The sequence below is a fragment of the Schistosoma mansoni genome, chromosome 1, assembly GCF_000237925.1.
Source record: "Schistosoma mansoni strain Puerto Rico chromosome 1, complete genome".
Taxonomy (NCBI): domain Eukaryota; kingdom Metazoa; phylum Platyhelminthes; class Trematoda; order Strigeidida; family Schistosomatidae; genus Schistosoma; species Schistosoma mansoni.
Window position 1 is genome coordinate 41,576,063 of NC_031495.1, and position 72,089 is coordinate 41,648,151.

General features: G+C 36.7%; 4 protein-coding genes across 4 annotated transcripts; 2 read left to right on the forward strand and 2 right to left on the reverse strand.

Moving 5' to 3' along the window:
- Positions 1-9,351: 9,351 nt before the first annotated feature.
- Positions 9,352-28,660, forward strand: Smp_144490 (n-acetyltransferase-related; the record flags this gene model as incomplete). The annotated part of the gene is made up of 15 exons (XM_018794458.1): positions 9,352-9,462; positions 9,510-9,601; positions 9,634-9,663; positions 9,699-9,957; positions 9,994-10,218; positions 11,546-12,353; positions 15,323-15,819; positions 16,711-16,842; positions 16,923-17,339; positions 19,792-19,891; positions 21,355-21,465; positions 24,794-24,966; positions 26,200-26,598; positions 26,828-27,192; positions 28,486-28,660. The coding sequence occupies 15 exons, from the start codon at positions 9,352-9,354 to the stop codon at positions 28,592-28,594; spliced, it is 3,828 nt and encodes a 1,275-aa protein (XP_018648869.1). The 3' UTR covers positions 28,595-28,660.
- A 5,645-nt stretch (positions 28,661-34,305) lies between these two features.
- Smp_144500 (hypothetical protein) lies at positions 34,306-34,869 on the reverse strand. Its single transcript, XM_018794459.1, has 4 exons — positions 34,841-34,869; positions 34,669-34,802; positions 34,576-34,630; positions 34,306-34,539 (listed from the first exon to the last, which is right to left on the reverse strand). The coding sequence occupies exons 1-4, from the start codon at positions 34,849-34,851 to the stop codon at positions 34,389-34,391; spliced, it is 351 nt and encodes a 116-aa protein (XP_018648870.1). The 5' UTR covers positions 34,852-34,869; the 3' UTR covers positions 34,306-34,388.
- Positions 34,870-51,251: 16,382 nt separating this feature from the next.
- Smp_040990 (hypothetical protein) lies at positions 51,252-51,821 on the forward strand. Its single transcript, XM_018794460.1, has 2 exons — positions 51,252-51,357; positions 51,399-51,821. The coding sequence occupies exons 1-2, from the start codon at positions 51,275-51,277 to the stop codon at positions 51,673-51,675; spliced, it is 360 nt and encodes a 119-aa protein (XP_018648871.1). The 5' UTR covers positions 51,252-51,274; the 3' UTR covers positions 51,676-51,821.
- Positions 51,822-61,134: 9,313 nt separating this feature from the next.
- Smp_144510 (hypothetical protein) lies at positions 61,135-68,974 on the reverse strand (the record flags this gene model as incomplete). Its single annotated transcript, XM_018794461.1, has 4 exons — positions 61,135-62,257; positions 63,926-64,340; positions 66,248-66,559; positions 68,593-68,974. The coding sequence occupies 4 exons, from the start codon at positions 68,972-68,974 to the stop codon at positions 61,135-61,137; spliced, it is 2,232 nt and encodes a 743-aa protein (XP_018648872.1).
- Between the last annotated feature and the right edge of the window lie 3,115 nt (positions 68,975-72,089).

The following is a 72,089-nucleotide window of genomic DNA, read 5'->3' on the forward strand; positions in this document are numbered from 1 at the left end:
TCAGCCCCATCAAAACACACGTTCGTCGTTAAAAGGAGGAAGTAAGGAAATAAAAGCTTACATCAGGATCAAGCACAAACGAAAGCTGGAGCTGACAATTCACTCGTGGACTGTCTTGATCATAAAAAAAACGTGGAAAGGACAGGGACTACCAACTCGGTAAACATCGTATAGGTAGGCTACCTGTCCACTCACGCAAGGCTCATATAGACACACAGGAAGAAGCTCACGCGTTCCAAAATGAAAGCATAAACTGCCTATACACGAACGCCGCGAGCTCGCCAAACAAAATGGATGGGCTACGTGAACTTAGCAACGCTAATGATGCCCATCTGATAGGAATATCCGAAACTTGGATAACGTCTCAGTTTACAGACCAGGAGCTAGCAATAACTGCAATGTCTTTATTTCGCAACGACAGAAAAACAGGAATGGGGGTGGGGTAGCACTATACATACGGTCATGCCTGGATGCGCACCAACTTCACAACCAAGAGTTTCTCAATCTTGATGAGTCAGTATGGTGCTCAGTAAGATTGTCTACCACCTCGAGGTGTCTAGTCGGGGTCATTTACAGGAAGCCTACTGCCGACATCGAGTATGACAAACGTCTGCTGGAAGGATTAACTCTCTCTACGCGTCTCGGATTCTCTCAAATCCTGATTCTAGGGGACTTCAATCTCCCTAGAATCAACTTCATGGAACATACATACATTGGAGGTGACAACTCTACTGAAGCTCTGTTCTTCAACCTCATCGGCGACCTGGGATTATTCGAAAATGTGAAGTCGGCAATCCGTTGGAGAAACAGTCAGTCGCCGTCGCGCTTAGACTGGGTATTCACAAATGAAGAATTCCTAGTTGACGACCTCTCAATCCTGGCTCCTCTGGGGAAAAGTGATCACGCCGTCTTATCATTCAGCTTTGTCAGCGAAACGGAGCTAAGATATCCTACTAGCAACAAGCGCTGGAACTTCAAACGGCTGAATGTGTTAGCTTTACAGGACTATCTACAACAGGTGGATTGTGATTTTCACCCTCAACTTGAAGTGGGTACTCATTGGGATTTTTTACTGCACACGATCTTATGTGCTACTGAGCATTCAGTTCCCCAAATGGTCCCAAAAAGCTACAAACAACCTCCAATCATCAAGAACCGCACTCGTCGTTTGCTAAGCCGTAAAAGGCACTGTTGGGCCGAATATAAACGAACCGACAATAACGACGCATACAGGCAATACAAACGCATAAGGAACATATGTTCAAATGCAATACGAGAAGGCAGGCTTCAGTTCCAGACCAAGCTTATCGATAAATTCGTCTCCAATCCGAAAAGCTTGTTCAGTTACGCAGCTTCTCTTCGACATGGCGAAACTGGAGTTTCCCAACTGCTTGGTCCTAATGGCCCGATCAATAACGACGGTGATGCCGCTAACCTTTTGGCTGAACAATACTCCCAGACATTCCAGCTGACCCACATCAACTATACTGACGAAAGCTTCACCTGCACCTCTACAGGACTTTCCGAAGTGGACCTGATTGCTGACCTGGTGCTATGTAAACTGCAGCACCTAAGAAAAGACACTTCTCCTGGTCCGGATATGGTTCATTCTGCTGTATTGAGGGAAGCAGCTTCAATCCTGGCGACACCACTTAGCGTGATGTTTGCACACTCGCTAAGCAGAGGCAAACTACCGGAAATTTGGAAGCTGGCCCACATCACGCCAATTTTCAAAGGAGGTCGACGCAGTGAACCCTCAAGCTACCGACCAGTGGCCTTTCTCTCCATACCTTCCAAAATTATGGAATCCCTAATATACGACGGTATACTAGAATACTTATCATCCTCAAAGTTCTGCTCACCTCAACAGCATGGTTTCAGAAAAGGTCATTCTTGTATGACCAACCTGCTGACTGCGGTGGATAGATGGACAACCATCCTTGATCGCAAGGGGAAGGTTGATGTCATCTACCTGGACTTCCCAAAAGCTTTTGATAGGGTCAACCATATATGTCTTATCAAGAAGCTTGGACGATTGGGTATAAAACCCCCTTTGATTGATTGGCTCTCTTCATATTTAGAAAACCGACACTTTAAGGTCAGGGTTAACTTCACTCTCTCTCAGGCTATGGAATGTCCTAGTGGGGTCCCCCAGGGCTCAATACTTGGACCTCTTCTCTTCTTGATTTACATTAACGATCTTCCTCAACAAGTTTCATCTGACTTAATGCTTTTTGCTGATGATGTGAAACTTTGGAGAGAGATACGTAATCATAATGATATACTAGTTCTTCAGGAGGATCTGACCCGACTTCAAAGTTGGGCAGACGACAACGGACTTACCTTCAACACTTCAAAGTGCAAAGTAGTCCGTCTGAGGCATGTTGCAGACTATAGTTATAACTTAGGTAACTCCCCTCTAGAAGTTTCCCAAGTTGAAAAAGATTTAGGAGTGTTGGTACCCTATGACCTGAAATCGTATGCGAACTGTGACAAAAACGCCTCTCAAGCAAACCTTGCACTGGTAACATTGAAGCGCATTTTTGGCCAGTTTGATGGTAGAACCTTCCATATAATCTTCAACAGTTTTATTCGTCCTCATTTAGAGTACGGAAACATAGTATTTCCTCTTAAACATCTTCTTAAGCTTAGTCATAACACTAACCTGAGAGGTAACACCCAGAAATTGGAGACCCTACATAGCAGAACAGACTGCAGACACAACTTCTACTCCTTAAGAGTTGTCACGTGCTGGAATTCGCTGCCGACTGAGCTAGTCCAAGCGACTTCCCAGGAGTCCTTTAAGAAGAAACTTGACTTATTCTTAAGGACTAAGGATAACTTATTATGATTTACCAAATTCATTTTTTTCCTCTATTATCGTTCATATACCTAGGTTTTCGCCTGGAGGTATTGGTGATCCACTGCTACTAGACACGGAAGCCCGTTAAGCGAAAGCTTCTTCTATTCCGTCCTCAACCATTTGAACCATTTGAACCATAAAAAGTAGGTTTGTGATTCTGAACTTATTATGAATAATTTTTACTATTGGCAATTTATGAGTTAACTCCTTCGCCTAGCTTCTTAAAATTAGTTGTCACACACCACCAGAAAATAGAGAATTATCACTGCGGACAAAATGACAGATAATTTATATGATACCATGTTCATATAATACAAACGCTTCTGAGATCCGAGACAATTTCCGTAGATCCCACAGTTGATTAAACGGTGATTTGTTTATGATGGAAAACCAGGAATAATTTTAGACCCAGATAGTCCTTTCATTTACTTAACACATGTCAGAAAGACTCGTAAGACTGTAGTATCGGTTTATATGTTAAGCTCATATACTTTATTCTAGCCACTGGCCAAGCTAATTCACCTATATATTATGAGTCATATTTTGATCTTGTTAATTATTTGCTTATTAACCTTGACTACTTTTCTATATGAGCCTGTGTAGCTGTAAATAATTCCCCAAAATCAATAGCTCATTAAGTGTTCGACATTGGATGCTGACCACGTTGTTTAAGTGGACTTGTTTAGCTGAAGGCTTTCGGTCATGCATCCGCACCAGATCACGTTTCGACTCGGCGTGGGACACAGCTCCTACGTTTCATTAGCCAGCTCATAGAAAAGGTCCTCGATATATTGGTAACGAATCAAATATATCTTTCCTGCCTCCTCTCGTCTGACTTCTGATTTCTATCTGACTGGGAACGATCAAACATAGAAGGTGCTACTGGTATCCAGTTGTAAAACTAGAATATCCGTTGCATCATCATTGGTGAGACCGACGTGATCTGGTACACCAAGTCAATATACTGTGAGTCTGTTCCATTTTGGAATATTATTATTCATTGTTATTCTTTATTTGAATTTTATATATTGTGATATACTTTTTTCGCGAATTTTTTTTCTCGGATATATTTTACTTAGACATTTTTCGATATCTATATTACTATGACGGAACACTCTCCTAAGGTTCTTAAGTTTAAGTCTATTCCCCCTATTTCGATTCAGTTAACGCCATTTTGGCCCGACAATATCGAGTCCTGGTTCTGCTATGCAGAAGCCGATTTTTGCATGCACGGAATCACGGACTCGCGCACACGTTTCCTCGCGGTAGTTAAGGCGTTACCGCGCGAGTTTAACAGGTACGTAACACCTAGTATGTTTACTAGTGATGTTTCCGAACCTTACGAATCGCTTAAGCTATCGATTTTAAAACGAGGAGACCTAACTGATCGACAACGGTTAGACCAACTCCTTAACAATATCGACTTGCAACATGGTTCTGCGACGGACATGTTGCTTAGAATGAGAGAAGTCATCGGCCAACGAACTTTCGATGATGGCCTATTTAGACAACTTTTCTTGTCTAAACTCCCTCAACAGGTGCAGGCAGTGCTTGTTTCATTTCAAAACAATGCCATAGTGAACTAGCTGCATCTGCCGATCGAATCTTGGAAATCACTAGATCTTCTAAGGCCGAGGTTTTTTCCGTCAAAGAAAAACCCCAATCGACCTCGACTGACATGGCCGAACTATGTCACACGCTTACACGATATCTTAGAGTTCGCAATGACCGTAGTCGGTCAAAAACCCCGCGTAGAAGTGCCTCACGTAAGCGATCTGGCTCTCGACCACGAGAGACAGACAATCCCGACTGGTGCTGGTATCATAACCAGTACGGTAAGTTTTCCAGAAACTGCAGGAAACCTTGTAATTATCCGACCCCAAAATCGAGTGACACGAAAAACAGTTCGGGAAACTTCCCAGCCGGCACGCGTTAACGGCAACCGTAGCCGGCGAACACAGCCGCCTCTTATATGTCACGGATGTGACTACGAAAGTTCGCTACCTCGTCGACACTGGCGCAGAAGTTAGCGTTCTTCCAGCAAATCTCGACGACAGACTTCGCGAGTCTGTTTTAAGTTTACAGGCGGCAAACGGAAAGCCGATCGCTACTTACGGTAAAAGGTACGTCTACCTTAACGTGGGTTTACGCAAACCCATACACTGGATTTTCGTTGTTGCAGACGTCTCTATGCCAATCATTGGTATAGACCTGTTACAACACCACAATCTACTCATCGACACACGCGCACGTAGGTTAATAGACGGAAACACTAAGTTATCCGTTTGCGTAACTCCTTGTTCTGGTTGCAGGTTATCCCCAGTCACGATTAAGCACACCATAGACCCCTTGTACCAAGCAGTACTCGACAAATACCCCGGGATATACCAATCGCAATCGAAATTAAGTTGTGTAACCAGCAATGTTACACATCACATCTCGACTACAGGACCACCTGTATTTTCGAAAGCCCGAAGACTCGCTCCCGAAAAGCTTAGGTTAGCTAAAAACGAATTCAACCACATGATGGACCTAGGAATAATTCGACCATCGAATAGTCCATGGGCATCCCCATTGCACATGGTCCCTAAAAAGGACAGCAATGATTGGCGGCCAACTGGTGATTATCGGCGTCTGAATGCTAAAACCATTCCCGATCGTTACCCGCTGCCTCATATTCACGATTTGACAGCTACCTTGAAAGGTACAACTGTCTTTTCGAAAATCGACTTGGTTAAAGCTTATAACCAAATCCCGATGGCACCTGACGACATTCCCAAAACCGCCATCATCACTCCTTTCGGTCTTTACGAATTTCTACGAATGCCTTTTGGTTTAAGAAATGCGGCTCAAACCTTCCAAAGGTTTATAGACGACGTCTTCCGAGGTCTCAACTTCGTACATGCGTATGTTGATGACTGTCTAATAGCAAGTCCGGACAGAGAATCACATCTCAAGCATCTGGACATTGTTTTCGATCGACTCCAAAGGCATGGCATTACTGTCAACATTCAGAAATGCCAAATCGCAACTAACTCCTTAGACTTCTTAGGACACACTATTGATGCCCAAGGCATCCGACCCCTTAGGAGCAAAGTGGCGGCCATTCTGGATTACCCAGAACCGACCACGATCAAGCACTTACGAACTTTTAACGGACTCGTAAGTTTCTATAGACGGTTCATACCTAAATGCGCATCCCTAATGAAACCGTTAACCGATCAACTTCGTGGAAATGCGAAATCAATTCGTTTAGACGACATAGCCCGTAAAGCATTCTCCACAGTTAAGGAACACATCGCTAAAGCAACCCTGCTTGCTCATCAGGACACTCAAGCACCCATTAGTATCGCAGTAGACGCATCCCACTCAGCAATCGGAGCAGTCTTACAACAATGGGTTAACAACTCGTGGCAACCTTTAGGATTTTTCTCGAGACGGTTGCTAGACGCGGAATCTAGGTACAGCACGTTCGGTAGGGAACTCCTAGCTATGTATTGTGCTGTACGGCATTTCCAACATTCCATCGAAGGAAGAGAATTCACGCTTTTTACTGATCATAAACCTCTTACCTTCTCTTTAAGTTCATCTTCAGACAAGTACTCACCGCGAGAGTCTCGACAACTCGACTACATTTCGCAGTTTACTTCAGACATACAACATATTTCTGGAGCAAACAATGTAGTCGCAGACGCCTTGTCTCGAATTAGCTCCTTGAACAGTTTCCAAGGAATCGACCTTCTTAAACTCGCTCAGCTTCAAAAAGAAGACATTGATCTTCAGCATGAGTTATCCTCGACAACTCTAAAACTAAGTATTAAGCAGATGGGAACAGGTAAGGAAACCTTACTCTGTGACACATCTGCAGGTAGGGATCGTCCAATTGTACCAAAACATTATCGCCGCAACGTCTTCAATACGTTGCACAATCTTTCTCATCCAGGTGCTCGTGCAACAATCGAACTTATAGCCGAACGCTTTTGTTGGCCTGGCATGAATAAAGACGTGAGGGAGTGGGCACGCTCCTGTGTAAGCTGTCAGAAATCTAAGGTGATCAGACACAACAAATGTCCCTTAGGCTCTTTCAAAACCCCTGACGCTCGTTTCGACCACGTCCATATAGATTTAGTAGGACCCTTACCCGACTCGAACGGATACTCATATCTCCTGACATGCGTAGACCGTTTCACGCGATGGCCAGAAGCAGTACCGATTAAGGACATTACTGCTGAAACCGTGGCCCGTGCTTTCGTCGAACGATGGGTAGCAAATTTCGGCTGCCCTTCCACAATCACTACAGACCGCGGACGCCAATTCGAATCTGGACTTTTCCGTTGTCTGACCTCACTATTAGGAATCACGCGTTTCCGAACGACCGCCTGCCACCCACAAGCAAACGGGTTGGTAGAACGTTTTCATCGACAACTAAAAGCCTCATTATCAGCTTCAAACGTTTCACAGTGGACAGACGCTCTTCCACTCGTCTTACTAGGTATCCGCAATGCAGTGAAAGCTGACATTGGATACACGGCATCTCAACTCGTTTACGGAACGACACTCCGACTCCCAGGAGAATTCGTGGATCCTTCAGCTTCTTCATTGAACATGGATCTAAACTCTTACACGAGTAGGCTTACAAACGCTATGCGTTCAGTTAAACCTGCTCACACTCGACCTCAATCAACTGATGTTTTCGTTCAACCCGAATTACGACATAGTACACACGTCTTCGTTCGTCGAGACTCACATCGACGACCCCTCGAATCAGCATACGAAGGACCCTTCAAAGTTCTTCAACGCGAACCTAAGTACTATGTAGTCGATAAGAACGGTACGAACGATAGCATCAGTATCGATCGACTCAAAGCTGCGTACCTAGAAGGAAACCCTATCTACGTCGATTTTCCTTCGGTACAAGCAAACGACACAGCTACTACACTCGTAGTACCCTACACGACAACCGACACACAACTTGATACTTCGTCAACGTCGATAGAAAAACCTAAAACAACGCGTTCCGGAAGACGAGTAAGATTTCCAGAACATCTTAACGAATATTGCACGTAGGACATAAGCTTTATCTTGAATTACCCTTTCATAGTTCATTATAAAATTTTTTTTAATATGCTCATTTTTTTATTTATATAAAAAAAAAAATTTTTATTTTTTTTTGAGCGTATATATATATTTTTATACATAAAAAAACCCAAAAGAAAACCTTTTTTTTTCCCGATCGCTTTTACGCTGTTTGTAAGTGTATCAGTTTATTTTTTTTCCGCTCATCTTGTGTCCTTACGCAAGTACGAGTGTATTTTCGACATGCACTCACACGTTCTATTTTTCCTCTTTTCCAGGACGGCTGGAAAAGAACGACGAAGTTTCGCAAGGAACCGAAATTTTCATTGTACTATATTTCTTTATTGCTACGTTGTACATTTTGGTCCCATAGTTTAAGGAAAGACGACCAGACGCTGCTAAACGAAGCAAGCTATCAGAAGAGTGTTTACCAACGACAAACTCGTTGGGTTTAAACTTCTGGCTGGTCACGTCTTAGGGGCATCACTACCTCACTAGGGGGGGAGTGATCTGTAGCTGTAAATAATTCCCCAAAATCAATAGCTCATTAGGTGTTCGACATTGGATGCTGACCACGTTGTTTAAGTGGACTTGTTTAGCTGAAGGCTTTCGGTCATGCATCCGCACCAGATCACGTTTCGACTCGGCGTGGGACACAGCTCCTACGTTTCATTAGCCAGCTCATAGAAAAGGTCCTCGATATATTGGTAACGAATCAAATATATCTTTCCTGCCTCCTCTCGTCTGACTTCTGATTTCTATCTGACTGGGAACGATCAAACATAGAAGGTGCTACTGGTATCCAGTTGTAAAACTAGAATATCCGTTGCATCATCACCTGTATGTTTGCACACACTTCGTATCTTATTCAACATATGTCTGTCATTCATTTTTGTCTGCTATTAATATCAATTAACGCTTGCTTAAAATGAGTTGGCTTCCCCGCCATCTCCAATGTGCGTCATTTGCTAATAAAACTGTAGTTGCCGCTTCACTTTGCTTTCTGACATTATGCACAGTTAAGACTTGTATTATAACGGTTATCATGGTGAACTATTAACGAAGCACGGTACTACATTATTGGAGGCCTCGCCGAATGAACACAGAACATAATTGATAACCTCAACGTACGAACTCACAACAAGACGTAGGAGACAAATTCAAATGCTTTCAAGTGAACAATAACCTCTTGCAGTATAGGTCTACTCAATGTATGATTCATTCTTAAAATATGATACTGAAGGTTTGTCTGCATTTTCAGATCTTCAATCTCTGTAGAATTGACTAACTAGAAAATGAAAAGTGTAGTGGTTTTCTATTCAAAGCCTAAATCTATGTGGACATTGTTTTGATATACTAATTATGACAGCGGCTTTTCGAATTCCACATTTTGCCATTAAGGTCATTCGATAATGGGTCAGCTACACAAGTTAGACAATAGGATACAGATAATGCTTAAAAATGGCATTCTTCGAAAACATAGGTCGATGTTTGTCATGGTGGGGAATAAAGGCCAGGATCAGGTAGCCGAAATTAGATTCAAGAAATTAATCTAAACTTTGGCGTCTAGGTCCCCATAATGCATCAAATTTTAAATTCACTCTCAAGTAAAGGACGGCTCAGCATTTTGTGGTGCTACAAAAAGGAGCTGAGTTTTAGCACGTAAGCTTTATTTTTTATTGTCATTTTCTTAGTCACCGCAAAAAGAACCTCAAACTTTTGAAGTATGTTGTTCACGAATAAATCCTAATTTGTTTAGCAAAAGGCGGAAAGCAGGGTTAACATCTGATGCTACAATTTTTGAGCAATTCGTATGCTCGACAGATATACGTTGGTGTTATTACGACGAGTCACATAAAATTCTTGGACAAACGTTCGATATGTGTGTGCTTCAAGATTTCGAAGCTCTGACACCAAATTTACTTGCTCGGACTATTGAAACTGTATCTGGTGGAGGTCTCATAGTGTTTTTGTTAAAATCTATGGCCTCTTTACAACAACTTTGTACAATGGTTATGGTATGGTATTCTTCGTTCAATACTTAGTTTTTTCAGGATGTTCATTCTCGATATCGCACTGAATCCCAACACAATGTTGTCGGTCGATTTAACGAAAGGTTTTTACTATCATTGGCTAGTAACCCCCGATGTCTTGTATTAGACGATCGGTGGAATGTCCTACCATTGTCCCAGAAAGTTCTCAGTTCACTAACGTCATTGCAGGCTGATATTAGCGATGAGTCTATTCTTCTGGAACAAAAGGAACTCCAAAAGCTCAAAGTAATGTCATTAAAGTTAAAATGTCACTTTATAATGATTAGATCATGAATAGTACCATGACGTATACTTTAAATTCATATTGTCAACTAACTACTTCATTTTATGTGCTAAATTTATTTCTATTATTCCAGTAAGTTATAACCCACAACCTAGTACTACGTCCAATCTAGTGGACACGTAATCTTTCAACCAGTCATGTACCTGTCCATTTTCCTACACATATTGTTTATATAGGACAGTAAAACTATAGTAATGACGTGTTCGATACTCAATTGTACAGTTCTTTAGCCCAGTTATTCGGAACTTGTTCAGATGATTACTTGGTTGTAGCCGCGGTAATGGGGTTTTTTTGAGTGTAGTTATAGTGCCGTGAGTATCTAAATGTAGCCCGTTTGCACGATATAGTGAATTGAAAGTTGCAGTAGCACTCATGAAAAGAATATATTATGTTAAGCGACAGAGTTATACATAGAAGACTATTGGATTTCAAAATCGAAAAGATAATAAGATAATAAAATTGTGTTAGTGTGAACGATTCCGAGCCATGTCAGCTAAAATCTTATAACACTGGTCAATGTTACCACATTCATCTCAACCGGGTGGTTGGGATCTGTTGGTAGTAAACAGCAAATTCATTGTTGTCCTATATCTGAAAGATGCACTCTGTGTAAAAGACTGGTTACCACTTACTGTTTCGATTGCAATAAGCACTATACAAATGTTAACATTCCGAATGAATATCTGTCGATTTGGTATGCGCAATGATGACTCAGGTGACTAAACATAATCTATTGTCCCATGTTCTGAGATTCTTCAACCCAGCGATAATAAAAAATTAGAGAAATTACATGTTTTATCAAAGAAATGGAACACGTAATATGTAAATAAACAGTCCTAAATTACATAACACATTGTCGGTTCCCGTCTAATCGCATCTCAGAATTATGTGACTTTAGGGTCTCCAATATTCTCCGTTTTCCTATGTATTAAACAGTCAACATGTGATCGAATTATATTCCGGATGCTGTTGGTTGTGATTTTAGGTTTATTCTTATTAACTTATCAACTCTAAACAACTGTACAATAGATTCATTTATGCGTTAGTTGGTTTACTCCTTTAGTCTCATGTCTTTCAATTTTTTTTAGCTTCTCTGATTCGGAATGACTTTAAATGAAAACCTAAACTAAACATACGGTAGTTGGTTTGCGAATGTTACAAGTTCTACGTTATTCATGAACATAGTATAGTCTATTTACGTGTTTCAGAATGTTTGATATAGGCGCATCATTTCAAAGCTTTTTTATGGTTTCTGTTATTTGTTTCCAGGTCTCCTTAGCTGAAGATGGCTCACCGTTTGCTCCTCTAATCAAGTTGTGTATCACATTTGACCAGGCTAAAAGTCTTGTCCAATTCTGTGCTTCTTTGGCTTCGGCTTCACAGTTACAAAATAAGGGTTGCAATAAAAGTACTCAGGTTGCTACCTCCCTGGCTATGGCAAACTCTCTTCTTTCCTCGATCGGAGCTGGGACTAAGGAAACTAGTAGCTCATCGGCCTTTGTTGTTGTAACCTCCGGTAGAGGCCGGGGTAAGTCTGCAGCACTGGGACTTGGATTAGCTGCTGCTTTTGAAACTGGTATGCCCAACTTGTATGTTACTGCACCCAGTCCGGAAAACCTAAATACACTTATGCAGTTTGTTGTAAACGGTTTAAATGCTTTTCATTATGAAGAGCACCAGGATTATATTGTTAGTCGCTCAATGAATCCTGAACACAATCAAGCTATAGTTAAAATCGACGTTTACAGACGAAGTCACAGACAGTCTCTTATATATTTACCGCCATGGGAAATGGCTGCCCTCTCGAATGTCAAACAAGCAGATCTAGTATGTGTAGACGAAGCTGCTGCCATTCCATTACCTCTTGTACAATCCATTATCAGTGGTCCGAGAATTGTATTCATGGCATCCACTATTAATGGTTATGAAGGTACTGGTCGATCATTATCCTTCAAACTACTACGTCAACTGCGATCACAATGCACTATATCAGGGACTACAGCAAAGTTGTCAACCGACAATGTAAAATCTCAGTCTCTTCAGTCGACAGAGAAAAATAAAATATTGTTGGGGAAAGGTTTTCGATTAGGTAAATTTTTTAAAGTATTCTTGTTGTAATTTATTTATTTATTTATTTGAACACATAAACATTGGTACAAAAAGGCACCGAATACATATGCGCCGCACAAATTTCATTTGATTTGTGTGAGGGCTGTGATACTGCCCAGGTGCCCAAACTGAAGCAGGTGGTTTTCTTAGGGGGCCACACCTGGGGCCTTCGACCTAAAGATCTGATCCACAAGGCAGTGGAGCATCATGAGGAGATGCAGTCCCATGGTAGCCGGTGACCTACGAGTGGTTCATACGCCATTTGTTCCTTCAGGTTACTGGAGCCCATGTGCACCATTGGTTTGGAATCAGGGTTTTCCAACTCCCCTAGACGGACTCTCCTTGTCCATCAACCCGGTTAAAGCGCCGGGCATTCGCTTTTCGTCCTCTCAGTTTCGTAGACATTAGTAATGCCACGAGAAGGCAGTGAGTAGGACTTCTCTGTCAGAGGCTATATACGCGTGGCCATATGAGAGCATTTCGAGAGGCAGAGCGGACTCTCCCCACTCTCGGTCATACCAGGGCATTTGGGCATTTGTAATTCAACCCAGGTAATCGTTGCATGTTTATTTTATTCGTAAAAATTCTTAACGACTGATGAGACTGAAATAGTATTCAGCACTGTATATAAATCATTGACAAAGGCTCCAGAAAAACTAAATTAGATACACCACTTTTTATAGTTTGTTTTTGTCTTTAGATAGATGTTTTGGAAATATTCTCTTTGTTATTTATTACTAATTCGGAAGAGTACAAAGTGGTCAATGACATGTTATTAAATGTTAACACAAAGTTTACTAAAGAGACATCTGTCTAACTTCTCTTATTGACAATCAAATAATATCTTGAGAATGATTTTAAACTTAGATAAATCAATCACGCTTATGTGTGTGCTTACTCTGCACATTTATCTTAATCTCGAACACCCTCTCCTTATCCCTTAATTATCACCAGTTACTTTGTTCCAGTAGCTATAATATCATGTCATTCTTCGTTCTAGTTGCTTACTTACGCCTGTTACCCCTCGTAGAGAAGCATAGGCTACCCTTCAACATTCTCCACCGAACTCTGTCCTCGGTAATCCTTTTTAGTTGCCATTCATCTTTTTGACGTCTACTTTCAATTCCCGACGCAGTGTGTCCTTTGATCTTCTTTTACGTCCCCCTTCAGGATTCCAAGGTAGCTCTTATCTCACGATGCAGTTTGATCATTTCTGCAATCTATTTCCTATCCACTTCGAACGTCTTTTATTAATTTCCTCTCTTCAGTTGGAAGCTGGTTTGTTCTCTCCTAAAGTAGGCTGTTGATGATGGTATCCGGTCAACGAGCCAAGAATATCCTACGTAGAAAATTGTTTATAAATGCTTGTACATTTTTGATGATGGTAGTAGTAATCCTCCAAGTTTCAGCTCCATATAGTAGAATTGTTTCGACGTTCGTCTGAAGAATCTGACTTTGACATTAGTTGACAGTTGTTTTGAGTTCCTTACGTTCAACTGTAGGAGCGCTCTCCTTTCTTTGCCAATCCTCGCCTTTATGTCTGCATCCGATCCTCCTTGTTCATTGATGCTGTCCAGGTACGTGAAAGTTTCCACCTCTTCCAGAGCTTCTCCATTAAGCGTAACTGGGTTGGAGTTCACCGTGTTGTATCTGGGGATCTTGCTTTTTCCTTTGTATATGTTTAAGCCTAATGATTCAGAGGCTTCTGCCACAGTGGTTGTCTTGACCTGGATTTGTTGGTGTGTATGGGATAGAAAGGCTAGGTGAACTGAGAAGCCCAAATCGTCGAGTTGCATGCAAGCTGTCCATTGTATTCCGTCTTCATTCTGATGGGATTATAATAATCTAGTGTCTAATCCGGTTATTAACCTCATTCATCGTCGTGGTATACTTTGTTAGGTCTTATATAGTTGAAGGTAGTTATCAGGAAATCCCAGGCGATTGTCTCCAGCTCTCCACTCTTTGTTTAATCTGTCCCTTTACTCATTACTCTGATGATTCTACTGTATTTTGTTAATCCTTTTTACCGTTGTCAAGTATGTCAGCTTAGTGACACACTTCATACCAGGCTTTGTTTTGTCGAATGCTAGATTAATTCAGTATTTAGGTATTGCATCCGATTGATAAGTGCCTTGTTGTTAATTAATTAAGTGGTTGCTCGTACATCGTATTTTAAATTATTTTAGAGTCACTATCTTATTCACTTTCATAACCCATTCAACGATACAACCTTTAAAATTGGCCTCATCTATATCAAAGAAAATATCAACCATTCCTTATGATAAGCTTCAAGCAGATAATCTTTGTAGGCCAAGATTTTAGGTGTTTGACTTATTATCAGTTCGGATAATGCGATGAGAAGACGAAGTTTATCAGTATTGTGCAGTATATTGGCAATACATTCGGAATAATCTGACCACACATATACTTGTTAAGACATAGTAAGCGAAAAATCAAAAGTCAACTAGACAAATTAGGACGTAAAGGGAAACAAGAATAAAAGTAAACTACACGATATGAAAACCAAGCAGGATAATGGATCAGTATTACAAGGGTAGAAACAGATCGTTTTTGATCATATATAGAGGGTTTCAGTTTTTGTATAGCCAAGGCTTCAATAGACCTTAATATGTGCCCTTGAGAACTTTTGTACAAACTACAAGAGATGACTTGATATCAACTTTATGTATTGCCGAAATATATCACATAATTCTGATAATCTTCGGCTTCTCGTTGCATTATCCAAATTTATCAAAGTGGTTAACCGTTCCAAATTTTATTATCAATAGTTAGGAATTTCGTTCTTGGCAAGTGAGCAGGAGTCCCCAATGCACTGGTATTATAATGTGTTTTTCACCAACTTCCGAGCCAATATTCAGTCTGTTTTTAGTCTGGATCATAATTTCTAAACCGTAACATTGTTTACTTCTCTTACAGTTGATACTTCACGGGTTTTATTTGAAGTATCTCTTACTGAAGCTATTCGTTATGCTAGTGGTGATCCAATCGAAGCCTGGTTATTTGACCTATTGTGTTTGGATTGTGGAGAGTCTCTGTCTCGTGAACAACAAGCTAATGAAGCCAATATTTATCTTCCTCCTGTTGATCAATGCCAGTTGTATTATGTTAATAGGGATACTTTGTTTTCATATCACAAGTCAACGGAAATATTTTTACATAGACTGATGGCTCTTTATGTTTCGTCACATTATAAAAATTCTCCAAATGATTTACAACTACTTTCTGATGCACCTGCTCATCATATATTTTGTCTTCTTGCTCCATATGATCCTAAATCTGGGTGTGTACCAGAGGTTCTTTGTGTGCTGCAAGTTTCTTTAGAGGGGAAAATAAACAAGGATCGAGTAATGCATAATCTTTCTCGTGGTTTACGTCCTTCTGGTGATTTGATCCCTTGGACATTGTCTCAACAGGTATTCTCCCACTAAGTATAAGATTGTGTTATTGGTTTTCTCTATATGGTGGATGCACGAAAAGTAGTGATTTAACTTTTTATCTCGAAGACGTTTTTTCAGATGATAATATCAGTAAAGTACAATAATTCACTAGCTCCACTTTTAGATTCACTGGTGCCTATAAAAACAATCTGTAGCACAAAAGTTTTTTATATTTATTGTCATCGTAGCATTAATTCAGGAAATCGATAAAGTAATTTAGACTGTGAGCTGTTTGGCCGTAAAGTGATAAAATCGAGTTATGTATACCTTAATTTCTCTGTCTACTATTTGGTTGGAGGAAAGTCATCAAGATCGGTCAAACTGTTATTGACTGAAGGGTAACATATTAGTCAAAGGACTTGAGTTGTAGCTAATAGATCATGGGTTCAAACTTAATATTCTGGGTAGCTGGTGTTGACCAAAGCTTGGAATATCAGACTTTATTTGATTAGTGAGCTTTATTCATTTTCCAGTTAATGATGTTCATAATATACCAGTGAATCAATCAGTAGCCCAAGTTTCTTGTGGTTTCTATGTTCCTTAGACTAGAAGATTAAACAAGTTGATGTGTTCCTCAAATTTTATTAGCATCTGCTTATAAGTAAATAAATTTCCACCCTAGTTATTATGTCAATTACGTAAGTTATATTCAAATTATCTTTGTGTTTTTTTATGGGCTGATACCAGTGTTTCCAATCCTTTTTAGTTTTAACTAGATGTTTAGGTAGTGTAGTTGTAGTTTGCTTTAGAGAACAAATAAAATATGTCGATTCCTTTAATTCACAAGCTCAATTACATCCTTTTGATTATTTCATAGTGTGTTTGTCTCAATTGATTACTGTACTTGATTAATTCTTTGTTTTATAGTTTTGTGATGCCAACTTTGGTGAATTATCTGGTGTTCGTGTAGTACGAATAGCCACTCATCCTGATTATCAAGGTCTTGGTTATGGGACAAGAGCCTTGAAACTCTTATATGATTATTACAACGAGCAAACGGTAAGAGTTTTCATTTTATGAGTGAGAAGCTTCGCGCTATATTAATGACTGACCGAAAATTGTTTGCTTTTCCCTTTTAGGATATTACAGTTTTTCCAGAAAATCAGCATACTGACATCCAAACTGAACAGGTTGGCCGCAGTGGTTCTATTGAAGGGGCTAAAAGCTTGAACCAAACATCCAATAAATCTTTAAAACCCAAACCTTCAACCTTAGATTTTAACTGTGATTTAGATGAAGGAAACTATGACGATCAGGATGACTCAGATGCTAGTTTGGAATCAAATAATACAAGATTATCTGAAAACAAATCAAATCTTCTCACAGAAATAATAAAACGGCGTGAACCTGCGAGTCTGCCCCCCTTGCTTAGTCGTCTTAATGAACGTCCTTCTGAGAAACTTGACTACATTGGTGTTTCTTTCGGTGCTACTCCCAGCTTGTTAAGATTTTGGAAACGATCAGGTTATGTTCCAGTTTATCTTCGTCAAAATATGGTAAGAGTTTTCTGATGACTATTTTGTGGTCATTTCGGTTATTTATGTTGGGAATGCTACTGCTTTGGCTTCTGTGTGATTTTTATATGTCAGTGCGAATCGGAGACCTTGAGAAATGCCATTCTTATGAATGCAGTATATACAAACGGGTTTTTTGGTGGAGGTAATAGATTCTTATGTGATAACTTATATTAAATTAGTACTTATGTGCTGACTAATTAAAAATAACAAGATGTAATACGTTAGCACACTAGTTCACATTATTACAATCTTTCGTAAAGACACCGACGAAAAACCGAGTCCAGATCGATGTAAGATATTAGAATGTTTAATATTTTGACTAGATCGAAAATGAATGTATATACCCTGCTAACATCAGTTTTATGCTGTATAAAACATTCTCATGTCTAGCTAATATGCAGTATCCTCCATATAATTAAAGTATACTAACGTACATCATGTAGTATGCTCTTCTGCTTGATGATAATATGATTTTGACTTTATACGGTTAGAACTTTTCCTCATATAATGTTGCACGTCACATTTTAATGTATAAATAAGAAAACTCGTTGTGCATCATATTTTACATAGTCTACGTGAGAACAGAATGTACTAGTGCACATATTTTCATTATGATTCCATTGGTGATAGTAGAAATAGACACCTAACTCCAATAAAAATGTTTGTTCTCCTAATAACCAAGTTACTTTAAGTCTTACTTCTGTCACTCCAAATGGAACATAGGCCACCGACCAGCATTCTCCAACCCATTCTGTCCTGGGCCTTCCTTTCTAGTTCTACCCAATGTTTGTTCATTTTTCTCATGTCTGTCTCCATTTCTCGGCGTAATGTGTTCTTCGGTCTTCCTCTTCTCCTTAACCTTCAGGATTCCATGTGAGGGCTTGCCTTGTGACGCATTTGGGTGCTTTCCTCAATGTGAGTCTTATCCACTTCCAGCGCTTCTTCCTGATTTCTTCCTCCGCAAAATGGAATCTGGTTTGTTGTTTCCCACAGTAGGCTGTTGCTGATAGTGTTTAGTCAACGAATCCGAAGTATTTAGCGTAGACGACTGTTAATAAACACCTGTATCTTCTGGATGATGGTTTTCGTAGTTCTCCAAGTTTCCGCCCCACATTGTAGAACTGTCTTGACATTTCTATTGAAAATTCTGACTTTGGTGTTGGTTAACAATTATTTTGAGTTTCAGATGTTCTTCAGTTGCGGGTATGCTGCTGTTACTTAGCCGATCCGCGCCTTCACATCTGCATCAGCTCCACCGTGTTCGTCAATGATGCTACCTACTTTAAGTCACTTGTATATAGTTTTTTTGTGATGTTAAGTCTGAAAATATATTCTGTATTAAATGTGATCTTTGTAGCTGTATACGCGATTCAAAGTATTGTTTCGAAATTTTCCTTTAGCTGGTTTTCACTTGTGCTTATGTAATTAAGTGTATCCATAGGTGCCTGTAAGTTATTTATATACCCAAATGTCAAAACTACAATCTATGGGGTGTGTATAGCTATCTTATATAATGATAATAAATAAAGAAATGTGATCGAGGACGTTTGTATGTAATGATTAGGCTTCACATCAATGCAAACAACTTGTGTAGTGAACAAGAACACGAGTGGGGATAGTCGAATGTATTTAGGCACGAAATTACAGAATATCTCAGTAAAATATGAAAACCATGTAGTAAATAGTTAATTTGCAAACTATCAATCAATTGTCTCAATCTTGAACGTTTCTACTGCAAATATCAGTCCATCGTCTCCGATTATTATTGTTCATGCATTTTCATACCAATTGCGTTTGGTTCCTGTTCTCTATTTATCGATCTTCCACTGAAATACATTCAATGCCCGACCACCGTTATATACTACTTATGTGGATATAAGTAACCCACACCATACTTGTACATCATATGGGGCACCCTTTACTTAATCCCTAGTTAGTGATCAATACTGCGAATAGTAAACAATATTCATGTGTACCACAATAATGTTTGAGTATACATGAATAGAACACTTGTGTATAATATTTTTTATTATGTTTTGCTTATCAAACAGATCAATTCCATGTAGTTACATTGTTGTCTTCGAATTTGGTCTGTTTATCTTCAGTATTTTTGCACTGAAGACAAACTACAATTATTCAGTAGTAATGGGTGCGTCAGATAATGATTTCCTATTTTCATGCTTCTGGTATTGCCATTGAAATGTTGACAGCTTATTAAACATTCTTACCCTTGGTAATATCTGCATAGATCTTGAAGATGCATATGGAATTTATTAGTTTGACAATATCTCCTACTTTTAGTAATTTAATGGCAGTTATTTATTTTGTGACAAATAGTATCTCATGTTCGTAAATTTATCCATAAGTATTCTTAGTCCAAATGCAACATCTTGGAATTACGCGACATTTTTGTTTGTTTTTAATTTTAAAGAATGAGTTGACAGGGGAATTTACATGCATAATGGTGAAACCACTTAAGCATCAAAGCGTCTCATCTCAATCAGCAGAATGGCTTCAGAATTACTTCTATGGTTAGTTATTGATTGCATTCATTTGTATATCATTGTTAGCTGTTTATGTTTTCTACCTTGTACTGTTTTTTTTTCATTGAGTCTTTTTTACCAGTGTAGATAGTTAAAGACACTCCTAAATTATTTGTGTTTATAACTAGTCAAAAAATAATGAGGACCGTCAGAAATATGCGTCTTCGAAAAGCCACTCTTGACATTAGCACAGTAATGGGTAACTAACGAGATCAAAATCAAGGGGTGAGATGTTCTCAACCTATAGTTAGACGACACTGCGTAAAATTCACCTAACTGACATAGATGCATTAAGTTTTTCACAGTATTATTAGTCCATTCACTTCATTTAATGATTTAATTCGGTCCTTGTAAATTAGATTTTTTATGGTCAGTTGATCATTACCGTTGGTATTATTATTTTCACTCTTTTACTTATTTTCGCGTTAGTTACTCTGCTGTGTTTGTGTAAGTTGTGACAACTTGAAACGATACACTTGTAGTTCACCAACATAGATGATCTCTGTCGAATAATTGAGGGCCTACTCGAGTCAGAAGAGAATAGTGTGACCAACAGCTAATGTCGAAGTCACACTTTGCTGTCAGCACCTAACGAGGATTACCCCATCATCGTATCAAGGTACTGTGGATGATTTGGAGACCGTATAATACAAACGACGTTATTACAGAATTATATGCGTTAGAATAGGTACAAGTGAAAGTGTGACCACTACTGCATGGTCCAGTCCATGGCGTACGATTAACTGATGCGCATTGGTTGTCCTTGTCTTTGACGGGGATCAATGATTTCTTCGATATTAAGTGACCCAACTGCTGTATGATTTGGCTAGGGCTCAGTGAAATACACTTTCGGGATAGTTTCTACATTTTTTAATGACCGATTGACTATATTTAATGTGTGAAATTCCATTCCAATAAACAGCATAAGTTTTCCTAACAATAAAGTGGTCTGTTCAATTCCACCTGCTTGTTTCTCTCTCTACCCGAAGTTTGTGCTGATGATATCGTTCAGAAGGACGATGAAAGCTCCACGACCAAACCATCCAGCTCAGAGAACAAACCCACATCAAAATGTTTCTCTCTTCTTTGTTCATCATAGGAGTGTTTTACTCTGTTTAAATTTCGCTCGTCAGTTATGTTGTTTACAGTGCTAGAGTAACTCCTCTACTTTAAAGATGACTTGTTCCTATTCTACGTAAATTCCTGCGAACATTTCCCTTTATCCACTTTCTGAAATGTATGTTTAACTTCAAGAATTAAAGCGTAGCAAAAGTTAATGATGTAATCACCTTAAGACGATTTTATACAGTTGGTGTTGAGTCAATCTTAACTGTATTATTTCTGTTTACCGTATGCTTAATGTCTAAGTTAATCATACATTGGCTAATATTCTACCTTTCATATACACTACTCATGTGATTAATAATTATTATTTTATCTTATATATACAGATTTTACCAAACGTTTAATACATCTTTTCCCTGGACCATTTCGACACATGGATGGAACTTACGGTCTTGAACTCCTTAGTCATAAATCAATGAATACTGAAATATCTAACGGTAATTTGTTAAAATTATTAAATTTTTCAACTTCACCTAGTTTACATGTCCTAAAATTCTTCTAACCTCTTAAAAATAATCCGTATATATTCATTTGATTTTATTGGTTCTGTTTATGTGATTTGAAGATGTGTATATTTCTGCTAGTATGTATTTACAGTTTCTATAAATCTGTCATTGAAACGATAACCCTTTAGATTCCCCGTGGTTGTTTTCATAAGTGATTACAAGCCTAGAATATCCATAACGGCCAAATTATTTTAAAAAACAGTAATTATGAAAACATAATGACTAACCTTTAAAGTAAAAAACACATATTATACAACTTTTTGCTTAGAAATCTATCAGAAACAACAGCCTGTTGTGTTCTATCAATAATGCTATACTAGATCCATTTTTTTCGTTTATGACTGAATGCTAAAATTGAAGCACATACAAGCACTATAAGAGTGGTGTTGGAAGCTGTATATTTGGTTTACGTTCGAAAATTACTAATATTTAGTGCGTGTACTAAAACTAAATCTTATTTCGACATGCAGTGTCGGTTGTAAAGGGAGTAGATTGAAGGAAAGTTAAGGGTAAACCAAATAAAGAAGCAGGATTGACTGCTAATTTAGTCTGTCACTACGTGCAGACCACCTAGTTGGAATCTTCATTGTAACTATGATTAATACTCAAGTTATTTACTATCTCATTTGCCAAGTATGTATTCGTGTAAGAGCTAGTACTACTACCTGATTGGCCACGTGCTAAGTCGAATGAGGTTTGAACTTGTGATTTATTAGCTGAAAGCCGAACTTCTTAACATGTTTTGCATTCTTTCAGTCAGTCAGCTACAACGTAGGACCAAGCACATATATCTATCGGTCCAAGTTGCCAGACCTCATTAGTACAACAACATGAACACCAAATTCATAGAAGTAGTTAATTCTACGGTGATAATATATAAAAGTGAGACTGCATATAAAAATATAGTACAGGAAGAAAGGAAGATATGAAGCAGTTTTAATCCCAAATTTTAAGCGAAGACAGAGAGTGTATACACCTACTCCATTGTGATCGATTCTCAGCCATGTCACACAGAGTCTCCAACCATTCATTACGATAGTCACGCGGACCCCAACCAAGTAGTCTGCATCTACCAACGTGGCTCAGACTAGAAGTTAGTGACTTCAATGACTGATGCCACATTTTGGTTTGGCCACCCCTAACTCTTTTCCAACTATCCCCTACACTAGTCAGCATAGCGCGTCGTGGTAATCGGTGTTCAGGCATACGTAACACGTGGCCTAACCATCTCAGTCGATGAAGATTCATGACCTTATCAACTGATTTACCATCATTTCCTAATACCCTGTGTCTAACCTCACTATTACTTACCCGGTGATCCCAGAAGATGCGAGCAATATTTCTAGGACACCTGTGGTCAAATACTAGTAACTTATGAGTATCTTCTACTCTTAGTGGCCATGTTTCACAGCCGTAAGGTAAAACAGAACGAACTGCTGCGCAGTATACTCGTCTCTTAATTAATAGACGGATATCTCGTCTTCACCATAGGTGACGTAAGTTGGCAAAAGGCGAACGAGCTTTCTAAATCCATGCCGAGATTTTGTCAGACACCTACCCATTAGGGTTTATCAGACTTCCGAGATAAGTGAAATTGTCAACGCGTCCGACCACTTCACTCCGTATCCTTAATTCAGGTGTTGACGCAGGCTAGTGCTGAAGCAACAACTTGCACTTAGAGGGGGAGAAACTCATTCTAAACATCCTGGTATTGTTAATAGGTGGACCTCCTGGAATGAGGTCAATTCTTGAAAATTCAGTCGACGAGAACGTTATTTCCAGCAGTAGGTCTATAATGAAGTTGAACGAAAATGGAGATAGTGGACAACCTTGTCGGACAGCACTTAAGGTTGTAAAACCAGGTGACATTTCGCCAGAAGCTCTGATTCGACTAGTAGTGTTCGAGTAAAGAGCCTTCACAAGGTTTATGTACTTTTGAGTCATACCTTGCAATGACAGATACTACCACAGAACCTCTCGGTCTACAGAGTCAAATGGTGCTTTTAAGTCAAGAAGAACTATCATTGTTTGACGCCGATAAGCATGCCTGTCTAAGATCTGATGAATATGTGGTAGATGCAGCCACGATCAGGTCTGAAGCCAGTCTAATTTTCTCGTGTTTGCAGTTCACGAGTCTTAGTTAGGTGCTCGATAATTATTGAGGCTAGTATTTTATATACTATATTAGTCAAACTAATCCCTCTATGATTATCACAGGACGATTTCAATGCATTCCTTCAGGCCATAATTGTTCATAGCTGACGACCTTAAAAAAATGATATTAGACCTATCAATGTATTGCGGTTGTGTATATACTTTTTATTCCCTTATTTCATTCATCTAGCATCATATGTCGTTTTTTTTCATTTAGCATTGTTATCTATACTGTACTGATCTTGGCCGTTATTCGGCACGAATCATGTATTTTCAGAATATATATATATATATATATATATATATATATATAATTTATCATTCCTTTTGAATTATTTTTGTGTTTAGTTACACCATTGTCCAGCCTCCTCAAAGATCCATTTCGTTGTTTTCATTTCGTTGTTATTTGATGTTTTAACTTGAGCCGATGTACATTCATACTAGGTCCTATATGGATTCTGACTAGCCATATTAACGTCTGTGAAACGTTTCGTTTTTCATTTTAATGATTTCTCTGTGAGTATCGTTGATTTTATCAGTTCACTTTAATTCTAGAATTTTAGAAATTCCACTGCTTTCGTGCTATATTGTAAGATAAGCAGTGATTGAATTTTCGATAGTTTTTAAATTAATATTATTGTTAAACTTGGATCTTTGTTTTTCATCGAAGTGTTTATGCTGTTGATTTTAACTTCATTCTGCTTTGCCTTATAGATCGTTTGCTTGAAGTAGCTACGATTCGTCGTGATACACTATCCAGTCAATTTTCACTTTTAGCTTTCCAATATGGAGGACGTATAATAAACCTGTCCATAAAGTTACTGTTTTAGCTTAAAACCGACTTAAATAATCGAAATTAATCAAATACCTAGCTAGATCACTTATTCTAAATTTCACGGTTTCCTATGAATAGATTTTCAGTGTATATTAAATTTTGATGGATCTCTCTACAAATCTTTCAACTTCGCAACTCATAATAGCATTTTATCCAAGCTGATTTAGATTTATTGTTATTTATATATAGTTGTATGAGGCTAATACCAGCACAGCTTAAAAATATACTGGTAAAAAGAGTTTTCCTTGATTACTTCTTTTTCTATATTAGAGCTTACCCAATCAGAAATTAACAGCTTATTTAATGCAGTGGATTTAGAAAGATTAAGGCGTTATAGCAGATCACTTGTTGATTTCCATCTTGTCAACGATCTGTTACCTCGTTTAGCTCAGATTTATTTCCAAAGGCGTCTGCCAAATGTGCGTTTAAATAAAACTCAACAGGTAAACATAGTAATTTTATTAATTTAAATTTAAATATATTTGTAAAGCATCAGTGAATTAAAATATAAATTTCTGATATTTTGCAACCTAGCCTAATATTCTTCTCTGAAGAAGCAATATCAAAAGTTGCAATTTTCTACCCATTGTGACTTTTCAAAGCACAATGAAATTGCAAATATACAATTTTTTCTATTAATAACAACATAACCAGTACTTTTTATTTGAAATTATCAAGTTGGACCTTGGTAGTGATAATTACAAACTCTAATAGTTTTATGGATGATATGTAGTTCATATCATTACACAACGATAGCAAAAGTGTATTGTCACCGTATTATTCCTTATGTTAAACTAACTATTATGTGAACCGATGTTTACGTATGCCAGGTTTTATGTTTTGCATGAGTGACTATTAAGTGGGGAGTGGCTTGATGGTAAAAGCGATGGCATTTTATCTGTACGATCGCAGGCTGAAAACGTGCTTAGGTTAGGCGTTTAAGTAGTATTACAATCACTGGGTGTATTATTTTACCGAAATTTTTATGCGTTGTAAATCGAATAATTAAGGCATCAATAAATCTCACATAAGAAGTGTAACTCGAAGCCGAGTTTATGCTGTATAGATATGTTACATATTAACATTGTTTTTATAGGTGTTTGACTTCATTTACAACATATCCGGATAATTAGTTATTTTCTTTGAAAATTAATTTAATAACTTCCGCTTTTACAAATATCATTGGATTGTACAAGTATTATGGTAAACTAAATGTACATTGTACAATGTTCGTTTTTCAGCCAGCAACCTTTCAGCAATAAAATCTTTAAGTAAACATATCCAAAAACATGTCAGTATTTGGTGTGCTCCTGGTTAACAAAATTGTGTAGTATTATAGCAGCACGAACGTTTTGTTTCTATATCATTATTTTCTCCGAAAAAAACTGATTTTAAAAGAGTATATTTGGTCTTATTCTTCAGTGATAAATGCAACAGATTGTGTTAGCCTATCGTCGAATAAAAGATAAGGGGAAGTGATCTACTTGTGGTAATTTACACTTGTTCTTAGTTGAATATTGTTTTGGTCCAATTTCACAGTCATCAACCTAGCCACTTCCGATATGTGTGAAGAGTGTAAATGTACATTGTTTTATTACAATCACATGATGAAGCTTTGTTTTTATTTATCCATGTATATGTATACCATGTCAATTGTCTAACCTTTTTTCATGTAGGTTATCCTTTTATGTATGGGCTTACAACATAAAACAGTGGAACAAATATCCAGTGAATTTAATCGTTTACTTGGTGATTCTACTCGTCCTCATATCCGAGTTTCTGGACTTGTACGGTCTGATGATGCTGTATATTCAATACTAAATTCTCTTAAAGAAAAGGGCGACCCATCTGGATCTACATCTAACAACCATTCTTTTGGTCATAAAAAGAAGGGACCAGATACTGGTGTTAATTCAGGTTGGACTAAGTGTATTCTTGGTCTTCTGTTTGTTATTGTTCGTGAGCATATCAAGTCGTTAGACTCTATACTTGCATCTGAGAGGAAATGTAGAATAGAATCAAAAAAGGATACTATCGATGGACAATTGCAGCCAGTCATGGACGTGGATCTGAAAGTATGTTTTCGTACTGCAAAACCTAAACTAAGCTAAATCTAAGCCATATTCAAGTATTTTCAGATATCAGACCTGTCAAATGTTTCTGATTTTAAAGTATGTATATTTCTCGGTACTTACTGTTTATTATTATAGGTGGATAATGTTTTGTTACCGTTTTTTATTTCTTTATAAATGCACTGAATGTACACTAAGAGTTGTTTTTCTTGTCACATTTGAATTTATCTAGGACGGCAATTATGCCGCGATTAGAGTAGATGAAAATACTTTATCAGAGTCTGACGAAGACAACTCTGAAGAGTATGAAAAGCCACTTTCAGATGATAACAGCGATAGTGATTCAAAAAATTCAGAACACATTAATACTGATCGTTTGGGATTGAAGTCAGAAATCAGTGACTCTGAACGTGAACGTCGATCTACTTTGATACGTCAATTGATATCTGAAGAAATTACCGGCCAAAGAAATTTATTCTCTGCTTACAAAATTCAAGGTTCTGAAACTGATTGGGCTGAAGCTGTCGTCGGACATGGAGCTGATCTTTCTTCACTTACTGTTAAATTATCATCATATCAAAAAATTAACAATAAAAGGTAAGTAGTAAGTTATGCAGAAAATATAGTTGAAGTCACTTCATTTAAAAACATTTTAATGTTTTCGTATATACTTCGCATAGTTACTTGAAACGATTTGAAAGATGATATAGCATCATTAAATCTTACATTATCGATGTGACTCAGTCTAGTTTATGAGTACAAGTGCTTATGGTTATTATTATATCTTCCAAAAAAATTTTCTTTCCTTTGGTTTCGAATCAGCGTAGTCAGATTATTCATTATGGGAGCAAATAATTTACTCCACCAATTGATTAATTTATCTATATTGCTTGTAGGACCAGTGACTTATTCACTATTAATAATCACTGTAATTATCTTTCAACTATTCTCTTATATAGTAAAAAATAATTCATAGTGCAAGAGAATTAGGATTTACTGCTATTACTTTTTGGTGGATTAATATTGATTATAAATTCCATATATTTATTTAACATGTATAGACAATTCTGTAATAATCTTTTGCTATTGACTTGTTTATATTCCCTTGGAAACTTTATATTTCATATTGATTTACCGAGAACAATTTTAATGTGAATCAGTTGTGTGACGAAAACATTTTTCTTGCTCAATAAAAGCGTAAAAAGTGTTTCTTGTCAAAGACAAAAAGCTATTTCCACGAGTTAAGGTAACTCTTTAATTTAATCAAAAAGTACACTACGAAGTAAATGATGTGTCTTCTGGTTTTCATACCATCTCAACTTCAACATTTTATATTTTCCTATATTATTCAACTCTTGATCCATTTTCTTGAAAATATATCCAAGATCTTAACAACTGCTTATTCAGTTTCTGATTAATAATAACATTCTTGTGTGTTTTTTTACTCCACCCTGTTACTTTGATCAGTAAATTTTTACCATTATTTTTAATAGATATATTCTGACTTAATATTTTAATTAAAATATATATTTGCGTCTGTATAGCTTTAAAAATAAATTTATTTAATCATTTCTTTTTGTTTATTTTATGTATCTATGAGTGTATTCCGTTTATTTAGAAATTATAAGGACCCTATGACTGAAGAAATTCAACTGGTCTTTAAGTTACTCTATTAGAATTACTGAGTTGAACGCGAAAATTAACTTTCTCACTGACTGCGAAATAGCATGAATATCATAAATGTTATTAGAAAATATTCGTCTGAGTTCATATATATCCGATCTCTAAATCTCTCAATCGATACACATTAGGGATCATTATGTTAAAAAGATTTTATATCGTTTTTTAACTTGTATATATCCTATTTTTTTTAAATTTTACTTCTCTTAGAAAAAATAAAGAAGATCATTTCAATAACCAAAAATCTTGTCACTTCGAGAAGAAAAAACATAAAAAAAAGCCCAAACTGACTAAATCGAAGCGTCAAAAGCTGAATTAATTTTGAAATGATTATTTTCTTCTTGTGTACAATGATGTAAAGATTTCAATATATGGTTGACCATGTATCCCCGACTTTTTATTTTTACATAACATATTGATAGGCTAATTTAATCGGACTTATCCAACACATTACTGATTATCTTGGAATTATTCGTTATTGTTTGCTAAGAAAAGATGAATGTGAATGTAAAATAGGTTTCGAAATCTTATCTAAGCATTGTTCATTCTGTCAGTGTTTCTGAAAATTAACCTGTGTAATCGAAGATTCCAATTTATTTTCAGATATTACTAGCTCCGTGCTATTTTTAGCCTTCCTTTTTTTAAAATATACACTTATCTATTGTATGAATCGTAAATTTCTTTAAATTGAAAGTTTCTACTAGGTTTGAGATGTGAGTAGATATGGATGTTAATTATTGTCTTTCTTCATTCGTTATTCAGGTCCAGTTACTTCCACTCCAGTCATGTCATTTGATTCAGCTTGTACATATAGGTATTCGTCTGTAAGTCTTTGTGTAAGATAATCCATTTTAGTTCCTTCAAGCCAGTACTGTCTCTTACTTATTCGTGTTACTTTGGCCATTTTTCGGAAATCACATGCATTCATCCTCACATTTAATAGTTTTATCGATCAGCTTACGATAAAAAATTTCCTGACCTCATCTTTTTTATGATTGGCCATTATTGTCAAGGTTACCTCTACTACTATTTAGTCTATTGGACTAGATAAGTTATGAAGCGTCTGATCAAGTTTCTTCTTTTCCTAGCCTCGATAATTTAGTGACAGTTACTAAAAATGGATGAAGTAAACTCTCATGTTCTTTATCTACCTCGTAAGTAATTCGAAACCTTTGTGGTCTAATCGTTTTATGGTAATTTTCTCATTGATTATATGTAAATTTATTGGAGCTTTATTATATCGTCGTAGACCCAAAAAGACTGCTTTCGAACTGACGTCATTAGTTCTTCATAAATTGTTAGGATAAATCTTCATGTGTATTTATCAAAGCTGTATAATATAGTAAAAGTGACAGTGGTTTCAGTTCTTGAGTTCACACTTTTTGTTCTCATTATCTAGTGGCACAATATTATAATGATGTAATCTCATAAAAAAATTATGAAATAAGAAGTTCCTGTCATCATTTTTTCAAAACCGAATCGAAAGAACACGAAAGTAGGTTTCCAGTTCCAATGATTTACTCATATAATTGTGTCATAAAGCTGCAAATAAGTACATTTATTAGAGAGTTTTATGACATTTTGTTGAGACTGATACTACGCTGGTTATGGTTGCCAGAGTTTCGCAGTGGAGTAATAAGGGTTAAATGTGAGTTTATAGCCATCGATCATTTTGAATTTCTACACTGAATGTTATATGTCAGTAACACCACTTCCGCTATTTTAGTAGACGTTTTTCTTGAGACAATGCATTCCAAATGACTCTCCAAAATCATTCATACTAAGAAGCTCTAAGCAATTTTCGACATCTGTTCCACACATCCATACTTTGTGAAAATTCTGCAGAAATTTATTTGGACCAGAGGAAAATTTGTCCAAATATAAGGATTACTATTTTTCTCAATATTTATGGTCGTTTGATATCCAACGAACTCTTCACCCAGTTATAGCAAAATTGTTTAATTTTGGCCAACTTATACATCCTGTGTTAAATGAAACACAATTATTTGTTATACTTACGCCTGTTAATTTTCGTGGAAGAGCATAGACCGCTTTCAGCATTCTCCATAGAACTCAGTCCTGGGAAATCCTTTTCAATTATATTTTTATGTCTGCTTCCAATTTCCGACGCAGTGTATTTCTTGGTCTTCTCCTTCAGGATCCTAAGTTAGCGCTTGTTGCGTGATGCAGTTTGATGATTCCTTCAATGTATATCCTATCCACTCTGCCCGTAGCTCTTCTAGGGTTACTAACGGTCCTAAGCTCAGGTAAAGGAGGATGATTTAGCATGGGATTCAGCAACCGCATCCCGTAGAAAAAAACGCTAGTCCTAATAAACAACTGAAACTCTACCCTAGGGATTGAGGAATCTTCCTTCAGAAAAATTATGAAAGCCGAGATTTTTCGGAAGTCACGAGGCTGATGCCTATCCTAACAAACAGAACAACATATAGGTACCCGGAATGTTCGAACAACGTTGGAGACCGAGAAGACTAATCATATAGCTACTGAAAGGAGGAGATGCAACTTGGCGGTGCTCTGTATAAAAGAAACGCGTTGGATCTGAGCTGGACAGGCTGTATATTATAGGGTAGATTTACTACGCAATTTCGTTAGCGCCACATTTAGGCTGTGAAGTATAGTGATTGAAATTAAAAAACTCACCGAGGTGTAAATAAAGTGTGTTTTTGAGGACTTATTATATGTCTCTGGACTCACGAGTGGACCACAGTACCTCTAAACTTCTTGTATTAAATGAATTAAGTTAATTAGTGAAGTTGCGGATATCTGTTGGTTGAAGTGACTGATGCATTTGTAGCGTGTGCATAGCCACCACCGACTCACTGTTCTGCTACCTGGGTCAGTTGTAGCTTGGCAAACGCTGAAGGTAGTCAGGTGAACAAAATAGTAACTACTGAATTGTAAACCTCCGGGTTTCTTACTTAACGTTAACTGAATGGCTAAATTGTGTCACTGGTAATCAGTAATACTGTTGCAAACAAGTCTTTGTTTTTTTCCTAGTCTGGAACATTTTACTCAGTTGTCTTTACCTACCCTTTCTAATTGTATCGTCTATTTGTTGATATATTTATCTTTTAATTTCACTTAATTTAAGAGTACCAACTTCAACTAATATCCATTCTGTTTCGTGACTTTCTGTCTACTTTAGCATATGCATTCTTGATTATTTTGTGTGGTTCCACTTACAGTTTAGGATATGTAGAATACTTAATTAATTTTAAGTTTATAAGCGTGATAGTAACATCATTGACTTTTGTGTTATTAAACAAAAGTTTGAATTTCGGATAGTACCAGGATTGCCATTTTTGTAATAGTAGTCAAGTGAATGAACTAATAACTACTCTGAAAACTGAGTAAAGAAAGTTTGGTCAGAAATAGGAAGTGAACATGATTTTGATTACAATTGGATAATATACTCTTATCTTGTATTATGGAGTTCGAATTAGCACAATTTAGGAAATTCTATTAATTGTAATGTTTGAAACTAGAATCTTAGCCCATTTGTGTAGTAAATCATCTATATATATCTCAGATTCACTCTATGAAGATGTATTCATCAGAAACTAAAAGAAGGATGTGTTTTCAGTTTCATATCATGTAGTTTTGTGGTAATATAATATATTAGTGTATCTTGGGAAATGATAGCAAACACTATATAATCCTATTTATTATTATGTACGTGGTGTTCATATCTTTCAGCTGATAATGTCACCAATTTTTGGTTTTATGCCGTCCTGGTAGCAATGATAATTTTTTCATATTTCGTCGCGAGAGGGATAAGAGAAATTTAGTAAGTTTATTGTTTTCAGTGGAATTAGTTAAAAATAAAATCACTGCTTTGGTAGACACAAGTGTAAATTGCGTTTATATTTATAATATATCATGAGGGCTTCGACCAAAAACTTAAAATTTTGCTTCACTTTCCTCTACATTTGGAAGAAATAAAATTTTACAATTTCTCTAATTAGCGTACTATTTTACAAGTTTACCTGTATTGACACAGCAACTATTGATCACTTAGCTTGGAAATCTACAGATGATAAATATACATTATTTCTCTGCCGTTCTGCGTATCTCTAGAATGAATAATTTCTTTGTCTTTTTAGCAAAACAAAGTGTTTGTTAGACATATAACCTACTTTTTGAGATTGTTTTAGATACTTTCTGTCTTATAGCCACACGAAATTCGTACGGATTCATACGATATTTCTTTCAATATAACTTCCATCAACTTAATTCGATTTTAAATCTCATTTACTCGTCCTACGTTACCTTAATTTACTGAATTTTCATTTTCAAGTTTAGAACTATTATTTCAAACGAACTCAGTATTTAACCATAGAATATTTTATTTTTTTAGTTTTGAAACAATAACTCCAAATTTATGTCGTGTTCACCAATCACATAAACCAACAAGTTATGGTTCTGATGAAAATGGAACGAGAACTGGCCCACATTCATGATAAACTGCCTTCTATTAACTATTTCGGTCGATTTATTTTTCGTTATGTATTCCGAAAGTTGTCTAAAATTACTGGTCATGCCATTTTCCTTTCAATTTATTTGTAAGAAGATGGGTATTTCCCAACTACTTTACTTCTAAAAATACTACTGTTACCAGGAATATTTACCTATTGTCACTAAAGCCATGGTTTTGGATATGTATATTTCACACATGAAGAGAATTATTCGTTTTTCAAGGTATATACAAAATATTTCAGTAATAAAACATAGAGTTTATGTAATGAAGTGATTATTCTCAATGTTTCTATCAAGGTCGCACATAAGCTCTTTTCTGATTGCCTCACCAAACAATAGCACATAAGTTCAAGTAATTTTTCTATTTTCCAAGGATGGCACACTCAACTTTTTATCTCTAGTATGCCTACAAGTTATGAGCTAGTACATAATAGACGGCCTAAATATTATCAAATGTTTGCATCCACTGAATAAATATTTGTATATACTTTATCACTCTTAGGTAGCTGATATTGTGGGCAAAAATACTCACCGTATTTTACAAATATGTCTCAAAACTCTTCGAAATTATCAGGCGACAGTACTATGATAAATGAAAATGAACTTAAACTACAGTGATCTTTAATCCTTACATGTATTTCTAGGTCTATAAACAATCTTCGCCTCTAACTGCGACCTTCTATATTTCAGCTATAAGCAGATGCTTGGACTGTATAACCACATACGTGTCCTTTGCCTTGAAATTGAAACTGATGCCTAACTAGAAAACTTCGGGAAAGGAAATTTAGTGTATACGGGAGTGCATAATCTGTTTTCGTGTATGATGGAAATAATTGTATTATCTACGTAATTATGACACACAATTTAGATTTATAAAGGAAAATTATTTTTGTGCATTACTCAGTAAACTATCTAGCGTCATACCAAACAGGTAATATTCTATTTTAATTCTTGTGTTTCACCTCTATTTATTTGGAGCATCAAATACATTTTGGGTGTGTAATATTTGACTCGTGTACAAACACGGGATTTTGAGTACTCCAATAGGGAAATGCAAGTGTGAGTCCTGGCGTAAATTTCTATAAAGTATAAGTTGGAAAAGTAGCCGTTAATAAACTACAAGTCTTTGCATTACTAATAACTTCACTAGCGAGTACATTAACTCCACCCCAGTAAACACTTCTTATGATACGAATTCTCACCGTTCACCTAATGATTCTGCAACTGGAACTCTCACTGGTCTATTTTACAGCTCATTCAGAATACCGAACTTCGAATGGCATTCTCTTAATTGATAAAATCAGTAATTATTTCACGGATACTTCTTGTACTACACCCCAAAACTAAACTAAAATGTTATCACCTTATAGGAGAACGTAACACAAAATGTTGCGCTCTTGATTTTAGTAACCACAAATAACGTTTCTGTTTGCACGCTGATAGTTACAATTGATAGTGTAGATATATTCTATTTTATAGTTTAACAGTGTTTATATGGGGAAATTTTCAGGCCACAAAATTCTCGCTCATAAATATGCATAACTTGGATTTATTCTAAAAAAAATTGAAAGTCTAAAAGATGAGGTTAACTTGTAGTTAACTCAAGTGTCATTTCACTTTTCCTCGGAAAGATTTGAAACGACGTTCTGAAAATGATTTATTATCAAACCTTTTTTGTCTCTTAATTTTGCTTGCAACGATTTGGCTTCATTGCATAGATTTTTAATATCATTCGTGCAATTATTTTCAGCCTGTATATGCCTTCTAGAAGCCGAGAAAATGAGCCAATTCACAACTAACTCGAAACTAACAAGTGCACATCTTAAAGCGTCCACAATACAATTGATATTATCTGCTAGAATAATTGAGTTATAACATTAAATGTTCACAAACTCTTATCGCACTTTTCACCATCTGAAATATTAGAGTCGTTAAGTAATGTTTGAGGTACAGTGATAGGCTTTTCTTCATCATGATCAATAATAGGAATAATTCCCTTAAAGTCATTATTTTCTTCTACTGGAAAACTAAACAGAACAAGAATTAGGTGGTTTGAAGTAAAAACCTGCGGTGCATATTTGCGCGAAAACAAAAAGGGGATTTAAATGTCTCAAATTTACTTGCATATTTAAATATTTTCAATATCCAATCAGATCTAAACACTTGTAGACAGCTGAAGTTATGTCACACGAACATCGTTTTGGTTAAAGATCCTCTATATTTAATAACGACTATTTATCAGTGCTTCAAGGTAGGTGTCTAATTGTTTGAGACTAGGTTTCAGTTTCATTTGGGAAAGGACAGAAGGCTTGACGGCATGTCTTAGTCCGGGCAATGATGGTTTATCAATTGATCCAACTTTCTTTTGAAAGAGTCGACGGATATAGCCTCACTCACGCGCTGGGATAATGAATTCCTTTCGTCGATGATTCTAGGGGAGAGTCGATAGTCAGGTGACGAGTAATTTGTTCGGGGTTTGTGAACTGTTTTGGAGTGTCTTCGTAAGTTTTCGGTTTTGGAAAACAGAAAGAATGAGAGCATTTCAGATGCACATTATTTCACTAAGCAATTTGAAAACTGCAATTAAGTTACCTCTAATCCTCCGATTTGACAACGGGAATAGGTTGAGTTTGGCCAGTTTAGCATCATACGTGACCTTCGCTATTACGGGAATCAGCTTAGTTGCTATTCTCCGAACATTTTCCATACGAGCTAGCCGCTCGTATGTAGTACTCAGGTTTAGGACGCACAACCACCTTATACAAAGTCAAAAACGTTTGAGCGTCGATATGACTAAAAGCCCTACGTATTGACCATAAATTCTAAAATCTTTGGCGGCTAATGCACGGCAGTGTGCAGTTGTCTTAAAGTCTTGGCTAATGATGACTCCTGAGTCATTGCGTGTCTGGACAATAGGTAGCTCATATTTTTCATCGTGCATGTATCTGTACCTTGCTGACCGATATATATCACGATACACTTAGAAGTATTTATCGAGAATTGCCATGTTTGAAACCATTCAGATAATTTTTCAGGTCATTTTGGAGTCCTAAGCTACCACCCTTACTTTGTATCGCTCTCCATATCTTGACATCGTCAGCATATAACGAGACCAATTATGATAGTATAGGAGGAAGGTCATTTACATACAAGAGAAATAACTCTGGCTCCAAAACTGTACTCTCAGAACTCCAAAGAGCACGGTTTCCCAGATAGACAACTTTGAGTTCACTCGTACTCTTTGTTGGCGCCAAACTAGGAAATCTTTTATCCACATCAATAGATTGCCTCCAAACCTGACATTTATTAGCTTATATGACAGTCGGTTGTGCGGAACTTTGTGAAAAGCTTTGCTGATATCCATGTAGACCACATCTATAGGAAACTTATGGTCCCTAAAAGCGCACCAGCTTTCGCAAGCGACTAATAAATCAGTCAGACAAGAATAACCTATCCTACAACCATGCTGCTTCTTCAAAAGGATCCGATTTTCATCGAGGTACTTAAACAGCTCCTTCAGAATAAACTTTTTTAAGATTTTAACAACCACACTAGTTAGGCTAACGGGTCGGTAGTTCCTATTGTATCCTAAGATGCAATTCGTCGGGCTCCGTGGATTTACCTATGTCAAGCTTACTTACCAGAGATTTCGAGTTCTCCGATGGTCACGTAGTCGAGCGTTTTTGTGGGGGGGGATTGCATGGACTGGCAAGAAAGGTGATTCTATGGTATATACAATAATAAATTAGTCTGCGAATACTTGAGCTTTGCCAAAGTCGTCCTCTACTAATGATGAGGCAGTACTGTATCCCCATAGTGCAGGAATATTTCCTCTTCTTTTTGCCCTAATCTCAATCTATCCTACATTTTTCTTCTCTTATAGAGAGGGATGCGAACCTCCCTACTGAAACATGCTGGAGGGTTTCTCGGCCCCCTTGGTGTAGTTCGAAAGATATGGGGTGCTGTAACTTTTAAGTATAAATTTCGAAATACGTACCAAGCCATTTCATTTGAGGACTCTGGTTCTATTGTCCAATCTACTGACAATGTTGAGTACATGATGTCTTGTATATTTGCTTTTCAGACGTTAGGTCTCGAATGAGCTGAGGCGTGCTTGTGATCTACAGTTACATGGAAGTCAAAGGTTAAAACTACATGATCACTTTTGCCTAGGGGTGGCATGTAATCCAGGTTCGCAACGTCATTGTCGTAGTAAGTCAATATAAGATCTATTAAGGATGATTTAGAACCCGGGTTGTACGTAGTCCCTTCTTTCACATGTTGCACCAGGGCACATGTGATAACTGCATCAACTAGATCTTGTTCGAAGGAATTACCTAACGATTCAGTTCGCAGATTTTCCCACTCTACCACGGGTACATTAAAGTCCCCTTGGATTAGACGTCGACCTCTTTGTGTCCAAGTATTGAGACTGCTTAGCAGGACCCTATTTACCTCACAGCTTGGACTCGGATAGACCAAACCAATCAGTAGCTCTTGTCCCTTTCATTTCAAGCAGTAAATAACTTATTCACGCGTCCCACTCTCATAGGATACAGTGTCGATAATGGCGGATGGGATAGCATTCCTGATGAATAGAGATACTCTACTCCTTTACTCCTTTGTATTCTGTCTGCCCTTACCAATGGAAAACACTCGAGATCAGGTTCCATCCTATTTATAGACTGTATCAGCCAAGTTTCTGTGACTGAGATTGTGTCTGGCTTTGTAGAATCAATCTGTACACCTAGTTCAGACCGCTTATTGAGTACGATTCGCGCATTAGTGTAACAGATCCGAAGCCTATTTAAATAGCTTCGTGCTGCACCCTTAGTGGCTTCAGTACCATTCTCTGTCGAAGCCTCACAACCCGAAAGTCTAAACTTTTTAGGTCTTTTTCGCCAGCGTCTAACCTCAGTTGTAGTTTTTTTCGTCGTCCTGTCTTTTCACACGGTCTGCCAGCGGCAATTCCTTACGGAGAAAATCCTCTTAACCATTTTATTTATGTCCACTCCGTGAGATTAAGTGTTTCTTTAGGAGATTTGAATACTACTTTAAGCAGTTTGGATTAATTAGGCTTCAAATTCGCTAGACTACCTAGTCTATACACTTTTAGCAGGGTAACTTCGGAGATATTTTGAGGCATAAGTTGGTTAAGTAGCTGTTTTATCAGCACAATGTCACGTTCAAAATGAGTTTTCGGTTCCTTTTCCTTTATTCTTTGGAAAGCAACTGACCTGTCCCTGTGATCGCTCTTCAATTTCTCGACTACTTTTGTGAGGGCAAGATTCTCTTCTATATCGTCATGTCGTTTCTTGCCTACAACTTGTATCCATTCGTCAACGTTGGTTGGAGTACTTTATGATTACGGAGGGTTGTCGACGACTTGGGAAGTTAGGTTATGTCTCCCGCTAGAAACCGATCGAGCCTTGAGATTGCGGTTTCTATTTGTTTCCCGCTGAATACCATTTAGAAGACAGGAGACAGAAGAAACTTATTTTCTTAAGATTTTAGTTAAGACAGACCTCTTTGAAGGTTGTCTTTCCTCCTTTGGTCGATGTGAGTCAGCACTTTTTGAACTCACCTGACTTTACTTCACACCAATTCTCCCGTCAACAGAGTGAATACTATTTGATGTGTCCAGACCACGCTTGCCAAAACACTTCTTTGCAGCATTTACTTTTGAGATCGCCTCGGTAAGCAAGGTGTTTGCATCTGAACAGCACTGTTGACAAAGCCATACGCAAAAGTTTTTGCCGAAACTTTTCAAACTGCAGGCGTTAAGATAGAAGTGATGTTATTAAATTATTATGCGAGCTCGTTCTAAACATATGAGAACATACCCTTTGTAAAACCGAAGAGCCTCTTTCGGATTATTTCGTAAAGTAGAGAATACCAGGTTGTGACTTCAGTAACAGCTAGTTCAACCTGCTATAATGAATTTCTAACTTCTAAGTATTCGCTACGGTTTTCTTTGGAAATGAACCTAAAATAGTGATCAAGAGGTGCTTAAGAAGTTTTGAGTCTCTCTGATTCATGGTCTTACTCTCTTTACGGCAAATACTTACCTACTTACTCCATTTCTCGACGTAATGTGTTCTTCGGTCTTCCTCTTCTCCTTAACCTTCAGGATTCCATGTGAGGGCTTGCCTTGTGACGCATTTGGGTGCTTTCCTCAATGTGAGTCTTATCCACTTCCAGCGCTTCTTCCTGATTTCTTCCTCCGCAAAATGGAATCTGGTTTGTTGTTTCCCACAGTAGGCTGTTGCTGATAGTGTTTAGTCAACGAATCCGAAGTATTTAGCGTAGACGACTGTTAATAAACACCTGTATCTTCTGGATGATGGTTTTCGTAGTTCTCCAAGTTTCCGCCCCACATTGTAGAACTGTCTTGACATTTCTATTGAAAATTCTGACTTTGGTGTTGGTTAACAATTATTTTGAGTTTCAGATGTTCTTCAGTTGCGGGTATGCTGCTGTTACTTAGCCGATCCGCGCCTTCACATCTGCATCTGATCCACCGTGTTCATCAATGATGCTGCCCAGATATGTAAAGGTTTCTACATCCTCCACTGGTCGTTTTCTCCTGCATTTGTTGTTGCGTTTGTGATAGAAGAGCCAGATCATCTACGAAGTCTAAATCGTCCAGCTGCATCCTGCCTGTTCACTGTATCCCGTGCTTCCCTACACATTTTGACGTCCTCATGATCCAGTCGGTCACCAGGAGAAAGAGAAAAAGTGAGAGTAAGGAACCTTGCCTGATACTGGCCTTTACGTCGAACGAGTCAGTGAGTTGTCCTACATAGACGATTTGGCATTTTAACCCACCATAGGAATTACGTATGAAATTTACCATCTTCTCAAGTACGCCATTGTGTCGAAGAAGCCTCCATAGTGTTGTCCTGTCTATGCTATCAAATGCTTTCTCATAGTCAGTGAAGTTGATGTAGAGTGATGAATTCTATTCAACTGATTGTTCTACAATGATCCGTGGTGTTGCGATTTGGTCAGTACACAACCACACACTGAATGCATCTTGTTTGTCTTGAAGTTTGGCGTTCTCGGAGTCCTTTCTTCTGTTTAACAATACCCTGTTGAAGACTTTTGCTGGTATTGAGAGAAGAGTGATGCCCATATATCAAACCTGCTGAGATCACCTTTATTTGGTATTTTGATCAGATGTCTTTCTTTGCAGTTTGTTGGTACCTGGTCTTCATCCCAAATCTTGTTGAAGAGAATGTGGAATATCCTTGCATTTACTGCTTTATCTGCTTTCAGTGCTTCTGCTTGAATGCTGTCTGGTCCCACTGCTTTGCCGCTCTTGATTTTTCTGTTGGCCATGCTGATTTCTTCAAATTTTGGTGAGCCGACAACGATTTGGAGGTCTGTGGGTACTACTTCGATGTTGGGTGTGCTCAGTAGAGTTGGGCGATTCAAGAGTTCTTTGAAGTGTTCTACCCACCCGTTTCATTGTTTTCAAGGTTGTTGATCACCTTGACCTCTCTGCTTTTCACTAGTGGTTCTGGTTTACGGTAATTTCCAGCGATTTTCTCTGTTGTTCCATACAGTTGTCTCATGTTCCCTCCTCTTGCAGCCTTTTCCGCCGTCGCTGCTAAATCTTACACATGTTTACGTTTGTCGGTTGTGATGCTCCTCTTCACTTGCTTGTTTACTTATGTGTATTCGGCTTGTGCCTTGGCTTTTCCTGCTGTTTTTAGGCTGGCATTGATTGCTGCCTTCTTGTTCCTCCTTTCTTCAATCTTAACCAATGTACCAACAGTGATCCATTCCTTGTGATGATGCCTCTTGTGGCCCAGAACCTCCTGAAATGTTGGATTGATTGCTCCTTTTATCCCTTCCCAGTTGCACTCCATAGTAGTTCCCTTTCCATTGAGTAGATCATGAAGGGCCTGGAACCTGTTGCTGAGGGCTATGTTGAATTTGTTGAGTTTGTTAGTATCCCGAAGGAAAGCACTTTTAAACATTTATGATGTTGTCTGCCCCGTTGTTTAGGGTTTCCTAAGTATTAATTTCATCTGATCTGATGCTATATCAGCTCCTCTCCTGGTTCTCACATCCTCCATCGTCCTCCTGAAGTTTTATTGATGCAGATATGGTCGATTTGGTTCTGGATAGTGTGGTCCGGTGAAGTCCACGTGGTTTTGTGAATGCATTTGTGTGGAAATATAGTGCTCTCTCTCTTTGTTTTGAAGGAGGCTTTGATGATCCTTGGTCCATGAGATTCCCATACAACAAGTGCATTTTGTGCTTTTCTGGACAGCATCAATGCAACTCCTTGTGTATGTGGGGCGTTTTCTTCTTCACGACTAGAGTATAACAGAAGTTACCCTGAAGACAGTCGTTGTTTTCCAACATGCGTCTAATGTGTTTCACTGATTCCAAGCACCTCCAGGTTGTATTTTCTCATTTCTGCAGCAATTTGGAAGACTCTTCCGGTCTCCCACATTGTCCAGACATTCCATGTACCTATAAAAACTGTCGCTCTGGTTGTAAGAAGGTGCATCGGCCCCATGACTTCCGAAGGAACTCGGCTTTTATCATGAGACGTCATAATTATTCCTTCTACTCCCAGGGCAGAGTCTAAATGGTTTGAATAGCGAGTTGGTTTTCTACAGGATGGGGTCGCTAACCCCATGCCCAACCCTCCTCCTTTTCCCGGGCTTCGGAACGGCAGTAGCCCCCGGAGGAGCTACAGGCGGAGTTTTATGTTAAATAATCTGTACATTTATTGTACAGTAAAAAATTTATGTTGTGTTTATACGTAAAATAATAAAATAATACAAATTTATGTTGTGTACTGAGAGTTCGAGTCCTTGATTGTGTCTTATCAAAGCTCTAGATTTATCTTTTAAAATTCACTTTTATATTCAGAAAGGTTATGTACAGTGATTTAGTGACTTTGTCGTTGGATTCATTCTGTGGTTTATCTATGAATATTCTATAAAGTAACCCGATGCTCGTGAAGAAAGTGGGGAAATTTAGTTCTTCCATTCTCTAGGAGGTAACGAAAAAATGGCAAAGCTTATATATCTGCTCTGTTCAATTAATCAAAAAATGTCTTTGGTATCATTATTTCAAAGTTCGCTACAAAGGTATTTCCTTTTCTGTTAGTATATGGTTTTAGATCGTGGAGAACTTAAATAACCAAATCGTTACATATAAATTAAAATCCTGGCTAACGGTTCTTATGTTGAATTCATAATCTGAATCATGCTGCAAACACTTCGGTCTTCAGGAGCTTGAAGTTAATCTGATGATATTTCTCGAAATGTGAAGCCGAGAAAAAACCATTTAACGTAAAAAAATTTTGAGATGGTGGAGAAGATTTGTGGCTCAGGTGGATGATTTTGATGGACTTTTGTTCTCTGAGGTAGATGGTTTAGTCGTGAAGCTTTCATCGTCAAACACTTCACTTTTACCCGAAGTTTGTGCAGATGATGTCGTTTGGAAGGACGATGAAAGCTCCACGACCAAACCGTCCTACTCAGAGAACAAAACTCCATCTAAAGAGATAAAAACTTACTACCCTGGCAGTAAACGTCTATCCGATGACCTCTATACACTGTGAAATATGAAATTTCTGAAAAACCTATTGACGAACGTCATTTTGAAATATGAGAATCAAGACTAGATTGTTGAAATCTGCGGGAATCTACTGCAAAGTTATATTGCGTCAAAGGGTTGAAATTCTATTCTAATCTTACGCTGAAAACAGCTCCTCCCCAGTTCGTAATTTTGACAGGCTATCTAGAGACCAACTAAAAATAGGCGAGAATTGTTACTTCCTTCACCTTTGCAAAAATGACGGTCTTCTTGTTTTGTCCTCTGTGCTTTACTACTGGCTTTTCAGTGTCATTGCAGCACGTAATTTTTGGTGTCTTGGAATTTCGTAACTCACGTAGCACTCTGTTTGTAGGTAGTAATATTTTTTATACAACTTTCGTCATGCTGAATTTATTTTGTTTCAAGTTAGCGTATTGTTTTCGGGCTGTCTACTTGTTTTTGTTACGAATTGTTGATAGGTTTTGTTCTGAGTATTTTCTTCTAGATATCATATATCAGCGTGTTTTTGTCATTGAAATCAATACTGCTACTACCTGGGAATTTCTAACGTTCTGCATTTCCTTCCCTAATTTTCGCTCACAATTTATCAAGAATTACGAAAGAATAATAATACAAAACAAAAACCTTACAGATGTAATAGTTGCACAGATCTGTAGTTTGTTAGGTTGTAGTAGTTTCAATGATGTGCTGCCAACCTTACTTAATAGTTTAAAAGTAACTGAATCGTGTGCAATGGATGCCAACTAAGTTATAAGGATAGCATTCAGCACACATGATCAAGTGAAAATGTAAGAACATTTTCTTGAAGTTGATTTTGTCGATTATGTATACAGTACTAGCAGAATGAAGTGGAAAGTATTCTTCCTTTCTAATATCACCTGTGATTTCGTTTTTCGGCGAATTCTGAGTTATCCTGATTAGCACTAGTCTCACAGAAACGTTTGTGATGATTAGTACAGGATGCATCATATCTGTGAAAGACGAATACATTATGGCTATGGATAGAATGATATATTTAATGGGCTACACTAGAGTGACCGCGCCTGCAAGGCTTAGTCAAAGTATGTCGTCACATCGATTCTTCCCACGTTCACCATTGCCGACCTTCTTCAATTGTTAAATGTTGAATGTCCATCTTCTCATTATTCTTGTGCTCAGCTTCGAGAATCATGATTAGTATATATAGTAGACTTGTTAGCGTGTGCAACAATATTAACCGGATGAAGTGCAAACGCAACCGGGTTGCAGATTTCAATGGCCATATTGTAAATCTGGATAAATATCCATGTTGAAAATTCGCATGAACAAGTGTCACATAAATTATTCCACAAAGGTTCTTCGGCAAATTTGTGTGAAGGATAAACATATGGCGAACATAAAAAAAGTATTCACAAGCGTTTGTTTGTTTCATTGAAGGACTTAATGCCTCTCTTAGGTCGACTGCGTAAAATGAGCTTCTAGTTTGTAGAGACTGTAAAACAAATAATACGATGTACGTAAGAAAATAGCGTGCCATCACTAGTGTTCTTTGTGGACGGTACTCATGATCCTATATTAGAAGCAAACAACGGGATTTTCACACACCGTGTATTTTAAACGTGCCAAATAGCATGTAAGGCATTCCCTTATTTACAGTTGCTGGACTTCATGGGTATGTTTATGTGATCTTTGTCTTAGTTAAGGGTGCTTCAGGAAATAGACTTGGGTCGCCAGTGAAAATTAAGACCAGAATGTTTCGGCTTTCCCATATCTAAACAATAGAGAAAATTATGTCGTATCGTCTTTTCCTTGAAAGAATCATAAACTGACGGCATTTCCACGATTGACGACCTCTGAATTATATTCCAGGGTGACGTTCATGTAATTTAAGTGATTAGCATGTTCTGGAGCATTGCTGGTTTCGATAACATTCACCGTAACAATATAATGATCTCCCACACAGAAAGTTTATTTTTTCTTTTCAGGCTGACGTTAAAGTCAAACCGGATAATCCTGCCAAACTAACATTTTTGGTGCTTCATGTATATCTGCTGTATATTAATATTTCATTCCTATTTTTAGTCTCTTTGTGTTCTGCTGCAAAAATTAAAACGCTTTTCTTGATACGGTAAATACATACCTATCTGCTATGACGACGATAAGAGGGAGTGTGACATGTTTGGCCAGAATGTCGCCGTGCGTTTATACAGAAGCCTATTGAGAGCGTAGATCAGTGTACTGTGCCTACTTCATCATAGGTGCACTCGAGGCAATGCTCGCACATCATAGGGTACAATAAATGTATATCGAATCAGCATTCATGTGAGGATTCCACTTACAACCATAGTCCTTGTTTTTTTCTGATACTAAAGGATAAGACAAGTAACCTATGCTTTATGGAATTGATTGCGAAACTAAAGTAAACATTCAGCCAGCTTTCAAAAAAACTCAAGAGAGGCTGCTCTTACTTCAGTATTTTACGGGTAGTTCCATTGTGATAAGAATCGCAAATGACATTTCCAGTAGTCAGAAAATACTTTAATGTTGATCCGTAGCTAACCTCATTTTGATTAAGACACGGGACGCTTATCTCCTAGGACAGTACACTGCCTTTTTTAGAAAAGTAACGACAAAGCCAACCGATGATTCAGCCGACAATGTTAACGTTGAGGAAATTGTTTAAACTCCCTTCAAGTATAATTATTATTTTTGAGTAAACCGAATTATACTACAGACAAGAATGCTAAACTGAGTTGTCGTAATTAATGTTTGATCTGAACAAACGCTTTATTCAAAATAGCCTGATATAGATAATTAGGCCTAAAAACCCAACAAATAAACCGGAAATTATTGAGACTTCCCTAACACTCATGAACGATATTGCTTCAAGACCGAAGAAAACAGTCATTCAGGCATCAATATATGGTTGCGAGTACAATTACCGGAAACATAATTAGCCTCAAACCTTTCTTCATTATTCACTGATTGAATACTTTAAAGGAACCACGACTATTATTAGGTTTTTTAGAACCTGGTGTATCATTACAGCATGCAGTGCACGTGTCTGGTGCGACGTAGTCTAATAGGATAATAAAATTTTCAATCATAGTAAATTTCATAGGATCATCTAATTTTTAACTAAAGTTACGGTAATTCACAACAAATTCATTGACATCACGGACGTAAACATTGCCCTGATTCTGGCCTACAATACGCTTAGTTCACGTAGCATCTCTGAGTTTACCTCCACTAGATAGTGTCTCCTAACCACACATTACTTGGACCCGAACATACTGTAACTGAGTATGTTTACACTGAACAATTGAAGCAGTTAGAAGCAGTTAGCCGAAAACAATGCCTTGTATAGCACCAGTGATTATTGGTTGAGATGTAAGTGTTGCTAAGTGAATTTTCGTTATTTGTGATCTGTTAGAGAAAAGATTTAATCTATCACAATGCTGTTGTCAATTTTGATGGACTTGGACCCGTTATATGGGGGGTTATGAGGTGTCTTATCAGAAGATAAATTGATATCATCAGTTAATTTAGGTCAGGGATGCGAAAAACCTCATTAAGAAAATCCATCAGCTATGTAGTTCAGGACCTCGTTGGTGTGATGAAGCTGCTCTGTGAGGTTCCGATTGGGCCTCCCCCAAGTAGATGACCAAATATTCGATATCTAATCTTTTTTCCATAATGCGTAATATAACTAGGGTTACATTTGCCGGTCAATAGTTTTGACTAGGGTTTTAGGTTCAAATTTGTGTTTTGGGTCCAACATACGTTACATATAAGGTTTCAGGGAGTGCTGCGGCCTCCAAGAATAGTGCAGAGATTCTCATTAATGACGTCAGCATGCCCAACCTAACCATTTTATAAAGAATTGGCGGGGTCTTAGAGATTTGAAATGGTGTCGGGATTATGTGTTTTGATGTTAGTGTCGATATTATTGAAATCAAAGTAAATACTATTAGAATTACTTTGACAGGTGCAACTGATATCCATATCTGGGAACGAGATATATTCACATTTTTTGCTGACCACTCGATTGATCATGGATGACTTTGTTGTCACTATACGTAACGCCACCATACAATATGGAGTGAATATTATAATCCGCATTCTTACTTTGGGGCTTTTCTAGCAGGGTATAGAGGTTTCGCAATTAGGTACAACAGGGAGAGCAGCATGTTCCCCTGGTTTTTTGTGCTTTTTATGCGCTTACGTGAAAGGTATATTTAAACCAAGATTCTGGATTCCAGAAAAGATGTCTGTTTAATGTGAGTTTAAGAATCAGACATCATAAATAAGTAACGCTGTCTTTTTTTAGGCGAATAAGACATCTTTTGCTGTAAATTTCAGTGTCAGATGTGTCTTTGTTAAGAAATTAGTCATTAATGATAAAATATCAGATTCACCTTGGAGTGAAAACCAGAAAAACAGTCATAACTTGTCGCGTGGAGCGATAGACAGTTTTGTGGCAGCGAAATCCTGACCTCCGTAACATGATTGTGGTGACCTTATGCTAGTGTTTCCTCAACCAGAACATTACATTGTGAGGCACACTACAAATTCTGGTGAGATTCTACTCCGAGATTTATGTTTTTTGATCCTTTCCTCAGTTCCCAAAAGATTCTGAGATCTAAATTTCGGTTCCATCGATACGCAACCGTGCTCCAATTCAATACACAAGACGATTAATAGTCTGTCCTGATCACAAGGCTTAATAATCAAAAAGCCTTTTCAAGAGGACGCACTAAATAAAAATATCAACATCCCAGTTCTTATGCCATCTTAAAGTCATGGTTTGAGACCACTGTGGTTGAAGCTGTCGCTGAAGGAGAACAGATTCAAGGTCTTCCACGCTACGTCCGACACTATTTGAATCGGCAAGAACCATATGACTCTCTTTATCTCTTCGCAAGTATTATGGAATCAGGAAGAGCTGTCCTCCCACAGTATCACTTGCGTGACACGAAGTCCGAAGAGAAGAAAGACCTATCCATAGCAGAACTCCACGTGAATATTAAAATTTTGACAGTGGCTATCCTCAAGATGCTAGAAATTACTGAATGAGAACTACGTCACTATAACCGTTAACATCCAGCTCACATAGAATGGTGTCTCGCATCTGGATAACGTGTGATAAGATTATTGTCTGGGTCAGTATTAAGTGCATTTATCCCTACTACTAGAATAATAGAGTTAACTCAAAATTGTGGAATTGTCATGATGTGAATACCCAATCTATAAGACCTTATTTGGAAGTCACTCCACTGCATATACTATGACTAGTCTTATTGTGAAAGTCATTAATATCATGATTCGAACTTGAGAGAAACACGTGTGAATTGAGGATAGGATAATGTGTATGATATGGAAAGCAATAAGTTGTGTAGCGGTAAACAAATCCCAAAATTAACAGTTCTACTAGCCTTCGGCATTTGACGCTGACCTGATTACTTTTAATGGATACATCTAGCTGAAGGCGCTCGGTAACGCTCCCATACCATATCACGAGTGGGTATGCCCTGCTATGTATCTCATACATTCGTTAGTCAGTTTAGATCAAACACTGCCTAAGATATCGATAGTCCTTCAGATATAACTTCGAACCTCTTTACATCTGATTTCAGACTTAACTGGGCTGGCACACTTGCATTACGAAGGTGTTACTGGTAAAGGCGTTGCCAAACTACATATAATTGTAGGATCTTTGGTTACATAGTGTAACCACGTTTGCATGCTCGAGCTATGCCATACTGATCAAGTAATCCCGCGTTCACCATCTCTGATCCTTTTTGTGGCGATAAAACTGAGTGTAATTATTCTCAATTATTGTATGCTGGGCTTGAAGGACAGTATGGTTGAGAACCAGTACCACTAATGTGCTACATACACTCTGTTCCTTAAAATACTGGGATAGGACTCTTTAAGTTCTTCACTGTCACTGTTTTCATTTACTACCCAAGAACTCATGAAAAATTCCTATCTTCAAAAGGAACATTTCCAAAATAGTGCAAGTAAAAAGGTACACAGACTAGAATTTAAATCCTACTCACATTTCTCAAAAGCTTTCAACTTACAGTTATTAAAATATAGGAGGGTCTGTTCATAGTCTAACACTTTTTTCATAGTTTTCCGGACTTAAGTAGCCCACCGCTTCGTTTTCGTGGTACATCACACCTAACAGGATATTCCTCAAAGACAGAACACGACAGTGCTAGCACAAAAACAGTACAAACGTTCCTGCCGTTTGAGTCAAGGATGTGTAAATGTACATTAATAAAACAGTCTCTGCTGATATTTTTAAAAGCAAGCTCAAGGAGCACTTCAGTTCTGTAGGTAGATCGTAGGATTACTGATTTTCACTCCTTGATCACTTTTGGCATTAACTATATTGTTCTGTCCCCAGTTTCTGGGAGAAATGTCAAAAGGATTATTTTCTCCGCAATCAAGATCCAAATACTACAGTTTAGGCATGAATCTCAATGGACAAACAGTTCCCCATTTCTGGCAAGCCATATTTGAATCGAGGTTAGCACTTTAATTATTGGCTGATATTGAAGATACCATCAGTATTGTTGTTTGGCAACTGTTTACCAGTAACACCTATAATCGAATCGCGCCCACCCAGTAAAATCATAAGTCAGAAGGTTGGAAGATATATTTGATTTGTTATCAATATATCGAGGAGTGACTGTTCTAATCTGGCTAATGATCGTAGGAGATGTTTCCCACGCCGTTCTGTAACGTGATCTAGTACGGATGCATGACCGGGTCCTCAATATTTCAATTATTCCACATTCTTGAGGGACTGTAACAAGAACTTTATCTGTTGTCACACAAGAACTCTCTCCCATTAACCAATGCAACTTCTCTGTTACTACTTGGGATAGTTTTAAAGATTGAAAAGGAAGGTCAAGTGAAGTGCGCGATCCTAGTTTCGGTGTGTATTTGAATCTCAGTTCAACCTGTATTAGTTTTTCGATATAGGCGTTGTCGAAAAGTCATGCCACTGGTTCTCACTCACATGTTACATGTTGTCGAGGATTATTGATGTCGTTATTTATAAGTTGTTCACAGCATTTTTCCTTCACACGTCAATTTTCGTAATTTTTATGCTTGTTGCATAGCGTTTATTCCAGCTTATTAGCAGCTTGACGTATTTGTTGCTCACAACCTGAGTGAATGTTTAGCAATCCTACTTTAGTTATTTGTAACAATGCAAACTCAAGCAAGTGAAATTCACCACTTATCAATTAAAAAATAAACCGAAACCAGAGTTTCAAGCAAAAATAAGCTCTAAAATCATTTACATATGAATCACCTCCTTAGTTATGGTAGTAATGAACATGGTTGTTGGTAGTTGTTTATAAATTGTAGATTTAAGCAATTGGGCGTTGATCTTTTTATGAATATTATATAACTTACTAATATACGGCCGTAAACAGTTCTGTTCATTATAAGTATTATCGTTTTCGCCCGGACTGGTATATTATTACGCAAGGTATCTGAGAAAGAAAGATTATATGAGTAGCATTTGACTTTGATGGCCTTTTCTGTTTGCTTTCTGAACATTTTCAGGAATTGTGTATAACATTACTGAGTGCTACATAAATTAGCCAAATATTCTTCATAAGTGAAGCGATGCGTGTTTGTTTTGAGTATGGTAACTAAAACATCTCGTGGCTAATACTAGTTTTGATGTCTGTTATAGGGTTAACAAATAAATTTCAACAGAATTCGAAATCACTGACCAAATCATAAACAAAGTTTGATGCATGTTGACAGGTAATATCTAAAAAGTGCTTATCAGTTATTTCATTATGTGTAAATAGTGATTTGCTAATGGTATTGTGAACGTTGTGATTGGGTTTTATCGGGTCTCATATTACTAATTAAAGTTTTTGAATCCGTTTATTTGGTGCCTGCAGTTTGTTAACACCAAATAATTAGATGAAATTCTAGAAGGGTTAGAAAGTAAAACACTTATAGGTACATCCTATCAGCTGCTATTTCATTTGGTTATTGAATTTGATGCTGATAATGAAGGTTAATAGTTTGTTTTACGGCTGATTTGTCGTTTTTCAGAATTGCATTGAGTAAGCTAGAAAGCTATCCATACGTTTTCTGTTATACAACTCAGAGTATCTTTGACTGTTAATTTGTCCTCAATACGCTGTTTTGTGGACTTCAACAAATTTTAAACAAGGACAGTGAGGTTCCTTAGGGTAATTGGTATACCAGGTTAAGTTACGACGCAACAAAAGCGCCAAATTGTACACTACAAAACAGTGAAAGCTAAATTAACGCTTTTCTCATTGATTTTGCGAATTTACTGCAGCAAAACACGACTCAAATATGAGAAAACCCGATATTCTTGCAATGTACTTCAGTAGTGTAGCGACTGAACGTTGGAAGAAAATTTGACGACCACACTTGTACCTATTAATGTTACAACTCAAAAAACCGTTCTGACGAGCTAGTTTGCAGCTATTGTTTGGCCCTTCTCGGCCTTTTTGTTACTTTAACAAAAGTACATAATTTTGCAAGGGCGTAGAATATGGGTTCGGTTTTCCTAATCACCAGTAAGTCCTGCTAATTACGACAAGGAACTAGTTAGTTATTTGACATTGCAATTACTAATAACCTTCGCAATATATCACTAAGGTTCCCACTTTTACGACCTATAATTCTCTGATCTGAGCTGATTTTTTATAGCATTAGTTGTAAACTCAAAAGCTATTTAGAGAAGACTTACATATGTAAGCCTTCTATATATATTAGTTCATAAACACAGCTTGCGTGTTAAATATACCTAAACTAATGTGAAAACTCACCTATTTTAATTATCATGATGGATTCGTTTCTTTAATAGAAGCCTAAACTACTGCCTTCTCATTTATTTAGGTCTTTTAAATCTACCTTAACAATGATCGCGCATTGGATGCCTTGTAAAATTGAAGCAAACGGGATGAAAGTAAATTCCGAACTTCAGTGTTCTGAAACTTTGAAGTAATTTGTATTTGTATAACACTTGTCGTTTCCTATTTCAGCGATGAACCTGGTGCATTAAGTAATCATGTACTACTTTCAAATTTCCGTGGTAGACCATTACGAGGGGTTCAACTCAGTTTCCCTAACAATTACTCACCAGTGGTTGTTCACCATAGTAGTGTCGTGTCAGACGTTGGAACAGAACCAATAAAATTTGGGGCTAAGCTCGATAAAATAATCCTATGGAATTTGTCCACACCACCAAGATTCTCAGATCCTATACCATTATCTCTCACTTGGCTTCATTTGGCTAGTATTTTGCATTCAAGCTCCTAGTATTCGCTGATACATATTGTTCACACTTATTGTATGTCTTGTTATGCTGACGGCTAATGTTTTACATATCTGTACAACTAAACGAATGATGATCATACAAATATTTTTTTGTAACTGATTTTTTGACTTTATAAAGACAACCATTCTTTTTGAGTGGTCGTTTATTTAATTCAGGACTAAGCATCATATCGAGATATATAAATGTTAGCAAAACGTCACTTTTCACAAATATAAATGGGAATCATATTAAGTGTTCGATATACTAACGCAGAACATTATCTAATTTCCTCTTTCATCATGTCGCGTATGTCATGTGTTGTTGAGATATTATTGTATTCCCATTACTAAACTGTCTTAACATGTTTTGATATTGGTTTGGATTTAGTCTTAATATCTGTCGAACACTGTTCAATTCAAACGTAGGTCTTTTATCCAACATTTGTTTACATTTCTATGACTTTTACGGTTATAAGTCCTTTGGATTATATGCGAAAAACGACTAACTGTCATTATCATACAGTGATAACTTGAAGTATATTATCGATCAGATCGAACTGATTGTTTTGAGATTAATAGCTATATCGAACCAACCTACTATATCGACAGGTAATGGCGATGTGATTCAAGTATCAATCTGATGTGAATTATGTGTACAAATGTCCATAGCTATCCTCTGCATTACTACCTTAGCTAAATCCGTAAAAATAAGACAACAACGATATACAATTTTCTTAAGAATTATTGAGGCAACTCTGTATAATATATCGAAAGATGTATTTATCAGATTACATTTAGAATATACTGTCCAATAAAGTATCGACGAAGAAAAGGCTGCCCGTACTGGTATGGTTCGATGAATATTATGAGAAGCTTGATAGGAGTATTTGTTCTCTTAGTTTCTTAAGAATGAATGCCTGCGCTCCCACTGACTGCAGCCCGGATGAAGTGAAAGATGACTTCAAAAAGCTAAACACGAAGACATAGTACTCGTAACAGGTGACTTTAATGCCCAGGTAGGTAGCTTGAACCTAACAGAAAGACATTTAGGCGGGTATTACAGTATTCCGGTTCAGCGAACAGATAATAGTGACCGTCTGTTGCAACTGTGCTCAGACAATCGTTTATTTTTATCAAGCAGTAATTTTTAGCGTAAGGAGAGACATCGTCTAACATGGCGACCCCCTGTATCAAACCAACGATGAACTGAAATAGACCATATTGCCATCAGTCATCGTTGGAGAGGCTCGTTCTGGAATACCAGTTTAGACTCCGATTATGCTCTAATACGAGTATGCATTTACTTGCGCCTCACTGGACGCAGAAAAATCACACTAAGAAGACCTATTAGGATTGAACTGATGGACAAGGAAGCCATAAGTAAGTTCCAGGAACAACTGATGTAACACTTAGATAATTCAGAAAACGAGGCTGACCCAGATATTGGTTGGAAAGATATACGAACGGTTGTGGAAACAGCAGCGGCATCTATTAGTGATTTAAACTATAAGGTTACGAAAAACCAATGAATTTCTACTGTCTATTGCACTGATGGGTTCTCGTAAACTCATTCCATCAGGCTCTGAACACGATGAAGAGCGAAGACAAATCAGATCTAGGTTAACCAAAAGTCTAAGGAATGACTGTAAGTAGTAGTGGGCAACGAAAGCAAAAGAGATGGGAAAGGCGGTGACTGTAGGTAACATCAGACAACTCTTCAGACTAATAAAAGAAACTGGAATTAAGAAGTCGTGTTAGTGAAACGATATCGGGAAAAGACGACACTTATCAGCTTTCAGCCCAGACGTTTAGAAAGATGGGCGGAACACTTCAAGGAGCAGCTCAGCTGGCCTTCAGCTACTTTACAGCTACCCACTATTCCCAAACAGAACCCGACCGTTGCTGCTACCTTGACGTGGTGGTCGGGCTTGCCTATCGTGATGAACCAATCGAGCTATACTGGCTGGAACAATCGTTCTTCAAGGTCCTACCATGCCAGACAGGTCGGTTGAAGAGCGGTAAGACTGAAAGCAGCAAACCCAAGGTCCGAAGGCGAAGTCGTACTGCTGACTGTACAGAGGTGTGACAGCAGTAGGGTGTTTCCTTCAGACAACCAGCATAACAGCGGTGCTGCCTTCCCACAAGGAGGGGTGGGGTTAGAAAAGGTCGACCCTACAAATGCACACCTCGCCTTATCCCACGGATTTCCGTCTCCAGCGGTAAGGTCCTTTGAAGAACAGAGCTAACACGTCAAAAATCCACAAAAAGGCCGTGCGTGACCGGCCCCAAGGAGTTGTCCCTTGGGCACTGCGGTCACGCTCCCAGGTCGTTAAGGCCAACACTAATCCAACTTCCTTTTCAGGTCCCTCAAGAAATACCCTTCCACGGTGTGGGCAACCGGGAAGTGATAACTACCCTCATACCTCTAACAGCATTCAATACCACTATATTCATAATCAATCTCCTTCTTCACTTCCTACTATTCCTTCTACCTCAACTTTCAACACTAAACTTCCTCTTTCGCTTTCCTCCTCAAGTGTCACCATGGCCAACGATTCTACTGCGCGAAACACTGTCTCAGGTCTACTAAAACCTCGCTCCAAACTACACATTGGAGTCCTCAACGTACGTACCCTAAGTCAAATCGGTCAACAGGCCTCCTTGGCTAAGACCCTAGAATCTCATACCATCGATGTATGCTGTGTCTCCGAAACACACATACAGGATCCTAGTGTGGTCATTCACTTGACCTCACCTCGCCAAAATGGAGAGCCAACGAAATACACCCTCCGTGTATCTGGCGACCCCATGACTAGTTCTCGTGAACTTGCAGGTGTAGGCATAGCACTTAGTATGACGGCAGAACAAGCACTTCTAGAATGGATCCCCGTTAACAGTCGCCTGTGTGCTGTCCGGCTGAATGGCTCCGAAATCTCAGCATGGATTCAAAAGGCTCGTTTGGCTTTTGCCAACTTACGTCACCTATGGCGAAGACGAGATATCCGTCTATCAATTAAGGGACGAGTATACTGCGCAGCAGTTTGCTCTGTTCTACTTTACGGCTGAGAAACGTGGCCATTAAAAGTAGAAGATACTTGTAAGTTACTAGTATTTGACCACAGGTGTCCTAGAAATATTGCTCGCATCTTCTGGGATCACCGGGTAAGTAATAGTGAGGTTAGACACAGGGTATTAGGAAATGATGGTAAATCAGTTGATAAGGTCATGAATCTTCATCGACTGAGATGGTTAGGCCACGTGTTACGTATGCCTGAACACCGATTACCACGACATGCAATGCTGACTATTATTGAAGACAGACGGAAGAAAGTTAGGGGTGGCCAAACCAAAATGTGACACCAGTCATTGAAGTCACTAACTTCTATTCTGAGCCATGTTGGCAGATGCAGACTACTTGGTTGGGGTTCGCGTGACTATCGTAACCAATGGTTGGAGACTCTGTGTGACATGGCTGAGAATCGATCACAATGGCTTAGGTGTATACACTCTTTATATTCCCTTAAACCGTGAGATTACAGTTGCTTCATAACGTTCTTCCTTTCTATACTACATCTTTATATACAACCTTTCTTCTATATGCTACCACCACTAAATTAACTATTTCTATAAATCCGGTGTTCATCTTGTTGTGCCAACGAGGTATGGCAACTTGGACCGATGCATATGTGTGCCTGGTCCTACGTTGTAGCTGACTGACTGATTCCCAAACAGTCTTAATGGGACAATAAAGTAGGCCACCTGACTCTCATTGCAGATTGAAAAGCTGTAGATAATCTGGGAGGAGGAAGAGCAGATGGATCGGCTCCAATTTTAGCGATTAGGTTGACTAATATTTTAGCTAAAATCTGGGAGTTCGACGTAATCCCATCTGACCGGTCACAATCACTGATTGTCCCAATATATAAGAAGGGGTCAATATCATCCTATGATAACCATAGAGGGATTAGTTTGACTAATATAGTATATAAAATACTAGCCTCAATAATTATCGAGCACCTAACTAAGACTCGTGAACTGCAAACACGAGAAAATTAGACTGGCTTCAGACCTGATCGTGGCTGCATCTACCACATATTCATCAGATCTTAGACAGGCATGCTTATCGGCGTCAAACAATGATAGTTCTTGACTTAAAAGCACCATTTGACTCTGTAGACCGAGAGGTTCTGTGGTAGTATCTGTCACTGAAAGGTATAACTCAAAAGTACATAAACCTTGTGAAGGCTCTTTACTCGAACACTACTAGTCAAATCAAAGCTTCTGGCGAAATGTCACCTGGTTTTACAACCTTAAGTGCTGTCCGACAAGGTTGTCCACTATCTCCATTTTCGTTCAACTTCATTATAGACCTACTGCTGGAAATAACGTTCTCGTCGACTGAATTTTCAAGAATTGACCTCCTTCCAGGAGGTCTGCCTATCAATTTAGAATACACAGACGACATAATCCTGTTTGGTGAAGACGCTGATAATATGCAATGTTTTGGTAGCACTGAGCAACAATACCAGGATGTTTAGAATGAGTTTCTCCTCCTCTAAATGCAAGTTGTTGCTTCAGGACTGGCCTGCGTCAAAACCTGAACTAAGGATAGGGAGTGAAGTAGTCGGACGCGTCGACAACTTCACTTATCTCGGAAGTCTGATCAGCCCTAATGGGTTGGTGTCTGACGAAGTCTCTACACAGATTCAGAAAGCTCGTTTGGTTTTTGTTAACTTACATCTGTTATGTCCCAATAAGAATAATGTATGGTAACTTTGAGATCCATTTATGAACCAATATTATACACATTTTTATCGTATAATTATTGAATAACTAAACTGTTCATATTAGTTTCTTTTTTATTCACACCCACATTTAGCTAAATCTTACACAAATGTTGTTTTCCTATTTTATGGTATGATGTGGTCTGTCTATTTGGTATATAAACCCAGTATACTTGAAATAAATGATTCATACCGCAGAGGCTGAGATTGGTGTTCTGGACTTAACTGGCTAGGCTAAGCAGAGGGCAGGGTCGACAGGTACTCTAGACTGCTCGTACGGGTCTTGTGTGTCATTGGTCCGATCTATAACTCACTGCTCTCTAATTGGTGGTATTATCACGTTATACATTAACAAGGCATCCAGACGGCTTAAGTTATAACAACGTCATTTATGGCGAAGGCGAGATATCCGTCTATCAATTAAGGGACGAGTATACTGCGCAGCAGTTTGCTCTGTTCTACTTTACGGCTGAGAAACGTGGCCATTAAAAGTAGAAGATACTTGTAAGTTACTAGTATTTGACCACAGGTGTCCTAGAAATATTGCTCGCATCTTCTGGGATCACCGGGTAAGTAATAGTGAGGTTAGACACAGGGTATTAGGAAATGATGGTAAATCAGTTGATAAGGTCATGAATCTTCATCGACTGAGATGGTTAGGCCACGTGTTACGTATGCCTGAACACCGATTACCACGACATGCAATGCTGACTATTATTGAAGACAGACGGAAGAAAGTTAGGGGTGGCCAAACCAAAATGTGACACCAGTCATTGAAGTCACTAACTTCTATTCTGAGCCATGTTGGCAGATGCAGACTACTTGGTTGGGGTTCGCGTGACTATCGTAACCAATGGTTGGAGACTCTGTGTGACATGGCTGAGAATCGATCACAATGGCTTAGGTGTATACACTCTCTGTTTTCTCTTAAACCGTGGAATTAAAGTTGCTTTATACCTTTCTTTCTACCAACTAATTTCTACTTCCTGTATTATATACTTATATTCAATGTTTCTTTTATATATTACTACCACTGAAGTAACTACTTCTATGAATTTGGTGTTCATCTTGTTGTTCTAATGAAGTGTGGCAACTTGGACCGATGGATATATGTGCATGGTCCTATGTTGCAGATGACTGACTGATATCATTAGTTTCGTTTTTAGTGATAATAAATGCACTTCTCATTTTTGAATTTCAATAATACAGAGGGTAGTCACCGTGTCTTTCATGGCGTGTTGATGTAGGCTATTCAGAGGATTAGCTCTAAAGTTTTTTTCTCAGCTGTTAACTGCGCTATTATCTTAATCAATTTTTCAAAACAGTTAACTTGTGGAGGTTGCTTTTTTCTCCGAAAAACTGTGAGAAGATAACGAATATTCAAATTGAGGTCGCAAAAGTTTTTACCTTTACTTTTCGGAAATTTGTCTGTGAGCTAAACGTAGTATGGAGAACTAAACTAGTCGATTTCTTCTGAAAATTCCAGGCAAGAATACACAAAAATTTTGTGAATAGTTCACCAAAATTCTTTGTGTAAGAATACGTTTACAAAGCCTTTTAGAATTAAAAAAGTATATAGATCTCCAAAGGTGTTCGATTCCGTCAGCGTCGAAATCAATCCGATTGGCTTATCTTGTTCAATTTCGGCAACATTTTCTGTTGACTGCAGATAACTTTTTATCTTTGATAAGAAGTTATCATAATTATATATTGTCGGTTTAGGCGTTTCATAAGTAGTAACGGTGGGTTCGCTCAAGTTAAACTATCTAACTTTCGGGGTTATTTTAGGTATATCGTTAATTAATGTAGTTAATTCTTTTCCTAAAAAGAGTGTATTTCTCTACCATACGGCGATAGATTTTGGGCTTTCAACCAACTGAAGGAATCGGCAATTTATACATAAAGTACAAAACTTTTGAACAACAACTGTAATCGAGAAAATAACCTTAAGCTCTTACATATGTGAATGGAATCCACTGATTACTATATGACAAAGTTTTTGTTACGAAATTAGCTAATAACCAGTGTAAAACTTGTAAAAGATACATAATATTACAGCAAACTAAGTGAACGACAACGTAGATTTGTTTGAATGCAATTAGTTCAAGGTATTTTAGTCATTGAATTTAATCATGTTTGTTAGTTTTGATGATCTCTGCGAAGTTCAACTCGGAATCGTCACAGTTTCGGGGAACAGTTATAGAGCACTCTGGCAATTCACATGAATTTTTTTTAACTGTTTGAATATCTGTAGATATATACTTTTGTCTGAGAGTTGTCTTAGTTTGGCTCTACCTATTTGTATTTATTTGTGATAAAACTACTCTTATGAAGCAAGTGTTGATCAAGTTGTGTAGTCGACAAAATTTTCATATGACGGTTCTTATTCTTATCTCAAGTTAAAATCTTTTTATTACTGCGATTTTGGATACTATAATGTCGATTTAAAGCAATTAGTCCCTTTGATAAATTTCGATAATGTAATGAGAAGACGAAGATTATCAGAACTATGTGATATATTAGCGCAATACATTTCGAACAATCTGATCACACATATACTTGTTAAGAACATTTATATATAAAAATAAAAGGTCAACTAGACTGGAAATAGGGGTAAGAATAGACAAGGATAATAGTGATAAAATAATGTGAAAACAATTTGACACCTAATCACTCTGGATAATAAGCATATATTATAGGGTAGGTTTAAAGAGAGAACAAACTGTTTTTGAATACATAAAGGGGGTTTGAATTTTCGTATGGCTAAGGCTTCAATAAACCTTAGTATACGCCCTTTTACACTTTTAAACAACACAACAAAAGCCGAGTTTAGATCAATCTTATGACCTGTTTCGATTATATGTTTAGCAATAGAGGATGATGGATGTTTATCCTCTACTCTTATTGGGTCATTCGACTGTATTTGTTTTTGCAACCATTTTGGTACATGTTCACCCACCCTAATTTTCAGATCACGATTGCTCCTCCCTATGTATGTGTGACCACACACACATTTAAATTGGTAAACGCAGTGGGATGTGACACAATCGTTTTCATGTTGTCTAGGTTTTGAATGAAGCATGGACCTCGTTCTTTCCTTGATTATGACTTTCGCAGCACAATACGTTTTGTTGATAACAGATTTAAGCCTTTGTTTCAATAAAAGGCTATTTGAATCACCTCTAAATGGTAAGGTGATGTAGACAGGCTTTTTCTCTACCAAGGCTACAGTAGGTCTCGCTGTGCCCTGAACTTTCCATCTATTGATAAATTTAGGTGGATAGCCATTCCCGATTAATGTCTTGGTTAACAATCTAACATCGTCATCAATAGCGTCATTTGTGCAAATACGACGAAGCCTGTTGAAAAGGCACTTTACCAAACCACGTTTGTATTGTACAGGGCAATAACTATAGTAACTAAGATATTGACCTGTCCACGTCGGTTTTCGAAAAATGGATAGTTTTATTGAGCCATCTTCTCGTCTGTTTAGAAGTACATCTAAGAAGGGAAGCTGGTCGTTCTTCTCCTCTTCACATGAAAGACTGATATGGTTTTGGATAATATTAAATTTATTCAATAGGCAGTTTATATCTTCCTTTCTTTCACCAATTACTAAGATATCATCCACATATCTCTTATAAAATGACATGTTTTTGATTAAGTCTTCAGATAAATTTTCTACATGTGCCATAAACACATCTGCTAGTAATGGTCCTAACGGACTACCCATAGCGACCCCATCAATCCGGCGAAAGTATTCGCCTTCAAAAGTGAACTGAACTTTATCAGTACATAAAAGTAATAAATCTTTAAGAATTTTTAAGGGGATAGGTAAATTAAGGTTGTTTGAAGATATATAGTCACATAATATGTCAATAGTCTTTTTTAAAGGTACATAGGTGTCAAATTGTTTTCACATTATTTTATCACTATTATCCTTGTCTATTCTTACCCCTATTTCCAGTCTAGTTGACCTTTTATTTTTATATATAAATGTTCTTAACAAGTATATGTGTGATCAGATTGTTCGAAATGTATAATGTCGATGTCAAACAAGTTAAAAGCAACGCAACAGTTGATATTACACGTCACAGCTATGTGAGGTTTGGTTCAATCTCTCTTGAAATAATAGATAGATATAAAAGTAGAAAATTCTCGTACATTTAAGTTATTAGGTTTCAAAATAGCACAGCAATTGATGACACACTGAAATAAATATGGAGAATGAGAATTATCAAGAAAAAATTTTAGGAACTGTCTTAATCTTTAAGAGCACATTTAATAAGTCTGTACCTTCCTACATAACTCATACTAATAATTAACAACCTTATAAACTAATGTACTATTGTAATTTACTCATCCTTGCCCATCCGGTTGTAATTCAGTTGACCATGTGCTTGAGAATAGTTTAATATATATTATGTATATGGTTTAGGTCTAGGTTTCAAGGTGGGGATTCCCATTCAGTTTTCTGTATTGTCTTGTCTATAGCCTAATTAGATCACTTTTAATGCCGTTAAAATTAATCTATGAAAATAATACCTCAATATTAACCAACTTCTCATGTATTATCACAAATAGTAAAGTATAGCCTTTAAGCAGTAAAGATTATCGTTTAGGAAAAATAATTTATCTATACCATTGTTTAACACATGAAGTATTTTGGTTTTGTTATTTAGTTTGACCAGATTGTAATTTGTTGCGCTTTTTTCATATTATTCAATTCTGTTAAATCTTCATTAAAAGCTAATATTGTTAATTTGGTTGTATCCTTAAATAAATTAGTTTGACCTTTCATACATTCTGGTAATTTAATATGGTCAGATTCATTATTTCTACTATAAACTAGAAATATACTTAAACATTTTATTGTATAAGTAGTTCGTTTCATATTGGATGATGGTTCAATTAACAATGTTTGTTTACCAATCCAAAAGTTGAAATTTGACCAATTTCTCAATGATAAATAATGTTTCTTACCACTAGTTAATATTTGATCACCAAATTGTACAAAATTATATTTAGTTAATGTTTTCATTGACCATGGCCATGAATATTTTAAGCGTTTTAGTGAAAACCATGAATTTACTTGTGCACCATATGTATCAAATATTAAACAACATTTCAAATGACCGATTCGATCAAATAATTCAATCTTAATATTTTGGAAACCGAAAAATAAATTTGATGTTAAAAAATGATTGGTATTTTGTGTATGATAATGTGTTTTGGGTTTATACCAATTGTTTAATAACTGATTACGATACCAACAATGGCATAGGATGTTATGTTTTAATGGAAATGCACTAGGTGGACTGGCTATTTCTTGATACCATAATTTGCTAAAAGATATATTGATGCCTGTATCAAGGATGAATAATAATTTGTTAGTCTGTGGTAATAAAATGCCATCAATTTTACTAGGCATTAAGCTATATGGTATAACATAAATACGTAGTTCATCAGCTTCATATAGTGTAAATAAGTAATTTGAGAATTTTGGTGGTAAGTGATAATTTAAACTATCTTCTTTACGTGAATTTATCGGTAATGTGTAAAAAAATTTTGGATAATCATGATAATTACTGATGTTTGGGAAATTATTATATTTCGAATTGGTTGCATTATTCCATTCACATTGGGAAATCGCTGATTTAGAACTGTCAACAATTAATATATAACCTCGTAGGAATTCACAATCTATTCGTTCACTCTTCAACTTTTCAACTGTATTATAATCAACGGATGATAAGAGGACAATATAATTTGGATCGAAAACTACGGAGAATGCTTCATTGCTAGAAAAAACATTTGTGTAAGAATACGAAAAAAAGCGATGTTAAATTTTATGTTGCTACCTATATTCTGAAAAAATGCTGTTAACCTACTTTTTGCCTATATGTTTTATATCCAGTTTCAGATGAAGTTGAAGTAGAAATAAACTTCTGGTTACGTGATATTTAGGATGTCAATTAATTTACCAGCTAGTAGGTTAAATTGTGTCGGACTAAGTTTCTGATTGATGGTTGACAAACTTCTAGTCACATATGTTGTACGATTTAACTTGAGAGTTGTGAAAATTTATTCCCGTATTACCTCGCTCGAAGTTTTCGAAATGCTATCGTTCGCGACACGTTAGTTCCTAGTTTCTACCATTTCCCCCACTTTCTGTTATATTATTAGTGTGATAGGGGATTTGAGATGCTTCAGGATTTATTATGTAATAGCTGTGTAAGTTCCGTTTTTTAACAGCTTGTCGGAAAAATCCAGGAAAACTCAAATTCGGGCAGCAGGATATGTAACAGTAAATTTTAGGCCTGAAAAAACCATTTGCTTGTATAGGAGTTAGCCTAGGAAATCGTTTAGTCACATCTAGGTTTATGACAATTTGCCTCCTGATTTCAGTTTCGGATCTTAAATATATTCAATTTCATCATTACTCTAGTGATCGCCAACAATAATTGTTTTTAATAACTTTATTGAAAACAGCTGGTACGTTATTAGATAAGTACTGGCGGATTTTTTTCTGGAATCTAACTGTGTGACTCAAAGCCCGGTTCAAACTCGTGGTGATTTAGGATTATGAAGTCATCACCACCAATAAAGTTACAGGTTTGACTTTAAATGGATTGATTAGGCTTTTCCTCTTAATGTTCAAATAAATAAAAATGTGTTTATTATTTATTAATAAGTAACATTTGTTAGTAGTGATTTAATATAGACTCTAACTTAGTTACTACTATCAACCATCAAAGAAGAGTGACAAAACTGTATTAAAGGCCGTATTGGGATATATATATATATATATATATATATATATATATATATCGAAAAGCCCATTTGTTCACCAAACCTCGTTCTCAAGCCAATTCTTGCATCGAATTTAGCAATAAACTTCACTTGACTTTGACACCCCCTTCCTTAGTGGAATTAGTCTATAGATTAACGCATTCGTGTGTTGCAACATTAATGTACTTGATTCACTGTTGGCACATGAGCTCCAACTTCTCACGTTGTGGTTTGCCTAGCCGAATGAAAAAAAACAGTTTGGCTTAAAGGTTCTTCAAATAATAGGTTATCATCGCCTCCTATTCTTGATTGTATTCTTTCACGGTTATAAGTGAGATACTATATGAATATGAGGTAAAAAAAGAGATTAATCATTTGACTTCTGCATATCAACAGATAAACAGATCATGATTTAGTTACGAGTGTTCAAGTCATCGCACTGTATAATTCCGTAATTTTCCGTCTATGTAGATAAAAGTTTTAGTCATATTGATAATAATACATATAAAGATCAGGAATGACTTCACGAATTCGATTCATACTAAATAAGTTATTGAAGACGTGCTAATTAATGTATGTTATTTTTTTCGAAATTTCATAACTGAACCACTTCTGTGAAAAATACAAATATAAACCATATATATTCAAAAGATTATTGTAACCAAAAAGATTAATACCTTGTGAGGATGAATTTAGCCTTTTCCAAAAGTTCATATTCATTCCAAGGATATGAAGTTTTTAAAAACAATTTATTGAACCATGTATACTTATCTGAGTATTGTGCATTGAATCTTAGTTGAACAACTGGATTATTATTAGACCATAATTCAAATAGTACGTATTTATATGATCCACTATACCACTGGTCAAATAAATCATGCTTATACCAACCATTTGATCTCTTACTACTTATATCCGTGTCGCCAGTAGTATGATCAGCTGTCATTTCATTAGAAGCTGTATTTTTATTTGAAATGCTTGTAATATTTCTGCTAGAAAAGTACATTTTATTTATTGATAACCCAGAATGAGATTTCATTGAAAACATTAGAATTGCTCCATTGTGCATAGCAGAATCTTCCCAATCTGTAGCTTGAAAAGGTGTTTTATAAGTTGAATGATAAATTCCATCTTTATACTGTTTACTAGTTTGTGAATTATTGTTATCATTAATTAGAGGTGATTTATTTTCCCAATACCTTTCGTTTATCGATGTTAAATTTTCTCTTTTTCTGGATGTAGTTACTTCTGGGTAAGCATATTGTGAACTATTTAATGAATAACTTATACTGGCTGGCTGTTTAAATGTAATCGAAATAAAAAAACGGAAGTTATGACCTAAAAGTATTATATGTCATGAAGTACTTGATTAATTACGATAAAATTTAAAATGACTAAAAATATTTTAATCTGTTTGGTATTAGTAAGTAGTCTACAATATTACATCAAGTTGTATCAGTATTGACAAAATATATGTTAAAACCAAGGACTTATGATTGTCTGTTTTATACCCCTGCATTAAAGTTTGACAGAATTGACTTCAATACAGCTTTTAAAACGTATAGAAATTGTCAAGGGAGAATTCTTAGGTTCATAGAAGCCTTGACTATTCGTAAATTCAAACCCATCCCCCTCACATGTATAAAAAACAAACTATCGTAACCTTGAGTTTACCCTGGTAATCCTTCTGTCATTTTATGGCCTAGAGTAATGCAATGATTTCCTATTCTTTCCATACTATGTTAATTTTCGCTCTCCTCTATTTCTTTGTTTACATGAACCTTCCTTCAATTGACCTTTATTAATTTTCATATGAAATGTCTTGACAAGTACATATGTGACCAGATTGTTCGAAACATATGGCGCGAATACATCACATTTTTCAGATCAACTCCGCCTTCTCATTGCTTCATCGAAAATGTTTAGTTCCCATTACATACATAAATGTGATTTCTATGAGAAATTACCAAATTATACTAATTTCACTAAAATAATTTTGTAGAAATATATTATTTTAAAAGAAATCCTGAGTATTACGAAGTCAGTTTGATTTCAGATGTTTTTTAAGCAAATTCTCGACATGAAATGGTAATACAATTAAAAGACGTCTGAAATATCTATTCACAAATATATCAAATTGATAAGGCCGAATAAATTAAACGATTAAATAATCCTTTAGATTTCATTCTGAACAACGAATCAGTCTGATCAGCAATTCTGTGATGACATAGCTCATAGGTTATATAATTACTGAGGATTTAAGTGGACTTTATAAATATGTATATTGAAAGTAGAGTAAAATTCCAACATGAGAAAGGAATAAAATTTATTTTTATCTTTCTATATTCACAATTGATTGATCACTGGGTGGTGATCAATGTCATGCGTGTCAAGTCCTTCTTAGTGCTGATCGAATGCTATCGATCAAGTTGCAATGGGGCCACTAGTCTAGGTGGCTCGACACTGTGTGCACTATGTTGAGGTAAGATGGTGGTTAGAGGTGGTCTGTATTGTTCGTAATAGAAAATACATGAGACTTCAAACCAATAAACAAACATTTTGTACAGAATTTAAATATTGAAAACTTACTTTCAGTAATTCAATGGAATTATAATTATTATTACTAGAATTTTCATGGACTCCTGAAGTTGAATAATTTCTTTGAAGAGTTTGTTCAATTAATTTTAATAATATATTTGCCATTTTATTTAATTTCATTTCACAATTATTTTCAGTTCTATTGTTTAAATTAGATTGATTCATCATTATTGAGTAGTTTGTAATTGGGTTTTTTTGCATCATTTGATGAATATCATCAGATTTTGAATATGAAGGTAAAATAAGAGATGACTGATATCTTCTTCTGTTAAATTTTTTGTCCTGTGATTTATGTTGAAGGGATCTATAGTAATTTAGTGGAAGCGTAGAAGTGATGGTTGGAGCTGTGGTAGTAACTGTATTGATAAGGTTCATATTTGTCAAACCAATTTTCTTCCTACTTTCATTATCTCTTAGTAAATACAGTAATTCTGTAAGCTTTACGTTTAATGATTCATCATTTGTCCTGCTTTTGTAGTTTGGTACACTAACTGGACGTACCGGAGGTTGTTCTCCTTCATTATAATCACCATAATCGTAATAATATTCGTAATCATTGTAGGAATATCGATTTCTTGGTTGTGTCGTACCAGAACGTCTCTTTTGATATGCATATTGATACCAGGGATTTACAGCGACTGTTTGTCCATTCACTTTTTCAATGGGCTTTCTTAAAGATAGTGATCTTCTAATTTCACTACAATATCTTGGAACTGATAAAAACAAATTTATTGAACGAAATCAATATTTTCTTCATCTAGCCATTGAGAAAATAAAATTCTAATCAAGATAAAAAGTCTCAATAGAAGAAAACATTTTTCTCTTAATTTTGCCTACAAAACTCATGACATCAAATAAAGATGGACATATTGAACGTAAAGGAATGACTCAGTGTTCTCTATGAAACCTGAACACTCTTGATGCAATCCCGTGTGAAGTCGAAAGAAACTCACTGCCTAGAAGTTCATAGTTGGGACAAAACAGATTTTCAGTTCTCTCAAATGTTCAGTGGTCCTCCAGCTGTAGTCATTCTATAATAAGAACTAGCTATATATTTAGTAAGTATATGTAATCAGATAATCATTGTAAGTAGAGAATAATACGAAAATCTTCCACATTAATAATAACATGTATTCCATGACTGTTGATATTTTTTTGTATTATAGACTTTAAAACACTGTAAGATTTGGGATGAAGAACAAGTATTAACAGACTGCAAAGTAGAACTTCTGATGAAGATACCAAAGAAAGGTGATCTCAGCAAGTTTGATATAGGGGCATCACTCTTCTCTCAATACCAGGAAAAGTCTTCAACAGGGTATTGCTAAACAGAATGAAGGATTCCGTAGACGCCCAACTTCGAAACCAACAGGCTGGATTCCGTAAGGATCAATCGTGTACAGACCGAATCGCAACTCTACGGATCATCGTGGAACAATCAATTGAATGAAATTAACAACTCTATATCAACTTCATTGACTACGAGAAAGCATTTGATAGCATGGACAGGACAACACTATGGAGGCTTCTTCGACACTACGGCGTGCCTGAGAAGATAGTCAATATCATACGGATTTCCTATGATGGATTAAACTGCAAAATCGTGCATGGAGGACAACCCATTAACTCGTTTGAGGTAAAGACCGATGTCAGGCAAGGTTGCTTACTCTCACCCTTTCTCTTTCTCCTGGTGACCGACTGGAATATGAAGACGTCAACATGTGGAGGGAAGCACGGGATACAGTGGACAGCTTGACGATTTAGACTTCGCGGATGATCTGGCTCTTCTATCACACACGCAACAAAAAATTCAGGAGAAGACGACCAGTGTAGCAGCAGCCTCAGCAGCAGTAGGTCTCAATATACACAAAGTAAAAAGCAATATCCTCCGATACAACAGAGCATGCACCAATCGAATTACACTTGACGGAGAAGCTCTGGAGGATGTAAAAACCTTTACATATCTGGGTAGCATCATTGATGAACACGGTGGATATGATGCAGATGTGAGGGCGAGGATCGGCTAAGTAACAGCAACATACCCGCAACTGAAGAACATCTGAAACTCAAAATAACTGTCAACCAATACCAAAGTCAGAATTTCAATACAAATGTCAAGACAGTTCTACAATGTAGGACGGAAACTTGGAGAACTACAAAAGCTATCATCCAGAAGATACAGGTGTCTATTAACAGTCGTCTACGCTAAATACTTCGGATTCGTTGACTAAACACTATCAGCAACAACATACTGTGGGAGACAACAAACCAGATTCCATCCAGTGAAGGAAGAAATCAGAAAGAAGCGCTGGAAGTGGATAGGGCACACATTGAGGAAAGCACCCAAATGCGTCACAAGGCAAGCCCTCGCATGGAGTCCTGAAGGCCACAGGAGAAGAGGAAGACCGAAGAACACATTACGCCGAGAAATAGAGACAGACATGAGAAAAATGAACAAACATTGGATAGAACCAGAAAGAAAGGCCCAGGACAGAATGGGTTGGAGAATGCTGGTCGGAGGCCTATGCTCCATTGTGGGTAACAGGTGTAAGTAAGTAAGTAATAAATCGTTAGAAAGGCATTTAGATTACCAGTTGAATTTCTGTTTTCATTCCTAAACATAACACTCAAATTAAATAAATGTGACATAAAACACAGCTAAAATAATTTTAAACTCTTTTTCCATTAAAAAAAGGTGATAAATATTATTTTATTTAAAAAAATATAATCAGATTAAAATTCTTACTTTTCATGGGGCAAATTACCTCAGTAGGATCGAAAAATTTTAAATCTAATTCTTTGTAACCATTAAATTCATTTAGTGTAAAAGCATATTGTGAAGGTTTAGCTAATTTACGTACTCCTGGTTGATTAGCACCTGGAATTCCTATGCTGAACGCATAATTTACACGACTATGTAATTCTTGTATAATTTCGTCCGATTTAGTGATAATCTGTTTATCTTTATGCTGTATTTCCTCTGGAATATTTCCATTTGTAAGTAGAATAAGCATTCGTGTAATATTTTGTGTATCAGCATTATTTGTTGAAATGAATCCAAAATTTAGAATGTTTAAAATTGCATGGGTTATATCTGCTTTCATTAAATTTTTATCAGGCTGTTTCATATTATGTATTGCCATTAATAAACTAGGCAAATTTACAGAATGTTCTGGTTTAACTGCAAAATGTATTTGATCCGTAAATAAGATGACAGAAATTAGTACACCGTCACTTTTGATAGATAACTAAAATAATTTAAATAAAATGAAATAATTTAAGACTGGAGAAAAGTTTGTAGAAAAACTAGAAAATCGAGTTGTTTTGTTTGATTAAAAAATGACTAAAATGAAACATTGAAATAATAATTCCATTTTTGAATCGAAGTATTATTATATAAAATAGTCTTGACTTGGACTAAAGTCAGCTGGCGAACCGCTGCAAACAAAATAGGACCGGGAATCTACTTCATCCTACTTTGAGACTCTTCAGCAGTAGACGACAATGACACCACCAGGAATCAAACCCAGATGATTTTAATCTGTAGTGAGAAATGTCTGTAAATAGAACTGATCTATGATAATAACCTATCTAATAATTTGCTCGGTAGTAAATAACTTTCAGGTAAATTCTTTGGAAAAATCATAATCGGTGTGGGGGGTAGGGGTCACGCAGATAACACCAATGACATTTGATTTTCATTAGTCTTTACTACGGACTGACTAAAATAGGAGCTGTAGACTACTAGATGGTAACTCAAAAGCTTCAAGGTGGCGCGATTATTCTGAGATCTAATTGCTCGTTGATAAGGAGTTATGAGCTAGTACGAAACACTTATCTTATGCTCTTTAATCTTCATTATTGTTTCAATCTTCGTCAATTCACGATGAGAATTATCCCACAATTGTTATTATTTTCACAAACAAAACAAATTAACTGGACGAGTTACATTAGTTTCTGTCTGATAAAGTTTATTCCTTTAGAATTAGAAATTTAATCCGTTCAGTCACTTCATTTTTCAGAATTCAGTTAAGTCGACTGAATATCTATCGCAAAAGTTTCTAAATTTTTAATTAAAAAGTGGTGAAAATGAATTAATGTTGAAGTTTTAAAATGTTTATAAGCTTTAAATTTATTAGTAGATTGATATAAAGCTAATAAAAACTAGGGATTGACCACACTACATAAGCAGGATCTAAGAAATTAAATATAGTTTCACTGATCATATAAAATTTCCATCAATGACTCTATTTCAATGACTAAGTGAAAGTTAATTAAAGTTAATAAAGATTACTGCTTTGTATAGCTATATTCGTAGATAGTGCATCGACGCTCATATTTTACAGTGGTACATTTAACTAGCAGTGTAAGAATTTACAAAACACATCACTTCTTATATCTTCTAGTAAATGATATAAATTGTATAGTTTTACCTTCAACACTTGAGTGGAAGGATAAAAGAACAAAAACTTCTACATCAAGGTTTTTCAGCTTATAGTAAATTGAAATTGGATAAATTAGTTTTACGGAAATACAATAACGATGATTTTTCCAAATTAACATACAGTAACCGTTACCCATCTGTAAATTATCCAAACGTCGTACAGTTTCCATGAGTATCATAAATCATTTAATGACTTTTTTATGTTACGGCACATCACATAACTCAAAATCAGTAACAGTGACAACGATAGATTTTTTCATTGTCTTCTCCCTCTTGATATTGAGTTTTAATGTTAAACCATGATTTTCATTGTTCAATTTTATTTGGTTTATTTAAAACTATGTATCGTATGCATGGATTTTACTAATACTACTGCTACTAAAACTAATTATTATAATCATTATTTCAACTTATTTTTTCTTCAGTCTCGTGAAATTGTTCTAGACGTACAGATGTAAACTACACCATCTTGTGCTGATGAACTACCTTGTCATTTCCTAAATTCCTTATGATTGATTGACTATTATATATCAGTGGGTATTTGCGGCTTTTTTCCAAAATCTATCTTGTGCATTGAGATATGAAGTAATAAACAATGACAATTGGTAGTTTTTCTTTATCCTCAGAGCTCTACCAGTCCGAATTAGTCAATAATGAGTTAATATTCTAACAAATGGATGAAGTACTGTAACGGATATGATAAAATTCAATGAACAGGAGAAAATACTGCAGACATTTAACTTCAGCATAATTTAACCGTAAAACTCAACAGACCAATATGGAGATGTTGATCTTTCCTAGAACAAATTTATTTACCTTTTTAGCAAAATCACTCAAATAATCTTTCACATAGAATTCAAATGAAAATTCGTCAATTACTTTAGTTCCATCCAAAAGAAAAACAATATCAGCTTTGATCGACTGAAGACATTCTGTAAATAAATAAGGAGTAAATAAAATGAACTATTAGTAAGTTGGTTAAAGCAAAGTAGTATTCTACTTTCATTGTTTTGTTGATCTAAAGTTTTCATTGATATGATGATATCTAGAGAAACAATAAAAGTTTCATAATCAAATTGTTCGACTCACAGGACACACATTCAATGAGCAGATAAGTGGAGGTGAAAAATCTTGGTGAAATGATATAATTGGTATTAATATTGATTACTGACAATTTGTTATAATTTATGTGTCCATGTTTAAAACTTACTATGATTTGTTATAATAAACAATGGTGTAAAACAGTTAATTGTCATCCATACACTAATGGATTGACCTAATTAGCTTCTGATTATTCTAGGTAGTTGGAGAAATATTTATCTTTAGTATTGATATAACAGTTAAATGTCACGTTTTAGGGTACTACTTCTATTCAGTAAAGAATAAACTTAGTGAATATTGTTTGATGTCTATTTTTAATGTCCGAACCGCCGTTTTCATCTAAAAATTTAACATATTTACTAATTTAATTACCCTCAAACATAATATACTGTTCATTTTTTTCTACTTATTTAAATGATTGTTAATGTAAAAAAAGTCAACTGGGTGTTTTGCTCCATAATTGTAAGCATTGTGTACTTAAACTGTAATAAATAAACATTTATATGAAGTTTCTGTAGTGTAATCACGTAAAGTCTTTCGAAGATTATTCACTTCTTTCATCATGGCTCTTACAGATTCTGCTCAAAACAATGTCTGCAGCAATTAACTTCATTTTATTTTCCTTCAGTTAATAAGTATTAATAAAACTCACGATGTATTTATTCTTCGATAAATGTATAATTAAATCTGCAAAACAC

Bases quoted from the DNA above. Each gene is read 5' to 3' on its own strand.
- Smp_144500 (XM_018794459.1), bottom strand. The intron at 34,631-34,668 runs GTTTGTGAACAT...CAATTATTCTAG, and splicing joins TGGTGAAAAGTGCGATAAGA to CAGATAATATCAATTGTATT. The intron at 34,540-34,575 runs GTTAGTTGTGAA...CTCGGCTTCTAG, and splicing joins TGTGCACTTGTTAGTTTCGA to AAGGCATATACAGGCTGAAA.
- Smp_040990 (XM_018794460.1), top strand. From the start codon at position 51,275: ATGATCGCGCATTGGATGCCTTGTAAAATTGAAGCAAACGGGATGAAA. The intron at 51,358-51,398 runs GTAATTTGTATT...TTCCTATTTCAG, and splicing joins CAGTGTTCTGAAACTTTGAA to CGATGAACCTGGTGCATTAA.